General features: G+C 35.6%; 2 protein-coding genes and 1 long non-coding RNA gene across 3 annotated transcripts; all 3 read left to right on the top strand.

The window, feature by feature from the left end:
* Positions 1-21,229: 21,229 nt before the first annotated feature.
* Positions 21,230-23,570, top strand: LOC135151061 (uncharacterized). The gene is made up of 4 exons (XR_010289524.1): positions 21,230-21,331; positions 21,406-21,455; positions 21,537-21,618; positions 22,721-23,570. It is a non-coding gene; the product is annotated as an uncharacterized LOC135151061 (long non-coding RNA).
* Positions 23,571-39,324: 15,754 nt separating this feature from the next.
* On the top strand, positions 39,325-41,794 carry LOC135151407 (uncharacterized). Its single transcript, XM_064089853.1, has 4 exons — positions 39,325-39,748; positions 39,840-40,096; positions 40,364-40,582; positions 41,468-41,794. Exons 1-4 carry the CDS (start codon positions 39,385-39,387, stop codon positions 41,792-41,794), a joined length of 1,167 nt encoding a protein of 388 aa, XP_063945923.1. The 5' UTR covers positions 39,325-39,384.
* Positions 41,795-41,872: 78 nt separating this feature from the next.
* On the top strand, positions 41,873-43,545 carry LOC135151747 (uncharacterized). The gene is made up of 5 exons (XM_064090929.1): positions 41,873-42,101; positions 42,188-42,391; positions 42,503-42,595; positions 42,766-42,882; positions 42,959-43,545. The coding sequence occupies exons 1-5, from the start codon at positions 41,898-41,900 to the stop codon at positions 43,334-43,336; spliced, it is 996 nt and encodes a 331-aa protein (XP_063946999.1). The 5' UTR covers positions 41,873-41,897; the 3' UTR covers positions 43,337-43,545.
* Positions 43,546-67,495: the final 23,950 nt, after the last annotated feature.

The following is a 67,495-nucleotide window of genomic DNA, read 5'->3' as shown; positions in this document are numbered from 1 at the left end:
TTTCGACTTCAAACGAGTATGGAATGAGCTACAAGGTTGTCTAACTTCAATCTAGCCAATAATGAAGCAACAAGTTTGTTTCCAAGCTCCAACGAGTCAAGAAAACTTGTAGCTTCATTTTCGGTTGTTTAAAATTAGAATCAACTTGTAGTTTCATTCTTGACTCGTTTGTGATAGGAAACAACTTTTTGCTTCATTATTGGCTAGATTGAAGTTGGAAACAACTTGTAGCCTCATTCCAGACTCGTTTGAAGTTGAAAACAACTTGTCGCTTCATTTTCGGTTGTTTAAAATTAGAATCAACTTGTAGTTTCATTCTTGACTCGTTTGAGCCCGGAAACAACTTGTGGCTTTATTATTGGCTAGATTGAAGTTGGAAACAACTTGTATCTTCATTCAGACTCGTTTGAGGTTGAAAACAACTTGTAGCTTCATTTTCGGTTGTTTAAAATTAGAATGAACTCGTAGTTTCATTCTTGACTCGTTTGAGCCCGGAAACGACTTGCTGCTTCATTATTGGCTAGTTTGAAGTTGGAAACAACTTGTAGCTTCATTCCAGACTCATTTGAACTTGAAAACAACTTGTAGCTTCATTTTCGGTTGTTTAAAATTAGAATCAACTTGTAGTTTCATTCTTGACTCGTTTGACCCCGGAAACGACTTGCTGCTTCATTATTGGCTTGTTTGAAGTTGGAAACAACTTGTAGCTTCATTCCAGACTCGTTTTAAGTTGAAAACAACTTGTAGCTTCATTTTCGGTTGTTTAAAATTAGAATCAACTTGTAGTTTCATTCTTGACTCGTTTGAGCCCGGAAACAACTTGTTGCTTTATTATTGGCTAGATTGAAGTTGGAAACAACTTGTAGCTTCATTCCAGACTCATTTGAAGTTGAAAACAACTTGTAGCTTCATTTTCGGTTGTTTAAAATTAGAATCAACTTGTAGTTTCATTCTTGACTCGTTTGAGCCCGGAAAAAACTTGTTGCTTTATTATTGCCTAGATTGAAGTTGGAAACAACTTGTAGCTTCATTCCAGACTCGTTTGAAGTTGAAAACAACTGTAGCTTCATTTTCGGTTGTTTAAAATTAGAATGAACTTGTAGTTTCATTCATGACTCGTTGGAGCCCAGAAACAACTTGTTGCTTCATTATTGGCTAGATTGAAGTTGGAAACAACTTGTAGCTTCATTCCAGACTCGTTTGAAGTTGAAAACAACTTGTAGCTTCATTTTCGGTTGTTTAAAATTAGAATCAACTTGTAATTTCATTCTTGACTAGTTTGAGCCCGGAAACAACTTGTTGATTTATTATTGGCTAGATTGAAGTTGGAAACAACTTGTAGCTTCATTTCAGACTCGTTTGAAGCTGAAAACAACTTGTAGCTTCGTTTTCGGTTGTTTAAAATTAGAATGAACTCGTAGTTTCATTCTTGACTCGTTTGAGCACGGAAACGACTTGCTGCTTCATTATTGGCTAGTTTGAAGTTGGAAACAACTTGTAGCTTCATTCCAGACTCGTTTGAAGTTGAAAACAACTTGTGGCTTCATTTTCGGTTGTTTAAAATTAGAATGAACTCGTAGTTTCATTCTTGACTCGTTTAAGCATGTAAACAACTTGTTGCTTCATCACTGGCTAGATTGAAGTTGAAAACAACTTGTAGCTTCATTCCAGACTCGTTTGAAGTTTAAAACAACTTGTAGTTTCATTTTCGGTTGTTAAAAATTAGAATCAACTTCTAGTTTCATTCTTGACTCGTTTGAGCCTGTAAACAACTTGTTGCTTCATTATTGTCTAGATTGAAGTTGGAAACAACTTGTGGCTTCATTCCAGACTCGTTTGAGGTTGGAAACAACTTGTAGCTTCATTTTCGGTTGTTTAAAATTAGAATGAACTCGTAGTTTCATTCTTGACTCGTTTGAGCCCGGAAACGACTTGCTGCTTCATTATTGGCTAGTTTGAAGTTGGAAACAACTTGTAGCTTCATTCCAGACTCGTTTGAAGTTGAAAACACCTTGTAGCTTCATTTTCGGTTGTTTAAATTAGAATGAACTTGTAGTTTCATTCTTGACTCGTTGGAGCTTGGAAACAACTTGTTGCTTCATTATTGGCTAGATTGAAGTTAGAAACAACTTGTAGCTTCATTCCATACTCGTTTGAAGTCGAAAACAACTTGTAGCTTCATTTTCGGTTGTTTAAAATTAGAATCAACTTGTAGTTTCATTCTTGACTCGTTTGTGATAGGAAACAACTTTTTGCTTCATTATTGGCTAGATTGAAGTTGGAAACAACTTGTAGCCTCATTCCAGACTCGTTTGAAGTTGAAAACAACTTGTCGCTTCATTTTCGGTCGTTTAAAATTAGAATCAACTTGTAGTTTCACTCTTGACTCGTTTAAGCATGTAACCAACTTGTTGCTTCATTATTGGCTGGATTGAAGTTGGAAACAACTTGTAGCTTCATTCCGGACTCGTTTGAAGTTGAAAACAACTTGTAGCTTCATTTTCGGTTGTTTAAAATTAGAATGAACTCGTAGTTTCATTCTTGACTCGTTTGAGCCCAGAAACGACTTGCTGCTTCATTATTGGCTAGTTTGGAGTTGGAAACAACTTGTAACTTCATTCCAGACTCGTTTGAAGTTGAAAACAACTTGTAGCTTCATTTTCGGTTGTTTAAAATTAGAATCAACTTGTAGTTTCATTCTTGACTCGTTTAAGCATGTAAACAACTTGTTGCTTCATCATTGGCTAGATTGAAGTTGGAAACAACTTGTAGCTTCATTCCAGACTAGTTTGAAGTTGAAAACAACTGTAGCTTCAATTTCGGTTGTTTAAAATTAGAATGAACTCGTAGTTTCATTCTTGACTCGTTTGAGCCCGGAAACGACTTGCTGCTTCATTATTGGCTAGATTGAAGTTGGAAACAACTTGTAGCTTCATTCCAGACTCGTTTGAAGTTGAAAACAACTTGTAGCTTCATTTTCGGTTGTTTAAAATTAGAATCAACTTGTAATTTCATTCTTGACTAGTTTGAGCCCGGAAACAACTTGTTGATTTATTATTGGCTAGATTGAAGTTGGAAACAACTTGTAGCTTCATTTCAGACTCGTTTGAAGCTGAAAACAACTTGTAGCTTCGTTTTCGGTTGTTTAAAATTAGAATGAACTCGTAGTTTCATTCTTGACTCGTTTGAGCACGGAAACGACTTGCTGCTTCATTATTGGCTAGTTTGAAGTTGGAAACAACTTGTAGCTTCATTCCAGACTCGTTTGAAGTTGAAAACAACTTGTGGCTTCATTTTCGGTTGTTTAAAATTAGAATGAACTCGTAGTTTCATTCTTGACTCGTTTAAGCATGTAAACAACTTGTTGCTTCATCACTGGCTAGATTGAAGTTGAAAACAACTTGTAGCTTCATTCCAGACTCGTTTGAAGTTTAAAACAACTTGTAGTTTCATTTTCGGTTGTTAAAAATTAGAATCAACTTCTAGTTTCATTCTTGACTCGTTTGAGCCTGTAAACAACTTGTTGCTTCATTATTGTCTAGATTGAAGTTGGAAACAACTTGTGGCTTCATTCCAGACTCGTTTGAGGTTGGAAACAACTTGTAGCTTCATTTTCGGTTGTTTAAAATTAGAATGAACTCGTAGTTTCATTCTTGACTCGTTTGAGCCCGGAAACGACTTGCTGCTTCATTATTGGCTAGTTTGAAGTTGGAAACAACTTGTAGCTTCATTCCAGACTCGTTTGAAGTTGAAAACACCTTGTAGCTTCATTTTCGGTTGTTTAAATTAGAATGAACTTGTAGTTTCATTCTTGACTCGTTGGAGCTTGGAAACAACTTGTTGCTTCATTATTGGCTAGATTGAAGTTAGAAACAACTTGTAGCTTCATTCCATACTCGTTTGAAGTCGAAAACAACTTGTAGCTTCATTTTCGGTTGTTTAAAATTAGAATCAACTTGTAGTTTCATTCTTGACTCGTTTGTGATAGGAAACAACTTTTTGCTTCATTATTGGCTAGATTGAAGTTGGAAACAACTTGTAGCCTCATTCCAGACTCGTTTGAAGTTGAAAACAACTTGTCGCTTCATTTTCGGTCGTTTAAAATTAGAATCAACTTGTAGTTTCACTCTTGACTCGTTTAAGCATGTAACCAACTTGTTGCTTCATTATTGGCTGGATTGAAGTTGGAAACAACTTGTAGCTTCATTCCGGACTCGTTTGAAGTTGAAAACAACTTGTAGCTTCATTTCGGTTGTTTAAAATTAGAATGAACTCGTAGTTTCATTCTTGACTCGTTTGAGCCCAGAAACGACTTGCTGCTTCATTATTGGCTAGTTTGGAGTTGGAAACAACTTGTAACTTCATTCCAGACTCGTTTGAAGTTGAAAACAACTTGTAGCTTCATTTTCGGTTGTTTAAAATTAGAATCAACTTGTAGTTTCATTCTTGACTCGTTTAAGCATGTAAACAACTTGTTGCTTCATCATTGGCTAGATTGAAGTTGGAAACAACTTGTAGCTTCATTCCAGACTAGTTTGAAGTTGAAAACAACTGTAGCTTCAATTTCGGTTGTTTAAAATTAGAATGAACTCGTAGTTTCATTCTTGACTCGTTTGAGCCCGGAAACGACTTGCTGCTTCATTATTGGCTAGTTTGAAGTTGGAAACAACTTGTAGCTTCATTCCAGACTCGTTTGAAGTTGAAAACAACTTGTGGCTTCATTTTCGGTTGTTTAAAATTAGAATGAACTCGTAGTTTCATTCTTGATTCGTTTAAGCATGTAAACAACTTGTTGCTTCATCGCTGGCTAGATTGAAGTTGGAAACAACTTGTAGCTTCATTCCAGACTCGTTTGAAGTTTAAAACAACTTGTAGCTTCATTTTCGGTTGTTAAAAATTAGAATCAACTTCTAGTTTTATTCTTGACTCGTTTGAGCCTGTAAACAACTTGTTGCTTCATTATTGTCTAGATTGAAGTTGGAAACAACTTGTAGCTTCATTCCAGACTCGTTTGAGGTTGAAAACAACTTGTAGCTTCATTTTCGGTTGTTTAAAATTAGAATGAACTCGTAGATTCATTCTTGACTCGTTGGAGCCCGGAAACGACTTGCTGCTTCATTATTGGCTAGTTTGGAGCTGGAAACAACTTGTAGCTTAATTCCAGACTCGTTTGAAGTTGAAAACAACTTGTAGCTTCATTTTCGGTTGTTTAAAATTAGAATCAACTTGTAGTTTCTTTCTTGACTCGTTTAAGCATGTAAACAACTTGTTGCTTCATCATTGGCTAGATTGAAGTTGGAAACAACTTGTAGCTTCATTACAGACTCGCTTGAAGTTTAAAACAACTTGTAGCTTCATTTCCGATTGTTAAAAATTAGAATCAACTTCTAGTTTTTTTCTTGACTCGTTTGAGCCTGTAAACAACTTGTTGCTTCATTATTGTTTAGATTGAAGTTGGAAACAACTTGTAGCTTCATTCCAGACTCGTTTGAGGTTGAAAACAACTTGTAGCTTCATTTTCGGTTGTTTAAAATTAGAATGAACTCGTAGATTCATTCTTGACTCGTTTGAGCCCGGAAACGACTTGCTGCTTCATTATTGGCTAGTTTGGAGCTGGAAACAACTTGTAGCTTAATTCCAGACTCGTTTGAAGTTGAAAACAACTTGTAGCTTCATTTTCGGTTGTTTAAAATTAGAATCAACTTGTAGTTTCTTTCTTGACTCGTTTAAGCATGTAAACAACTTGTTGCTTCATCATTGGCTAGATTGAAGTTGGAAACAACTTGTAGCTTCATTACAGACTCGCTTCAAGTTTAAAACAACTTGTAGCTTCATTTCCGATTGTTAAAAATTAGAATCAACTTCTAGTTTTATTCTTGACTCGTTTGAGCCTGTAAACAACTTGTTGCTTCATTATTGTCTGCTTGAAGTTGGAAACAACTTGTAGCTTCATTCCAGACTCGTTTGAGGTTGAAAACAACTTGTAGCTTCATTTTCGGTTGTTTAAAATGGGAATGAAATCCTAGTTTCATTCTTGACTCCTTTGACCCCGAAAACGACTTGCTGCTTCATTATTGGCTAGTTTGAAGTTGGAAACAACTTGTAGCTTCATTCCAGACTCGTTTTAAGTTGAAAACAACTTGTAGCTTCATTTTCGGTTGTTTAAAATTAGAATCAACTTGTAGTTTCATTCTTGACTCGTTTGAGCCCGAAAACAACTTGTTGCTTTATTATTGGCTAGATTGAAGTTGGAAACAACTTGTAGCTTCATTCCAGACTCGTTTGAAGTTGAAAACACCTTGTAGCTTCATTTTCGGTTGTTTAAATTAGAATGAACTTGTAGTTTCATCTTGACTCGTTGGAGCTTGGAAACAACTTGTTGCTTCATTATTGGCTAGATTGAAGTTAGAAACAACTTGTAGCTTCATTCCATACTCGTTTGAAGTCGAAAACGACTTGTAGCTTCATTTTCGGTTGTTTAAAATTAGAATCAACTTGTAGTTTCATTCTTGACTCGTTTGTGATAGGAAACAACTTTTTTGCTTCATTATTGGCTAGATTGAAGTTGGAAACAACTTGTAGCCTCATTCCAGACTCGTTTGAAGTTGAAAACAACTTGTAGCTTCATTTTCGGTCGTTTAAAATTAGAATGAACTTGTAGTTTCATTCTTGACTCGTTGGAGCTTGGAAACAACTTGTTGCTTCATTATTGGCTAGATTGAAGTTAGAAACAACTTGTAGCTTCATTCCATACTCGTTTGAAGTCGAAAACAACTTGTAGCTTCATTTTCGGTTGTTTAAAATTAGAATCAACTTGTAGTTTCATTCTTGACTCGTTTGTGATAGGAAACAACTTTTTTGCTTCATTATTGGCTAGATTGAAGTTGGAAACAACTTGTAGCCTCATTCCAGACTCGTTTGAAGTTGAAAACAACTTGTAGCTTCATTTTCGGTCGTTTAAAATTAGAATCAACTTGTAGTTTCACTTTTGACTCGTTTAAGCATGTAAACAACTTGTTGCTTCATTATTGGCTAGATTGAATTTGGAAACAACTTTTAGCTTCATTCCAGACTCGTTTGAAGTTGAAAACAACTTGTAGCTTCATTTTCAGTTGTTTAAAATTAGAATGAACTCGTAGTTTCATTCTTGACTCGTTTGTGCCCGGAAACGACTTGTTGCTTTATTATTGGCTAGTTTGGAGTTGGAAACAACTTGTAGCTTCATTCCAGACTCGTTTGAAGTTGAAAACAACTTGTAGCTTCATTTTCGGTTGTTTAAAATTAGAATCAACTTGTAGTTTCATTCTTGACTCATTTAAGCATGTAAACAACTTGTTGCTTCATCATTGGCTAGATTGAAGTTGGAAACAACTTGTAGCTTTATTCCAGACTCGCTTGAAGTTTAAAACAACATGTAGCTTCATTTTCGGTTGCTAAAAATTAGAATCAACTTCTAGTTTCATTCTTGACTCGTTTGAGCCTGTAAACAACTTGTTGCTTCATTATTGTCTAGATTGAAGTTGGAAACAACTTGTAGCTTAATTCCAGACTCGTTTGAGGTTGAAAACAACTTGTAGCTTCATTTTCGGTTGTTTAAAATTAGAATGAACTCGTAGTTTCATTCTTGACTCGTTTGAGCCTGTAAACAACTTGTTGCTTCATTATTGTCTAGATTGAAGTTGGAAACAACTTGTAGCTTCATTCCAGACTCGTTTGAAGTTGAAAACAACTTGTAGCTTCATTTTCGGTTGTTTAAAATTAGAATCAACTTGTAGTTTCTTTCTTGACTCGTTTAAGCATGTAAAGAACTTGTTGCTTCATCATTGGCTAGATTGAAGTTGGAAACAACTTGTAGCTTCATTACAGACTCGCTTGAAGTTTAAAACAACTTGTAGCTTCATTTCCGATTGTTAAAAATTAGAATCAACTTCTAGTTTTATTCTTGACTCGTTTGAGCCTGTAAACAACTTGTTGCTTCATTATTGTCTAGATTGAAGTTGGAAACAACTTGTAGCTTCATTCCAGACTAGTTTGAGGTTGAAAACAACTTGTAGCTTCATTTTCGGTTGTTTAAAATTAGAATGAACTCGTAGTTTCATTCTTGACTCCTTTGACCCCGGAAACGACTTGCTGCTTCATTATTGGCTAGTTTGAAGTTGGAAACAACTTGTAGCTTCATTCCAGACTTGTTTTAAGTTGAAAACAACTTGTAGCTTCATTTTCGGTTGTTTAAAATTAGAATCAACTTGTAGTTTCATTCTTGACTCGTTTGAGCCCGAAAACAACTTGTTGCTTTATTATTGGCTAGATTGAAGTTGGAAACAACTTGTAGCTTCATTCCAGACACGTTTGAAGTTGAAAACACCTTGTAGCTTTATTTTCGGTTGTTTAAATTAGAATGAACTTGTAGTTTCATCTTGACTCGTTGGAGCTTGGAAACAACTTGTTGCTTCATTATTGGCTAGATTGAAGTTAGAAACAACTTGTAGCTTCATCCCATACTCGTTTGAAGTCGAAAACAACTTGTAGCTTCATTTTCGGTTGTTTAAAATTAGAATCAACTTGTAAATTCTTGACTCGTTTGTGATAGGAAACAACTTTTTTGCTTCATTATTGGCTAGATTGAAGTTGGAAACAACTTGTAGCCTCATTCCAGACTCGTTTGAAGTTGAAAACAACTTGTAGCTACATTTTCGGTCGTTTAAAATTAGAATGAACTTGTAGTTTCATTCTTGACTCGTTGGAGCTTGGAAACAACTTGTTGCTTCATTATTGGCTAGATTGAAGTTAGAAACAACTTGTAGCTTCATTCCATACTCGTTTGAAGTCGAAAACAACTTGTAGCTTCATTTTCGGTTGTTTAAAATTAGAATCAACTTGTAGTTTCATTCTTGACTCGTTTGTGATAGGAAACAACTTTTTTGCTTCATTATTGGCTAGATTGAAGTTGGAAACAACTTGTAGCCTCATTTCAGACTCGTTTGAAGTTGAAAACAACTTGTAGCTTCATTTTCGGTCGTTTAAAATTAGAATCAACTTGTAGTTTCACTTTTGACTCGTTTAAGCATGTAAACAACTTGTTGCTTCATTATTGGCTAGATTGAAGTTGGAAACAACTTGTAGCTTCATTCCAGACTCGTTTGAAGTTGAAAACAACTTGTAGCTTCATTTTCAGTTGTTTAAAATTAGAATGAACTCGTAGTTTCATTCTTGACTCGTTTGAGCCCGGAAACGACTTGCTGCTTCATTATTGGCTAGTTTGGAGTTGGAAACAACTTGTATCTTCATTCCAGACTCGTTTGAAGTTGAAAACAACTTGTAGCTTCATTTTCGGTTGTTTAAAATTAGAATCAACTTGTAGTTTCATTCTTGACTCGTTAGAGACCGGAAACAACTTGTTGCTTCATTATTGGCTAGATTGAAGTTGGAAACAACTTGTAGCTTCATTCCAGACTCGTTTGAAGTTCAAAACAACTTGTAGCTTCATTTTCGGTTGTTTAAAATTAGAATCAACTTGTAAATTCTTGACTCGTTTGTGATAGGAAACAACTTTTTTGCTTCATTATTGGCTAGATTGAAGTTGGAAACAACTTGTAGCCTCATTCCAGACTCGTTTGAAGTTGAAAACAACTTGTAGCTACATTTTCGGTCGTTTAAAATTAGAATGAACTTGTAGTTTCATTCTTGACTCGTTGGAGCTTGGAAACAACTTGTTGCTTCATTATTGGCTAGATTGAAGTTAGAAACAACTTGTAGCTTCATTCCATACTCGTTTGAAGTCGAAAACAACTTGTAGCTTCATTTTCGGTTGTTTAAAATTAGAATCAACTTGTAGTTTCATTCTTGACTCGTTTGTGATAGGAAACAACTTTTTTGCTTCATTATTGGCTAGATTGAAGTTGGAAACAACTTGTAGCCTCATTTCAGACTCGTTTGAAGTTGAAAACAACTTGTAGCTTCATTTTCGGTCGTTTAAAATTAGAATCAACTTGTAGTTTCACTTTTGACTCGTTTAAGCATGTAAACAACTTGTTGCTTCATTATTGGCTAGATTGAAGTTGGAAACAACTTGTAGCTTCATTCCAGACTCGTTTGAAGTTGAAAACAACTTGTAGCTTCATTTTCAGTTGTTTAAAATTAGAATGAACTCGTAGTTTCATTCTTGACTCGTTTGAGCCTGGAAACGACTTGCTGCTTCATTATTGGCTAGTTTGGAGTTGGAAACAACTTGTATCTTCATTCCAGACTCGTTTGAAGTTGAAAACAACTTGTAGCTTCATTTTCGGTTGTTTAAAATTAGAATCAACTTGTAGTTTCATTCTTGACTCGTTTAAGCATGTAAACAACTTGTTGCTTCATCATTGGCTAGATTGAAGTTGGAAACAACTTGTAGCTTTATTCCAGAATCGCTTGAAGTTTAAAACAACATGTAGCTTCATTTTCGGTTGTTAAAAATTAGAATCAACTTCTAGTTTCATTCATGACTCGTTTGAGCCTGTAAACAACTTGTTGCTTCATTATTGTCTAGATTGAAGTTGGAAACAACTTGTAGCTTCATTCCAGACTCGTTTGAGGTTGAAAACAACTTGTAGCTTCATTTTCGGTTGTTTAAAATTAGAATGAACTCGTAGTTTCATTCTTGACTCGTTTGAGCCTGTAAACAACTTGTTGCTTCATTATTGTCTAGATTGAAGTTGGAAACAACTTGTAGCTTTATTCCAGACTCGCTTGAAGTTTAAAACAACTTGTAGCTTCATTTCCGATTGTTAAAAATTAGAATCAACTTCTAGTTTTATTCTTGACTCGTTTGAGCGTGTAAACAACTTGTTGCTTCATTATTGTCTAGATTGAAGTTGGAAACAACTTGTAGCTTCATTCCAGACTCGTTTGAGGTTGAAAACAACTTGTAGCTTTATTTTCGGTTGTTTAAAATTAGAATGAACTCGTAGTTTCATTCTTGACTCCTTTGACCCCGGAAACGACTTGCTGCTTCATTATTGGCTAGTTTGAATTTGGAAACAACTTGTAGCTTCATTCCAGACTCGTTTGAAGTTGAAAACACCTTGTAGCTTCATTTTCGGTTGTTTAAATTAGAATGAACTTGTAGTTTCATCTTGACTCGTTGGAGCTTGGAAACAACTTGTTGCTTCATTATTGGCTAGATTGAAGTTAGAAACAACTTGTAGCTTCATTCCATACTCGTTTGAAGTCGAAAACAACTTGTAGCTTCATTTTCGGTTGTTTAAAATTAGAATCAACTTGTAGTTTCATTCTTGACTCGTTTGTGATAGGAAACAACTTTTTTGCTTCATTATTGGCTAGATTGACGTTAGAAACAACTTGTAGCTTCATTCCATACTCGTTTGAAGTCGAAAACAACTTGTAGCTTCATTTTCGGTTGTTTAAAATTAGAATCAACTTGTAGTTTCATTCTTGACTCGTTTGTGATAGGAAACAACTTTTTTGCTTCATTATTGGCTAGATTGAAGTTGGAAACAACTTGTAGCCTCATTCCAGACTCGTTTGAAGTTGAAAACAACTTGTAGCTTCATTTTCGGTCGTTTAAAATTGGGAAAAATCTCAAATTGGTCACTGAAGTGAGCCTGTAGTATCAAAAATTATATCAAACTTAACGGGGTCTCATCCGTACCACTTTAGTAATGAATAATGACATGTCCGTTAGTTTGACTGTTTGACTAAACAGAAAGCTGATGTGGCGAATGTTTTTCTGCCAGAGTGGCTGTCAGACGTCCCTATCTGCATCTACGTGGATTGTAACATTACAAAATGATTAAATACCCTTATCTCCTCTTCTCTTCTCTTTCCCGCGCTATATATATGTATGTATACTGTTGCCAGTGAGGCCAGGCTAAGTGGAGCATCAGATTATGTCTTTAGAAATAGGGCCTTTTGATCCTTACATTGCAAGCTCAGATACCCTCACTCAGGCCACCAAGCTGTACGCCAACGAACAGAAACACAATATTTATATTTACTAATTCATGTAAATATGATTCTCAGAAACTTGAATTTTTATGATATCATGTAATTATAATTATCTCCCAATTTGTTAGTATAAGATTAACTAATTCATTTATATCGATAAAAAAAGCTAATTTATTTATAAAAGTACTTAAAAATTTTAGAATTTAAAAAGTTTGTTATATTTGGATAGTGCATGGAATTTAAAAATTTTGTATAAAATAGTAAGAAAGATAAGAAAATGGGTAACAGGATGGGATCTATTAATATTTTATGCATGCATCTGCAGAAGTCCTTGTAGTATAATAACCACGGACACTCGAAAACGCGGTGAGGGAGACCTACATCATGCTAATCAACAAGAAGCAGCCCACTTTTCATCAAAAGCACGAGTTCCTTAATAGAGCACTGAACGAAAACAATTTAGTTTCATGCATCATTTCTAATGTCTCAAATTTAGTTTCATGCATCATTTCTAATGTCTCAAATTGTAATAGTTTTAGAACTTTAAAAGTGTAATAAGTTTAAATTCTTATTACGCGAGGATTCTTCACTATTATATGCTGCAACTTCAACCGTTGTTGAAGGAGATTCTTCCGGACTAACTCGGCTAGTTACAAACTCGGCTGCGGGTTCATAGTTAATGGAGGCATTATGTGGTTACCATATGAATAGGCGGCCCCCATCCAAAATCTGAATCGTATATTGGCAGTCTAGTCCGGCTGTTGATGTAGGTTTGGGCTTGCGAAGTATTGAGGTCCTCGGACAAGAGCTGATCATAGACCAGGCTGGCATTCCAGGAAGTCGGGTGCTGATCTCAAGTACTCATTTCCCATCTTTGACAATGCAGCGTGAATTCTCTTTGCAGAGTTCACTAAAGGCTCTGATATAATTTCACCTGCTGTGCCAACTGGGATGGCTAAAGACTACATTGCCTAGATAGCCTGGAGGAAGTGGAGGGCTCAGTCTGAACCGTCCATCCGTGACCACGTAAAGATATATATATACACACACTGGGATACAGAAGAGAAGAAGGGTTTTTAATTAGTTTATATTATTACAATCCACGTAGATGTAAATAGAGACGTTAGAAGCCACTCTGTCAAACATACACCCGCCATGTCAGCTTTCCGTCAGGTCAACCAGTCAAACTAACGGACATGTCATTATCCCTTACTAAAGTGGTACGAATGAGACCCCATTAAATTTGATAGAACTTTTGATACTACAGGCTCACTTCAGTGACCAAATTGAGATTTTTCCCGTTTAAAATTAGAATCAACTTGTAGTTTCACTTTTGACTCATTTAAGCATGTAAACAACTTGTTGCTTCATTATTGGCTAGATTGAAGTTGGAAACAACTTGTAGCTTCATTCCAGACTCGTTTGAAATTGAAAACAACTTGTAGCTTCATTTTCGGTTGTTTAAAATTAGAATGAACTCGTAGTTTCATTCTTGACTCGTTTGAGCCCGGAAACGACTTGCTGCTTCATTATTGGCTAGTTTGGAGTTGGAAACAACTTGTAGCTTCATTCCAGACTCGTTTGAAGTTGAAAACAACTTGTAGCTTCATTTTCGGTTGTTTAAAATTAGAATCAACTTGTAGTTTCATTCTTGACTCGTTTAAGCATGTAAACAACTTGTTGCTTCATTATTGGCTAGATTGAACTTGGAAACAACTTGTAGCTTTATTCCAGACTCGCTTGAAGTTTAAAACAACATGTAGCTTCATTTTCGGTTGTTTAAAATTAGAATCAACTTCTAGTTTCATTCTTGACTCGTTTGAGCCTGTAAACAACTTGTTGCTTCATTATTGTCTAGATTGAAGTTGGAAACAACTTGTAGCTTTATTCCAGACTCGCTTGAAGTTTAAAACAACTTGTAGCTTCATTTTCGGTTGTTAAAAATTAGAATCAACTTCTAGTTTCATTCTTGACTCGTTTGAGCCTGTAAACAACTTGTTGCTTCATTATTGTCTAGATTGAAGTTGGAAACAATTTGTAGCTTCATTTCAGACTCGTTTGAGGTTGAAAACAACTTGTAGCTTCATTTTCGGTTGTTTAAAATTAGAATGAACTCGTAGTTTCATTCTTGACTCATTTGAGCCCGGAAACGACTTGCTGCTTCATTATTGGCTAGTTTGAAGTTGGAAACAACTTGTAGCTTCATTCCAGACTCATTTGAAGTTGAAAACAACTTGTAGCTTCATTTTTGGTTGTTTAAAATTAGAATCAACTTGTAGTTTCATTCTTGACTCGTTTGAGCCCGGAAACAACTTGTTGCCTTATTATTGGCTAGATTGAAGTTGGAAACAACTTGTAGCTTAATTATTGGCTAGATTGAAGTTGGGAACAACTTGTAGCTTCATTCCAGACTCGTTTGAAGTTGAAAACAACTGTAGCTTCATTTTCGGTTGTTTAAAATTAGAATGAACTTGTAGTTTCATTCTTGACTCGTTGGAGCCCGGAAACAACTTGTTGCTTCATTATTGGCTTGATTGAAGTTGGAAACAACTTGTAGCTTCATTCCAGACTCGTTTGAAGTTGAAAACAACTTGTAGCTTCATTTTCGGTTGTTTAAAATTAGAATCAACTTGTAATTTCATTCTTGACTCATTTGAGCCCGGAAACAACTTGTTGATTTATTGTTGGCTAGATTGAAGTTGGAAACAAGTTGTAGCTTCATTCCAGACTCGTTTGAAGTTAAAAACAACTTGTAGCTTCATTTTCGGTTGTTTAAAATCAGAATGAACTCGTAGTTTCATTCTTGACTCGTTTGAGCCCGGAAACGACTTGCTGCTTCATTATTGGCTATTTTGAAGTTGGAAACAACTTGTAGCTTCATTCCAGACTCGTTTGAAGTTGAAAACAACTTGTAGCTTCATTTTCGGTTGTTTAAAATTAAGATGAACTCGTAGTTTCATTCTTGACTCGTTTAAGCATGTAAACAACTTGTTGCTTCATCATTGGCTAGATTGAAGTTGGAAACAACTTGTAGCTTCATTCCAGACTCGCTTGAAGTTTAAAACAACTTATAGCTTCATTTTCGGTTGTTAAAAATTAGAATCAACTTCTAGTTTCATCCTTGACTCGTTTGAGCCTGTAAACAACTTGTTGCTTCATTATTGTCTAGATTGAAGTTGGAAACAACTTGTAGCTTCATTCCAGACTCGTTTGAGGTTGAAAACAACTTGTAGCTTCATTTTCGGTTGTTTAAAATTAGAATCAACTTGTAGTTTCATTCTTGACTCGTTTGAGCCCGGAAACGACTTGTTGCTTCATCATTGGCTAGATTGAAGTTGGAAACAACTTGTAGCTTTATTATTGGCTAGATTGAAGTTGGGAACAACTTGTAGCTTCATTCCAGACTCGTTTGAAGTTTAAAACAACTGTAGCTTCATTTTCGGTTGTTTAAAATTAGAATGAACTTGTAGTTTCATTCTTGACTCGTTTGAGCCCGGAAACAACTTGTTGCTTTATTATTGGCTAGATTGAAGTTGGAAACAACTTGTAGCTTTATTATTGGCTAGATTGAAGTTGGGAACAACTTGTAGCTTCATTCCAGACTCGTTTGAAGTTGAAAACAACTGTAACTTCATTTTCGGTTGTTTAAAATTAGAATGAACTTGTAGTTTCATTCTTGACTCGTTGGAGCCCGGAAACAACTTGTTGCTTCATTATTGGCTTGATTGAAGTTGGAAACAACTTGTAGCTTCATTCCAGACTCGTTTGAAGTTGAAAACAACTTGTAGCTTCATTTTCGGTTGTTTAAAATTAGAATCAACTTGTAGTTTCTTTCTTGACTCGTTTAAGCATGTAAACAACTTGTTGCTTCATCATTGGCTAGATTGAAGTTGGAAACAACTTGTAGCTTCATTACAGACTCGCTTGAAGTTTAAAACAACTTGTAGCTTCATTTCCGATTGTTAAAAATTAGAATCAACTTCTAGTTTCATTCTTGACTCGTTTGAGCCTGTAAACAACTTGTTGCTTCATTATTGTCTAGATTGAAGTTGGAAACAACTTGTAGCTTCATTCCAGACTCGTTTGAGGTTGAAAACAACTTGTAGCTTCATTTTCGGTTGTTTAAAATTAGAATGAACTCGTAGTTTCATTCTTGACTCGTTTGAGCCCGGAAACGACTTGCTGCGCTTCATTATTGGCTAGATTGAAGTTGGAAACAACTTGTAGCTTCATTCCATACTCGTTTGAAGTTGAAAACACCTTGTAGCTTCATTTTCGGCTGTTTAAATTAGAATGAACTTGTAGTTTCATTCTTGAATCGTTGGAGCCTAGAAACAACTTGTTGCTTCATTATTGGCTAGATTGAAGTTGGAAATAACTTGTAGCTTTATTATTGGCTAGATTGAAGTTGGGAACAACTTGTAGCTTCATTCCAGACTCGTTTGAAGTTGAAAACAACTGTAGCTTCATTTTCGGTTGTTTAAAATTAGAATTAACTTGTAGTTTCATTCTTGACTCGTTTGAGCCCGGAAACAACTTGTTGCTTTATTATTGGCTAGATTGAAGTTGGAAACAACTTGTAGTTTTATTATTGGCTGGTTTGAAGTTGGGAACAACTTGTAGCTTCATTCCAGACTCGTTTGAAGTTGAAAACAACTGTAACTTCATTTTCGGTTGTTTAAAATTAGAATAAACTTGTAGTTTCATTGTTGACTCGTTGGAGCCCGGAAACAACTTGTTGCTTCATTATTGGCTTGATTGAAGTTGGAAACAACTTGTAGCTTCATTCCAGACTCGTTTGAAGTTGAAAACAACTTGTAGCTTCATTTTTGGTTGTTTAAAATTAGAATCAACTTGTAATTTCATTCTTGACTCGTTTGAGCCCGGAAACAACTTGTTGATTTATTGTTGGCTAGATTGAAGTTGGAAACAACTTGTAGCTTCATTCCAGACTCGTTTGAAGTTAAAAACAACTTGTAGCTTCATTTTCGGTTGTTAAAAATTAGAATCAACTTCTAGTTTCATTCTTGACTCGTTTGAGCCTTTAAACAACTTGTTGCTTCATTATTGTCTAGATTGAAGTTGGAAACAACTTGTAGCTTCATTCCAGACTCGTTTGAGGTTGAAAACAACTTGTAGCTTCATTTTCGGTTGTTTAAAATTAGAATGAACTCGTAGTTTCATTCTTGACTCGTTTGAGCCCGGAAACGACTTGCTGCGCTTCATTATTGGCTAGATTGAAGTTGGAAACAACTTGTAGCTTCATTCCATACTCGTTTGAAGTTGAAAACACCTTGTAGCTTCATTTTCGGCTGTTTAAATTAGAATGAACTTGTAGTTTCATTCTTGAATCGTTGGAGCCTAGAAACAACTTGTTGCTTCATTATTGGCTAGATTGAAGTTGGAAATAACTTGTAGCTTTATTATTGGCTAGATTGAAGTTGGGAACAACTTGTAGCTTCATTCCAGACTCGTTTGAAGTTGAAAACAACTGTAGCTTCATTTTCGGTTGTTTAAAATTAGAATTAACTTGTAGTTTCATTCTTGACTCATTTGAGCCCGGAAACAACTTGTTGCTTTATTATTGGCTAGATTGAAGTTGGAAACAACTTGTAGTTTTATTATTGGCTGGTTTGAAGTTGGGAACAACTTGTAGCTTCATTCCAGACTCGTTTGAAGTTGAAAACAACTGTAACTTCATTTTCGGTTGTTTAAAATTAGAATAAACTTGTAGTTTCATTGTTGACTCGTTGGAGCCCGGAAACAACTTGTTGCTTCATTATTGGCTTGATTGAAGTTGGAAACAACTTGTAGCTTCATTCCAGACTCGTTTGAAGTTGAAAACAACTTGTAGCTTCATTTTTGGTTGTTTAAAATTAGAATCAACTTGTAATTTCATTCTTGACTCGTTTGAGCCCGGAAACAACTTGTTGATTTATTGTTGGCTAGATTGAAGTTGGAAACAACTTGTAGCTTCATTCCAGACTCGTTTGAAGTTAAAAACAACTTGTAGCTTCATTTTCGGTTGTTAAAAATTAGAATCAACTTCTAGTTTCATTCTTGACTCGTTTGAGCCTTTAAACAACTTGTTGCTTCATTATTGTGTAGATTGAAGTTGGAAACAACTTGTAGCTTCATTCCAGACTCGTTTGAGGTTGAAAACAACTTGTAGCTTCATTTTCGGTTGTTTAGAATTAGAATGAACTCGTAGTTTCATTTTTGACTCGTTTGAGCCCGGAAACGACTTGCTGCGCTTCATTATTGGCTAGATTGAAGTTGGAAACAACTTGTAGCTTCATTCCATACTTGTTTGAAGTTGAAAACACCTTGTAGCTTCATTTTCGGTTGTTTAAATTAGAATGAACTTGTAGTTTCTTTCTTGAATCGTTGGAGCCTAGAAACAACTTGTTGCTTCATTATTGGCTAGATTGAAGTTGGAAATAACTTGTAGCTTTATTATTGGCTAGATTGAAGTTGGGAACAACTTGTAGCTTCATTCCAGACTCGTTTGAAGTTGAAAACAACTGTAGCTTCATTTTCGGTTGTTTAAAATTAGAATTAACTTGTAGTTTCATTCTTGACTCGTTTGAGCCCGGAAACAACTTGTTGCTTTATTATTGGCTAGATTGAAGTTGGAAACAACTTGTAGTTTTATTATTGGCTGGATTGAAGTTGGGAACAACTTGTAGCTTCATTCCAGACTCGTTTGAAGTTGAAAACAACTGTAACTTCATTTTCGGTTGTTTAAAATTAGAATAAACTTGTAGTTTCATTGTTGACTCGTTGGAGCCCGGAAACAACTTGTTGCTTCATTATTGGCTTGATTGAAGTTGGAAACAACTTGTAGCTTCATTCCAGACTCGTTTGAAGTTGAAAACAACTTGTAGCTTAATTTTTGGTTGTTTAAAATTAGAATCAACTTGTAATTTCATTCTTGACTCGTTTGAGCCCGGAAACAACTTGTTGATTTATTGTTGGCTAGATTGAAGTTGGAAACAACTTGTAGCTTCATTCCAGACTCGTTTGAAGTTAAAAACAACTTGTAGCTTCATTTTCGGTTGTTAAAAATTAGAATCAACTTCTAGTTTCATTCTTGACTCGTTTGAGCCTTTAAATAACTTGTTGCTTCATTATTGTGTAGATTGAAGTTGGAAACAACTTGTAGCTTCATTCCAGACTCGTTTGAGGTTGAAAACAACTTGTAGCTTCATTTTCGGTTGTTTAGAATTAGAATGAACTCGTAGTTTCATTTTTGACTCGTTTGAGCCCGGAAACGACTTGCTGCGCTTCATTATTGGCTAGATTGAAGTTGGAAACAACTTGTAGCTTCATTCCATACTTGTTTGAAGTTGAAAACACCTTGTAGCTTCATTTTCGGTTGTTTAAATTAGAATGAACTTGTAGTTTCTTTCTTGAATCGTTGGAGCCTAGAAACAACTTGTTGCTTCATTATTGGCTAGATTGAAGTTGGAAATAACTTGTAGCTTTATTATTGGCTAGATTGAAGTTGGGAACAACTTGTAGCTTCATTCCAGACTCGTTTGAAGTTGAAAACAACTGTAGCTTCATTTTCGGTTGTTTAAAATTAGAATGAACTTGTAGTTTCATTCTTGACTCGTTTGAGCCCGGAAACAACTTGTTGCTTTATTATTGGCTGGATTGAAGTTGGAAACAACTTGTAGCTTTATTATTGGCTAGATTGAAGTTGGGAACAACTTGTAGCTTCATTCCAGACTCGTTTGAAGTTGAAAACAACTGTAACTTCATTTTCGGTTTTTAAAATTAGAATGAACTTGTAGTTTCATTCTTGACTCGTTGGAGCCCGGAAACAACTTGTTGCTTCATTATTGGCTTGATTGAAGTTGGAAACAACTTGTAGCTTCATTCCAGACTCGTTTGAAGTTGAAAACAACTTGTAACTTCATTTTCGGTTGTTTAAAATTAGAATCAACTTGTAATTTCATTCTTGACTCGTTTGAGCCCGGAAACAACTTGTTGATTTATTGTTGGCTAGATTGAAGTTGGAAACAACTTGTAGCTTCATTCCAGACTCGTTTGAAGTTAAAAACAACTTGTAGCTTCATTTTCGGTTGTTTAAAATCAGAATGAACTCGTAGTTTCATTCTTGACTCGTTTGAGCCCGGAAACAACTTGCTGCTTCATTATTGGCTATTTTGAAGTTGGAAACAACTTGTAGCTTCATTCCAGACTCGTTTGAAGTTGAAAACAACTTGTAGCTTCATTTTCGGTTGTTTAAAATTAAAATGAACTCGTAGTTTCATTCTTGACTCGTTTAAGCATGTAAACAACTTGTTGCTTCATCATTGGCTAGATTGAAGTTGGAAACAACTTGTAGCTTCATTCCAGACTCGCTTGAAGTTTAAAACAACTTGTAGCTTCATTTTCGGTTGTTAAAAATTAGAATCAACTTCTAGTTTCATTCTTGACTCGTTTGAGCCTGTAAACAACTTGTTGCTTCATTATTGTCTAGATTGAAGTTGGAAACAACTTGTAGCTTCATTCCAGACTCGTTTGAGGTTGAAAACAACTTGTAGCTTCATTTTCGGTTGTTTAAAATTAGAATCAACTTGTTGTTTCATTCTTGACTCGTTTGAGCCCGGAAACGACTTGTTGCTTCATCATTGGCTAGATTGAAGTTGGAAACAACTTGTAGCTTTATTCCAGACTCGCTTGAAGTTTAAAACAACTTGTAGCTTCATTTTCGGTTGTTAAAAATTAGAATCAACCTCTAGTTTCATTCTTGACTCGTTTGAGCCTTTCACTACGCCATAAGTGGGCTAGTGCAATGGTTTCTGAGAAGTGTTACAAGCATTTTGTTGCGGTAGATGTGAAATTTATGTCTTATTGTAACACCACTCATTTAGTATTACAATAGCTGTAAAGCTAGTGTTGCATGGGACAGACGGTGTTGCACAATATGTAACACCAATTACTCGTGTTACATTAGTTACTTTCTTATTTTTAAATATAATAAATTTAATATATTATAATAAATTTATAAATAAAATATATTCTGGATTATCCGTGATAATAGAATATTATATATAATATTATAAACTTTTAAGAATTTATTATTATTCATTCACAAAAGAATACTATTATATTTGTATCACATAAATCATTTTTAATATTAATAAATATTAAATAATTAATAATTTTATTAATTAAAAATAAAATTAAAAGAGAGTAGACAGTGCACGGTTATTGAGGTGAAATATTGAGCGGTAGTTTTCCCCCTAAATGAAAATGCACAGACTATACTTTCCCCCCAAACACCATCTCTCGACTTAGACTAAACACTCGCTACTCTTTCAACTTTCTCTGTCTTTTCTGCCGAATTGAAGAATGATGGATTGAAGACCGGGTATCTAAATAAACATATAGATACAAATTCTCCGATTAGGGCTTGCTAACTTCGGATTTCTTTTGATTTTGCAGGTGATTACAATTTCATAGATTGGGGCTTTTACAGTTGCTCCGATTAAGAGGTAAATACACACTAATCTTGTTACATCTTGTCTTTTAGAGACTCTATTCTGTGTATTCTAAACCATATCTTTTTATTTCAGGCGATTGGGTTTCATAGTATAGCTAATTAGGGTTCAAGCGATTTGCATTAAAGCTAATTTGGTGTTTAAAGCTTGCATTGAGGTAAAAATTGGATGTTTGTTTGATATTTGTATGTTCTTTGTCTGATATTTGTGTTTTTTTGTTTGGTATTTATGTGTTTGATATTTCTCTGCTTTTCATTTGATATCTGCATGGTTGATATTTGTATGTTTATCTGTATGTTTGATTTTTTTTTTGTGCTGTTTGTATAGTTTTTGCTACTTAGTTGATTGGAGAGATTTTTATATGAAGAGAGAGGGTGTTTGTTGTATGTTTGATATTAGGGTGTTGTATATATTGTTTAATTTGTTCTGTGTTTAGTAGTGGTGTGTTTAAGCAAAGAAAATCCAGCAAACATGAAATTACAACAGTATATACAATATTGGAATAATAGTGAAGGGAAATAAGAAAAAGATTAAGGTGCATTGTGAGGGGCGGTGTACGACTATGGTGACCATGCAGTTGTAGTAGTACCCTAACACATAGTAGATTAATTACCTTCTTTAATTGTCTAGTTAAATAACCTTGATATTAATTAGTGAGAACCTTAAACCTTTGACACTTCATAACCTGTAGTTGGTGGCTTAAGGTGATATAATATAAAGTTATCAACAATTTGATTCTTTAATTCTTTGTGGACAAGTTAACAACAATATAATATAATACTTCTAACACTTGTTTAATTCTTTGTGGACAAGTTAACAATAATATAATAATTGTAACATTAGTATAAGTAACTTACGAAAATAATTATTGGTTAAAAGTAAATAATAATTATTATTTAAAAGTAAATAATAATTTGACTAGCACCAACAGTTGTAGTACTTAAAATATGTTCTAGTGTATGTGTGTCTTTCGGTCTGATGAATATACAAGTAACTCGAATAGGACCCTGCAGAATACCAGAGGCATTTTAAAAAATTATTAATAAACTCAGGAACTAATATGTGTAATTGTTATTCATCAAGCTACTACTGTGCACACGTGATTTGGTATGTAAATAATGTAATTTAGAGTAAGGCAGAGCAATGCAAGTGATTACTATTAAGGTCTATTGTGGTCTGACATCTCAGGGGATAGAATTACTAACTACTGTCTATTGTGATTACTATATATGTACATTAAATTAATATCAGCTTTATAGGTGCAATCTGTCCAATTGGTGAGGACCTAGGTTAATCATAATGGAACCTGATTATGATTACAGCTGGATAGGACTTCCAAGATACAATAAAGAATATAAGATGGGGATAAAAGCGTTTGTAGATAAGGCATTTCCTCTTTTTGGCGTAGGTGATGAAATGAATTGTCCCTGCAGAGATTGTAATGATCGTAAGTGGCATAGTCAAGATGTCATTTAGGATCATCTCATTTGTAGAGGACCTTCTCTATTACAGGTTCAATGGATTTGTAAGATTTCACAAGCCAAAGTAAAAAATAGTACTAATTCTAAGGATTTTGAAGCCGGGAATAGTTTTGGGGATAATGTAGAAGCGATGTTTGATTGTACGGGTAAGAGGTTTCAGAATGTAGAACATGGACCAAATCCGGCTGCCAGAAAATTTTATCACCTTGTTGAAGAGGGAAAACAACCACTATAGCCAGGCTGTACAAACTTTTCTCGGTTAAGTTTTATGATTAGACTTTATCATTTAAAGTGTATTCATGGAATTACCGAATCTGCCTTCGGGGATCTACTAGGATTAATTAAATCTGCCTTTCCTGAAGCCAATGTTCCTTTATCTTTCAATGCTGCGAAGAACATCATCAAAGACTTAGGTCTCGACTATCAAAAAATACATGCATGTCCAAATAGTTGCATGTTATACAGGGCAGAAAATAAAGATAAACAAATTTGTGATAATTGTGGGGTTTCGAGGTGGGTTTTACAAGAAAAGAAAGGTTGTGCGGCTAATAATGATCCAAAGAAGTTGATTAGCAAAGTGCCAGCAAATGTCATGAGGTATTTTCCGTTGAAACCTAGGTTGCAAAGGTTGTTCATGTGCAAAGAATATTCTAAGCTCATGACATGGCATGCAACAGAACGAATAAAAGATGGGAAATTAAGGCATCCAGGTGACGCTGAAGCTTGGAAGACAATGGATGCTACCTATCCTGATTTTTCATCTGAAAATCGAAATATAAGACTAGGTGTAGCTGCTGATGGATTTTGTCCGTTTCGTACAAAAGCTAGTCATAGTACATGGCCAATTGTACTAGTAAACTACAACCTCCCGCCTTGGCTTTGCATGAAACAAGAAAACTTGATTCTTTCGACGTTAATATCGGGGCCAGATTCTCCTTCAAACAGTATTGACGTATATATGCAACCATTAATTGCCGAGTTAAAAGAATTGTGGGATATTGGTGTGGAGACTTATGATGCCATAACTGATCAAAATTTCAATTTACGGGCAGGGGTGTTATGGACCATCAGTGATTTTCCAGGATATGCTATGATGTCTGGTTGGAGCACAAAGGGCAAACTAGCTTGTCCAGTGTGCCATTATGAGACATGTTCAGAATACTTGAAGCATAGCAGAAAAATGTGCTATATGAATCATAGAAGGTTTCTTGATCCTTCACACAAGTGGAGGTTTGACAAGAAACGGTTCAATGGGCAGATTGAAATGAGGTAGCCTCCGGAACCACTAACAGGAACTGATATTGAGCAACTGTTGGTTGGATTTGAAAACCAATTTGGGGAAAAGATCAATAGAAAGAAAAAGCGTGACAATAGCATCCCTTTCAAAAAGAAGTCTATTTTTTTCGATTTGCCCTATTGGAGGCATAATGCACATCGACATAATCTCGATGTCATGCATATTGAAAAAAATATTTGCGACAAAATATTAGGTACTTTACTTAATATTGGTGGCAATACAAAAGATCATTTAGCTGCTCGTTTGGATTTACAAGAAATGGGTATCCGGAAGTCCCTTCATCCGGTGAAATCCGCTGATGGGAAAAGACTTGAAATTACAGCATCAATCTTTGACATGACAGATAAGGAAAAAGACCTCTTTTGCAAGGTATTGAAGAATGTGAAACTTCCTTATGGCTGTGCTTCTAATATTGGTCTTTATGTGCACACACACGAGAGGCGAGTAGCGGGGTATAAGAGCCATGACGCGCATTTTATACTCCATTACTTATTACAATTTGCTGTGAGGAAATCATTAAAAGATGATGTTGCAAAACCGTTGATCAAATTTAGCGCATTCCTTAGAGGTCTTTGGAGTAAAGTTATTCATTTGGATGATGTCAAGCGGTTACAAGCAGAAATTGTTGACATCCTTTGTGAATTTGAGATTATATTCCCCCTGCCTTTTTTGATATCATGGTGCATCTGCCCGTCCATCTCTGTAGAGAAATCGAATACGGGGGACCGGAACACCTTCGATGCATGTATGCTATTGAGCGGTATCTTGGCAAGCTAAAAAATTATGTCCGTAATAGGAGCAAACCCGAAGGATCCATTGCAGAAGGCTACTTGGCAGATGAGTGTGTCACATTCTGCTCAAGGTTTTTAGGTGGTGAAGCTACTGATTTTGGAAGCTGCTCCTCAAATTCGGTTGAATATCATATTGGAACCAGAAGAAACAAAGATGGAAAGGTTATTCAGTTACACGATTCAGATTGGAAAGCTTGTCATACCTATATTCTATTCAATTGTGGCAATCAAGAAATTGAGTCACTAATCGAGTAAGTTTTTTAATCCTTACTTCATTTAGTGAATATTATAAAATTAAATCATGTATTTCCTTTTAAACTATGACAACTTCATATTTTTTATAGGAAGCATCGGACTTTAGTAGATGGTGATACAAATATAAAAATATATAGAAGAGAACAAACACACTCTGAAGATTTTTGGAAATGGTTAAAGAAAGAGGTGGAAAAAAAGGAAAACATTTCAACTGATCTACATGTGCTTGCATTGGGTCCAAATCGAACCGCTAGAATTTTTAGCGGTTACGTGGTAAATGGATATCGTTTTCATACAAAGGGTAGAGATTCCAAGTGCACAACACAAAACAGCGGTGTATTTTTAACCGCTGAAACCACCAGCTTTGCAAGTTCGAAAGATGAAAATCCAATCGTAGGGGCTGTCAATTACTACGGATCAATTGAAGAAATTATTAAAGTTGACTATTGGGGAGTATTTCCTGTGGTTCTTTTCAAGTGTTGTTGGTACCAAGAAGAAAAGGATTCATTTGGTTTCACCAAAGTGAATTTTAAAAAATTATGCTGCAAATCAGATCCTTATGTCATTGCTTCACAAGTACAGCAAGTATTTTATGTTGAAGATCCGATAGAGAAAATGGTGCATTATGTTATAAAAAAGTTGTCGCGGGATTGGTGTGATGCTGAGGACCTAACTGCTACTCAAGAACAGAATGACCAAAACCATCCTGATATACATGATTTTCATAATCAGGATGGTGACTTTAGTGTGTTTAGAGATGATGTCCCAAAAAAACATATCCCTGTTTCACCAACTACAGTAAAAACATTTCATGTTTAATATGTATTTAAAGATCCAATCCTAAAGACAAATTCATGTATTAGTTTATAATATTCAATTGTATCTAAGTTTCTAAGTGTAAGTTTGTAGCTGTTATTTCTCTACATGTTTTGTCACATGTAAGTGTTTATTATGATCAACTAAGTTAAGTGTAATACCCGGGATTTCGGCATGTATTTATTTATGTCAGTATGAGAATATTTTGTGAATTTTAGGTGAATTAATTGTGAATTATATGTTAAGTGACTTACTGTATGACCGTCTATGTGTGTTATGACTTGTGAGTTGATAATTTTTATATGATCAGATCAAAATATGGAGAATTTTGGCACTTACCTGGTAAATTATGGATTATTATATGATTTGACATCTGATTTAAGGATTTAATTAAGTATATTATAAAATATTATTATTAAATTGATTTTAAACCCGTTTACTTGATAATTAAACCCCGGGGGGCTTCCGGGAAAGTTTCGCCGATTTATTATTCAAGATATTCTGAACAACTTTCGTGTTTTAACTTTTTCCATCCGGTGTACGGATTTACGTGAAAGATTTCGGAACGATTTTATGAATATTTTATTATTATCGATAAACGTGTACGCCGGATATTTTTAACCCCAAATCATTTTGGCTAAAGCATTATATTTTCGTACTTCGTGCCAGACAAAGCTCGGAGCCCCATAAGTTTCTCGTAATGTGTGTATTTGATAATTATCTGCAAAGTCGGTCCCGAACGGATCAGTTTTATTAATACTTAATGATTAAGAAGTATATTTTATATCCGGTATGATCCAAATGGGGGCCAGTTATTCGTAATTATAAATAGGATAATTATTAGTTTATTTTTCATAATTATCATTTCAATACACGGGAATCGAGAGAAACCGGGTTATCGTTCTTCGCGTTCTTGGAGTTCAATCGAAGATTTGAAGACGTTATCGGACTCAGAATCGAGCGTGCAAGCAGTCAAATCGAAGATATCGAAGCGTAGAATCCAAATCAAGCATCAAAAACCACACTAGATTCACAGTTTGTAAGTAATTTTAACTTTTAAATTCGAGCTAATTAGGGTTTAATTAGGGCTTTTTGATTTTGATATGTTTTATGTGATTTTATGCTTCCATGATGTAGATAATCCTCTCCTGATCATTTTGGTATATCATATGCATGATTTGGAGTTCAATAACATGTTCAAAATTGAGTTTAATTGTCCGAATTAGGAATTAGGGTTTATGCACGATGAATGTTTTCAATTGGAAATTGGGGCTTTTTAATCCAGGAGGTAGAAGTGAAATTGGAAGGCACCATCACGTTCATCTCGTCCCCAGGAACCTGTACATGTGTTCAAATCATACGTGAGGTGCCGGAATCGATCACCGGAATCTGGAGAAGTTCGCCGGCGGCGAAACTTCTTCGTGATTTTCCGGCTAAACCATGTCGTTTTTAACGTTTTTAATGGCATAGTTGGATTGCTGGGAGTTTAATCTTTTATTCTGCAGTTTTTGGTCGAGTTCTGGGTGGAGGAACGCGTCCGACGGCGTTTCCGACGCCGTCGCCGGCGTGGCAGGGCGAAATTACAGTTTCGTCCCTGTAGTTTTGGAGGCGATGAAGTTTCTGTACTGTAGTTATGTTTCTGACACTTTAAACCCAGGAACTTTCGAAAGTTACACTTTCGACCCTGCGTACAAACTTTTGATTTTTAACAGTTTAAACCTTTTTCCAAATTATTTTCGAAAATCATTTATTTAATTTTCAAAAATAGTTTTTAATTATTTCTTTATTCAAAAATAAATCTAATTTAATTTATTAATTAATTTTAATTAGTAATTAATTATTATAATTAGTCAATTAATTCAAATATTAATTGATTAATTGTTTTAATTATTTATTAATTGATTTTAATTGATTTATTAATTAGATTTAATTGTTTTAATTGTTTTAAAAATCTAGAAAAATAGTTTCAAGCTTTAGAAAATTATTCTAAAATATGTTGAAGGTTCGTTAATTGATTTCAAGTGATTTCGAACCTTATTTTGAGTATTCGGACTTGTTTATTCAGTTATAAATTGATTCTTTTACCCGTTTTTATTCCGAAAAATGTTTAAAAATTCATAATAAATGCCAGAAAAATCATTTTAACCCCAAACCTTTTCTGAAAGACTATTTTATTGATTAACTTATGTGTTATGTGCTATGTGTTACTTGATTGATATGTGAAATGCTTATATGAACCTTGTATGACTGTTTTATGCGTATCTTTTGAACCGTATATCGGATTCAAGTGAAACGAAGGGTAGATAGAAGCTTGTTTCGATTATGAAACAAATAGGATGACATGAGAATGAATATTGATAGATGAATATTATGATTGTCAGAGAAGGACAGGCTTAGAAAAGGAAAGCAGGTAGTGTTGGAGTGATTCTGTTAGTAAAAGCTATAGAGAGAAGTAAAGCTTCTGAATAAGGCAAGTGCTCTATTCTCAACTTATACTTCTGTAAATTCCTTGAGTTACTCTTCTGCATATAGTGTCATTGTTCTGGATAGATGTGAAAGTACTTCTGTTGATATATTGTGCTATTGATCCTGATTATTGATAAACCTTATCCAACCCTCTTGACACCTGAATTACAAGCTGAACCTTGACTTTGATTTCAATGGAACTTGTACCTATTTCTCTGAGACCTGGAAACACCAATCATTTACTTTGACATTCTTTCATCCATGAATGACCAAACAATACAAACCTATATGCTACAATACTTCACCAAATTATACAATGTCTTACCAAATACTTATATTACTCTTTCGATGAATGCTCACACATATACACCCTAACACTTGGATTTCCTTCAAGATAAACATATTTGGAACCTTAAGTCAGTCCCAATTGCATTATTCCTTCTACAAACACCAGATTATTTTCACCATATACTTAATCTTTCTTTCGACTTCAAGCCATTCTTCGAACATATTGTGATGATACTTGAACCTAATTCTGAATTGTCTTTTAATCTTGATGAATATTGCAACCCTCGTTACAATGATTCTGATTTGACAATTATGATTCTGTTTTGGTAATATTGCTTCTGTTCCAATGGTATTGATTCTGATTTGTTAAGATATTGTTGATTTCCTTATATTGTTAAAGAATTGGATTGTTTTATAAATGTGGACCAGATTCGTGGTCAGACCAGATTCGTGGTCATTAGGCCATTGTGTGCCTTGGATCCAGTGATAGAGCCTGGTAAGTACCTGGCTCGGGGTTAGTGCGTGACTGATCAGCAGCCTAACCTTGGTTTTTAAGAAAAAAAAATATGAATATCCAATTCTAATCATTGTTCTAAAACAGGAAGTGAGACCTTGAGTCATTCTTATTGATAAATGTTAAATTTCAGTTTATTGTTTATATTACTTGCTGAGCTGTAAGCTCACTCTTGCAATGCCTTATGTTCTTTTCCAGTGAAGAAAGAGACTACTGTTAGCGAGGACCCACAGACTAGCCAGCAAGCTAAGGTATAAGGGTGAGTGTTGGGAAGCCTTGCTAGGAGTTGCTGATATTATAAACTTTTGAGTATCGTTGTGTGTAAGCACTACGTTTTATGTTTGTAAGTTGTAAGATATGGATTGGGATTTGACGTATTGTAATATGACTTAAGTTGTGGCTTGTTTCATGCTATAACCTGAAGCGATCCGTGGATGTTTAGGGTCAATGCATATATTATTATGATTTACAGGTTTATATTGTTGTGTGACCCCAAGTCTATGACCCGGATTTGGAGGGTGTCACAGGTTGGTATCAGAGCTACAGGTTATGAGTCAATGAAATAAGCCTAGATTGTCGGGTTGGGTAGAGGGATTAAGATTAGAAGTGAGTGATAGATAGATAGAACGTTGAGAGGTGAGTATTGGTGACTAACAGGTATTCTTATTATCAGAGATTCTTATGTATGCGTTATCTCATGACTTTCAGATATTCACGATGTCAGACCCTATCATTCCTCCATATCCCCAGTATTCGGAGACTACAGTTAACGGACCCCCACCCCCTCAGAGACTTGAGCCTCACCCTCCTGTTTCACCCCCTTTAGAGGATGTGTTGGCTGCAGCAGCAGTGGTTCCTCCCAGAGATATACCCTCGACTTCTTCTGCACCACCCCTTGTTCCTTACCATGAGTTTGAGGCGATGAGTATGGAGCGTCAGTATCTACTCGGGCAGGTTAGAGAGCTGGAGCGTATCATACAGATGATGGATACTGGGAAAGCTGAGCGAGCGCTGAGGTATGAGATTGTAGATGTTAGGATGATGGCGAGGGTGAAGCTTGGTGCCGTAGATGAAGATCAGAGTACCTACAGTGATTTAGTGGAGTGGGCCATATGGATGATGAAGGAGTTGGATAAGCTTGGAGGTCCTACTTATCCTTGGAGTTAGACGGTAGTAGTTACAGAGTGGAGGTACCATGTATATTAGTGTGTAGTGTGTAGTGTGTGGTGGTAGTGTAGTGTCAGCCGATTTTGACCTTATATAGACTAAGATGTGCTGACCAGTGAGTAGGTTGCTGTTGTGTTTTACTTTTGGTGAAGCGTTTGCGCTGATGTACCTTCAACTTTTCATATATATACCAGAACCTTTCCTTTTACATATTGTTCTTTACTTTATTGCACCTGTTTTACTTACTTTGCATATCACACTTGTTTTACATACTGCACTTCATATAAACCTTGTGATATCATTATACCCTCTTTCTTTCACTATTGCTCTGTTCTGTGAAGAAGCATGTGATTTATTTAATTCAATGATCAAAAATGTTTTCAAAAAGAAATATTCTGTTTTCTAAAAACAATTGTTAAAAGTTTTGGAGATTAAATAAACTGCCTGTTTCTTTACAGAGCTATGCCTCCCAGAAGACAAAACCGTGCAAACAACCGTGATAACAACAATGACAATAACAATCCAGAACCTACAATGGCCCAGATTCTTCAGATCTTGGCCCAACAGACTGCCAACCTGACTCAGCAGCAGGAAAGGCAGGCTAATCCCCAGGTTACTTTCAAAAACTTTCAGTCTGTTAATCCCCCAGAGTTTAAGGGTTCAGCGGACCCCATTGAGGCTAGGATATGGTTGAAGGAAATTGAAAAGGCATTTATGTTAGTTAAAGTGAGAGATGAGCAGAAGACTGAGTTTGCTAGTTATTATCTGAAGGAGGAGGCCACCTATTGGTGGGAGTCTGTGAGAGCAATGGAAGGGACAGAGGATGTTACTTGGGATAGGTTTAAGGAGTTGTTTTTGGAGAAATACTTTCCTCAATTTCTCCAGGATCGAATGGAGTTACAGTTTTTAGAATTGAAACAAGGGGATATGTCAGTGGCTGAGTATGAGAAAAAGTTTGCTGAGTTGGCTAGGTTTGTTCCAACCTATGTAGATACTGATAGGAAGAGAGCTAAGAGATTCCAACAGGGTTTAAAGGCATGGATCAGGGGAAAGCTAGCCATATTGGAATTGGATACTTATGCGGCTGTTGTTCAGAAGGCAATGATAGCGGAAACGGAAAGCGAAATGTCTCAGAAGGAGAAAGAGGGAAAGAAGCGTAAGCCGGAGCATCATGAGGGACAGTTTCAGCAGGGAAGGTTTCAGAACTTTAACCCGAAGAAAGGGAAATTTCAGCAGGGGAGAAATCCCACTTTTAAGAAGCCAGATGTAGGTGGCAGTGGACAAGGTAACCGTCCAGCTATTGGAAATCAACCAAGGCCTCCACTGCCGGAGTGCCAGATATGTGGAAAGAGACACGGGGGAATCTGTAATAGATTGAATGTGGTATGCTATAAGTGTAATCAGAAAGGACACTATTCTCGGGAATGTCAGAACCCACCAGCAAAGACCCCGATGATTCGAGATCAACCAGCAAGGAACCAACCCAATAGGACTCCAGCAGCTGGGATAACATGTTTTAGGTGTGGAAAACCAGGACACATGGTGAAGGATTGTAAAGTACCAGCTCCAGGTAACCCTACACTTAGAATTATGGGATCCACTCCAGTAGTCCCAGAAGTTCCCAAAGCCAGAACCTACAACATGACAATGAGGGATGCAGTTCAGGATGCAGATGTGGTGGCAGGTACGCTTACTGTGAATTCTTTATGTGCTAAGGTGTTGATTGATTCTGGAGCTACTAGATCGTTTATTTCTGAGGATTTTGTGCCGAAGTTAAATTGTCCTATAGAATTACTTAATGAGGTTATGAATATAGAGCTGGCTAATCAGGAACGTGTTCCTGTTAGCCAAGTTTATAGGAATTGTGAAGTTGAGATATTAGGAAGTAAGTTTTGTGTCGACTTGATACCTTTCAAGTTGGGAGAGTTTGATGTTATTTTAGGAATGGATTGGTTATCGAAGCATAACGCTCAAATAGATTGTCGTAATAAGAAGGTTATGTTAAGGGCATCGAATGAAAAGACGATAGTATTCCGAGGGCAGAAACAGGTAAAGAAGTTTTTGACTATGATTCAAACGAAGAGATTGTTGCGTCAAGGTTGTGAAGCTTATATAGCATATGTAACTGATCAGAGTCGAGAACTTGTGAAGCTTGAAGATATTCTAGTAGTAAACGAGTTTCCAGATGTATTTCCAGACGAGCTACCCGGATTACCTCCAGATAGAGAAATTGAATTTGCAATAGATTTAGCACCTGGAACCGAACCAGTATCTAAAGCCCCATATAGAATGGCACCAGTAGAAATGAAAGAATTGGCAACCCAGTTACAAGATTTGTTAGAGAAGGGAGTGATTAGACCCAGTGTATCCCCGTGGGGAGCACCAGTGTTGTTTGTGAAGAAGAAGGATGGTAGTATGAGGTTATGTATTGATTACCGGGAACTTAATAAGTTAACCATTAAGAATAGATACCCATTACCTCGTATAGATGATTTGTTTGATCAATTGAAGGGAGCGAGATGTTTTTCGAAGATTGATTTAAGGTCGGGATACCATCAGCTAAAGATTAAACAAGAAGATATACCTAAAACAGCTTTTAGAACCCGATATGGTCACTATGAGTTCTTAGTAATGGCCTTTGGATTAACCAACGCCCCCGCAGCTTTTATGGACTTAATGAACAGAGTCTTTAAACCATATTTGGATAAATTTGTGATTGTATTCATAGACGATATCTTGATTTATTCCAAAACCACTGAGGATCATGCAACCCACTTAAGGATGGCTTTAGAGGCATTGAGAAGAGAGAAGCTGTATGCTAAGTTTTCAAAGTGTGAATTCTGGTTACAAGAGGTTCAATTTCTAGGTCATATAGTCAGTAAAGAAGGAATTAAAGTAGATCCCTCCAAGATTGAGGCAATTATGAACTGGGAAAGACCAAGGACACCAACAGAAGTTAGAAGTTTCTTGGGTTTGGCAGGTTATTATAGAAGATTTGTTCAAGATTTCTCAAGGATTGCTGTACCAATGACGAGGCTTACTCGGAAAGAAGAAAAGTTCGTGTGGACTGAAAAGTGTGAAGAAAGTTTCCAAGAATTAAAGAAAAGGTTAGTGTCAGCCCCAGTGTTATCACTTCCAGATGAGCAAGGGAATTTTATAATTTATAGTGATGCTTCTCATAAGGGATTAGGTTGTGTGTTGATGCAACATGACAAAGTCATTGCTTATGCATCCAGACAACTCAAACCCCATGAGCAGAAGTATCCTACACATGATTTAGAACTAGCAGCCATAGTGTTTGCATTGAAGATTTGGAGACATTATTTATATGGAGAAAAGTGTGAAATCTACACCGATCATAAGAGTCTGAAGTATATCTTTACACAGAAGGAGCTTAATATGAGGCAGAGAAGGTGGTTAGAATTGATAAAGGATTATGATTGCACCATCAATTATCACCCTGGAAAGGCCAATGTAGTGGCAGATGCTTTGAGCAGGAAAGAAAGATTGAATGTGTTGACGTTACCTAAGGAAATATATAGAGAATTCGAAAAGCTGGAAATAGAAGTTAGAGTGAGTCAACCCTCAGAAGCTGGAGTATATACAATGATTTTTCAACCAGAGTTACTAGAAAAGATAAGGAAATGTCAAGAGACCGTAATGGAACAGGATGTTAATAATTTAGTTGGGGAAGAACTCTGTACCCAGAAAGATGAGCAAGGTATTCTAAGATTTTCTTCTAGGATATGGATTCCACCAGTACAGGAGTTGAAAGATGAAGTTTTGAGTGAAGCACATAGTTCCGCTTATTCAATTCACCCCGGGAGCACTAAGATGTATAGAGATTTGAAGGAGAATTATTGGTGGCCAGATATGAAGAGGGAGATTGCAGAGTGGGTAAATAAATGTTATACGTGTCAAAGAGTGAAGGCAGAACACCAGCGACCGAGTGGATTGTTACAACCCCTAGAAATTCCAGAATGGAAATGGGAGCATATTGCGATGGATTTTATAGTTGGATTACCTAGAACGAGGGCAAATCACGATGCCATATGGGTTATTGTAGATAGACTAACTAAATCAGCTCATTTCCTTCCCATTAACGAAAGATTCTCATTAGACAAGTTAGTCCATATGTACTTGAAGGAGATAGTCGTTCGTCACGGAGTTCCAGTCTCCATTGTATCCGATCGAGATCCACGATTCAACTCGAGATTCTGGAAGAGCTTTCAGGAATGTTTGGGCACCAGATTGAATATGAGCACTGCTTATCATCCACAAACTGATGGTCAGAGTGAAAGGACTATTCAAACAATCGAGGATATGCTACGTGTCTGTGCTATCGACTTCAAAGGCAATTGGGATGAACATCTACCGTTAGTGGAATTCTCATACAACAACAGTTATCATGCGAGCATTGGAATGCCTCCTTATGAAGCTCTTTATGGACGTAAATGTCGCTCACCCGTGTGTTGGGATGAAGTAGGAGAACGCAAACTACTTGGGCCAGAACTAGTCCAGCAGACGAAAGAAGTTATTGAAACCATTCAAGGAAGATTGATTGCAGCGCAGAATCGTCAGAGAAAGTACGCGGATCAGGCTAGGAAGGATATGGAATTCGAAGAAGGAGAACCAGTATTACTGAAGATTTCGCCATGGAAAGGACTATCCCGATTTGGCAAGAAAGGAAAGCTAAGTCCCAGATACGTCGGACCATTCGAGATCTTGAGGCGTGTTGGTAAAGTGGCTTATGAGTTAGCGTTACCCCCACATATGGAGCATATTCATAACGTCTTTCATGTGTCAATGCTTAAGAAGTATCATCCGGATTCTAGGCATGTGATAGAGTACGAGCCAGTAGAGCTTCAGGCAGATTTGTCTTATGTGGAGACTCCAGTTGAGATTCTAGATAGGAAAGAGAAAGTGTTAAGAAATAAAGTGGTGAAAATAGTGAGAGTGTTATGGAGAAACCCAAAAGTTGAAGAATCAACTTGGGAGTTAGAAAGTGATATGCGTGAGAAATATCCTCACTTGTTTTCTTAGCAGATTCTGAGGACAGAATCCTTTTAAGGGGGGAAGGATGTAATACCCGGGATTTCGGCATGTATTTATTTATGTCAGTATGAGAATATTTTGTGAATTTTAGGTGAATTAATTGTGAATTATATGTTAAGTGACTTACTGTATGACCGTCTATGTGTGTTATGACTTGTGAGTTGATAATTTTTATATGATCAGATCAAAATATGGAGAATTTTGGCACTTACCTGGTAAATTATGGATTATTATATGATTTGATATCTGATTTAAGGATTTAATTAAGTATATTATAAAATATTATTATTAAATTGATTTTAAACCCGTTTACTTGATAATTAAACCCCGGGGGGCTTCCGGGAAAGTTTCGCCGATTTATTATTCAAGATATTCTGAACAACTTTCGTGTTTTAACTTTTTCCATCCGGTGTACGGATTTACGTGAAAGATTTCGGAACGATTTTATGAATATTTTATTATTATCGATAAACGTGTACGCCGGATATTTTTAACCCCAAATCATTTTGGCTAAAGCATTATATTTTCGTACTTCGTGCCAGACAAAGCTCGGAGCCCCATAAGTTTCTCGTAATGTGTGTATTTGATAATTATCTGCAAAGTCGGTCCCGAACGGATCAGTTTTATTAATACTTAATGATTAAGAAGTATATTTTATATCCGGTATGATCCAAATGGGGGCCAGTTATTCGTAATTATAAATAGGATAATTATTAGTTTATTTTTCATAATTATCATTTCAATACACGGGAATCGAGAGAAACCGGGTTATCGTTCTTCGCGTTCTTGGAGTTCAATCGAAGATTTGAAGACGTTATCGGACTCAGAATCGAGCGTGCAAGCAGTCAAATCGAAGATATCGAAGCGTAGAATCCAAATCAAGCATCAAAAACCACACTAGATTCACAGTTTGTAAGTAATTTTAACTTTTAAATTCGAGCTAATTAGGGTTTAATTAGGGCTTTTTGATTTTGATATGTTTTATGTGATTTTATGCTTCCATGATGTAGATAATCCTCTCCTGATCATTTTGGTATATCATATGCATGATTTGGAGTTCAATAACATGTTCAAAATTGAGTTTAATTGTCCGAATTAGGAATTAGGGTTTATGCACGATGAATGTTTTCAATTGGAAATTGGGGCTTTTTAATCCAGGAGGTAGAAGTGAAATTGGAAGGCACCATCACGTTCATCTCGTCCCCAGGAACCTGTACATGTGTTCAAATCATACGTGAGGTGCCGGAATCGATCACCGGAATCTGGAGAAGTTCGCCGGCGGCGAAACTTCTTCGTGATTTTCCGGCTAAACCATGTCGTTTTTAACGTTTTTAATGGCATAGTTGGATTGCTGGGAGTTTAATCTTTTATTCTGCAGTTTTTGGTCGAGTTCTGGGTGGAGGAACGCGTCCGACGGCGTTTCCGACGCCGTCGCCGGCGTGGCAGGGCGAAATTACAGTTTCGTCCCTGTAGTTTTGGAGGCGATGAAGTTTCTGTACTGTAGTTATGTTTCTGACACTTTAAACCCTGGAACTTTCGAAAGTTACACTTTCGACCCTGCGTACAAACTTTTGATTTTTAACAGTTTAAACCTTTTTCCAAATTATTTTCGAAAATCATTTATTTAATTTTCAAAAATAGTTTTTAATTATTTCTTTATTCAAAAATAAATCTAATTTAATTTATTAATTAATTTTAATTAGTAATTAATTATTATAATTAGTCAATTAATTCAAATATTAATTGATTAATTGTTTTAATTATTTATTAATTGATTTTAATTGATTTATTAATTAGATTTAATTGTTTTAATTGTTTTAAAAATCTAGAAAAATAGTTTCAAGCTTTAGAAAATTATTCTAAAATATGTTGAAGGTTCGTTAATTGATTTCAAGTGATTTCGAACCTTATTTTGAGTATTCGGACTTGTTTATTCAGTTATAAATTGATTCTTTTACCCGTTTTTATTCCGAAAAATGTTTAAAAATTCATAATAAATGCCAGAAAAATCATTTTAACCCCAAACCTTTTCTGAAAGACTATTTTATTGATTAACTTATGTGTTATGTGCTATGTGTTACTTGATTGATATGTGAAATGCTTATATGAACCTTGTATGACTGTTTTATGCGTATCTTTTGAACCGTATATCGGATTCAAGTGAAACGAAGGGTAGATAGAAGCTTGTTTCGATTATGAAACAAATAGGATGACATGAGAATGAATATTGATAGATGAATATTATGATTGTCAGAGAAGGACAGGCTTAGAAAAGGAAAGCAGGTAGTGTTGGAGTGATTCTGTTAGTAAAAGCTATAGAGAGAAGTAAAGCTTCTGAATAAGGCAAGTGCTCTATTCTCAACTTATACTTCTGTAAATTCCTTGAGTTACTCTTCTGCATATAGTGTCATTGTTCTGGATAGATGTGAAAGTACTTCTGTTGATATATTGTGCTATTGATCCTGATTATTGATAAACCTTATCCAACCCTCTTGACACCTGAATTACAAGCTGAACCTTGACTTTGATTTCAATGGAACTTGTACCTATTTCTCTGAGACCTGGAAACACCAATCATTTACTTTGACATTCTTTCATCCATGAATGACCAAACAATACAAACCTATATGCTACAATACTTCACCAAATTATACAATGTCTTACCAAATACTTATATTACTCTTTCGATGAATGCTCACACATATACACCCTAACACTTGGATTTCCTTCAAGATAAACATATTTGGAACCTTAAGTCAGTCCCAATTGCATTATTCCTTCTACAAACACCAGATTATTTTCACCATATACTTAATCTTTCTTTCGACTTCAAGCCATTCTTCGAACATATTGTGATGATACTTGAACCTAATTCTGAATTGTCTTTTAATCTTGATGAATATTGCAACCCTCGTTACAATGATTCTGATTTGACAATTATGATTCTGTTTTGGTAATATTGCTTCTGTTCCAATGGTATTGATTCTGATTTGTTAAGATATTGTTGATTTCCTTATATTGTTAAAGAATTGGATTGTTTTATAAATGTGGACCAGATTCGTGGTCAGACCAGATTCGTGGTCATTAGGCCATTGTGTGCCTTGGATCCAGTGATAGAGCCTGGTAAGTACCTGGCTCGGGGTTAGTGCGTGACTGATCAGCAGCCTAACCTTGGTTTTTAAGAAAAAAAAATATGAATATCCAATTCTAATCATTGTTCTAAAACAGGAAGTGAGACCTTGAGTCATTCTTATTGATAAATGTTAAATTTCAGTTTATTGTTTATATTACTTGCTGAGCTGTAAGCTCACTCTTGCAATGCCTTATGTTCTTTTCCAGTGAAGAAAGAGACTACTGTTAGCGAGGACCCACAGACTAGCCAGCAAGCTAAGGTATAAGGATGAGTGTTGGGAAGCCTTGCTAGGAGTTGCTGATATTATAAACTTTTGAGTATCGTTGTGTGTAAGCACTACGTTTTATGTTTGTAAGTTGTAAGATATGGATTGGGATTTGACGTATTGTAATATGACTTAAGTTGTGGCTTGTTTCATGCTATAACCTGAAGCGATCCGTGGATGTTTAGGGTCAATGCATATATTATTATGATTTACAGGTTTATATTGTTGTGTGACCCCAAGTCTATGACCCGGATTTGGAGGGTGTCACATTAAGTGTTTAATAGGTCTCCTGCTATGTTTTTTGTTTATTTTGATCAGTTGGATTGTTTTAAGGATGTTTTGTTTTTGTTTTATAGGCTTGTTTTTCTAATGTTTGTATATTTATTTTGTGTAGGATGGCAGAAAAACTGATTACTGTAAGATTGCACTATGACGGGATTTTGAAGACGAGTACTTATTATGGTGGAAAGACTATTGGAGTAAATGCTGTGGATTCTGCAGAATTTTCATATACGGTGCTTATGGAATATGTCAAGGATTACCTTCATTTGTCAGAAATTGGAGGAGTATATATCCAAGATGATGGTGCAGGTTGGAAGCTTTTGACACGAGATAAAGAATTAATTGATCTTGTAAATGGCTGTGAAAATGAAGAGGAGATTCATCTGTTTGTTGACACCATTATTGACAAGGAAATAGAGCCAACAGCTCAGATGCAGCCACATGTAATTATACGGCCAAGGAAGGACATAGTTGAAGGTATTCAGATTTATTTTGATAAATAATGTTGTCATTTGTATGTAAAGGGACCCTGCTTTCTAATTTATTCATGGACTATCTGTTTTCACAGGGTCAACTAAGGCACAAGTGAAACGCAGATTTGTGACTGCACACCAGCTCCAACAACAACAAAAAATGAAGAAAATGAAATTGAAGTCATCTGAGGTGCCGAAAAGGATTTTATCACCACGAAAATGTAAGAAGCCAGTTCTGGAGACTCCACCAGTTGAACAAGAAATTGTTAATCCAAAAGGAACAGCAAGAAGGAAACTGAATTTACACGAAGACAACGCACATGGCAAAAGTACGGGCGAGAATGACACTGAGGTAGTAATTTATACTTAACAACATAATATATACTTATCTTTTTAACTATATGTTATGTTATTTGCATCCAATTTAAGTTTAAGTGTTGTGCTCTATCAGTTTTAAGAAAATGCATCTCTCTTTTTCATTAGTAGGAATTAATTTCACATTTTTTTTAATTACAAATCTGGACATATAGTTGAACAGAAATCTGGACATTTTTCTATCTTATTAGCTTTCTGGTTATAATGTTTTGAGTCCACGTATGATACCTATGATGTCTTGCAGTTACCAGCGCAGCCGTTACCAACTGTGAATGAGTATGAGCTAAGTAAAATCAAACGTGTGCAAGAAAACAGGGCAAAGTTTGAAGAACTTGGGTTGGGTAAATATGGGACTAATCCGAATCCACCAGCAGTCCACAAAGGAAAAGGAAAAGAAAAAAGCCAAGAGGTTTCTGATGAATATATCATGGAAAGTGAGAGCGAAAGTGATGATTCATCGACGGTACACTACATCTAAATTAACCATACATTTCATCTGATAGTCATTAATTGTATACATCTCATTCTTACTTGAAAATGTTAGTTGAACAACAAATTTTACAATCTGATTATAATCTGAATAAAATCCACGTAATTAATAAGTCTAATTATCAAATATTTAACTTAGCTTAAAATGTTAATCTGATATGTTCTAATTATAGTTAGTTTAATTATAGTTCAAATATTAATCTAATTATAGTCTTATTAGTTTTACATAATAGGTTGTATATAATATAAACTAGTACAGTAGAAACTCTTTAAATTAATACTCGGTAAATTAATAAACTCTCTAAAATAATAAATTTGTCCGGTCCCGACTTGGGCCAATGTAAAAAATTGGAAAACTCGATAAAATAATAAGATAATAATTTTTCGGGAGATCCCTTTATAATTTTTGGTCCCAAAAAAATCATAAATTAATAATTCACAGAAACTAAAAAAATATATTATACTCTATTGAATTATATTACATTTACTATACAGTACTTCAAAAGTCATTATTGATTTCTAATACATTTGAACCCAATAGTTACTAATTTACGTTGTCATTATTGATTTATAATAAATATGAACACATTAGTTACTAATTCACGTTGAGTCCCAAGGTTCGCTGTAAAGTAATTCTAAGAGGCATAGACTAATTAGTCTTTTTGTTTGGTATGTACGGTGTAATGGGTTAAAAACTCTTTAAATTAATAATTATTAATTTATCGATAAATTAATAACTCTCTAAATTAATAAATTTCTCCGGTCCTGACATTAGTAATTTATAGAGTTTTTACTGTATATATAAATATATTTTGTTTGAGTTAGTATTTTTACTTCATTCTACTTGTTGCATGTACAGAGCATTCAGACCATCAAGAAAAGGAAAACACTGCCTGGTCCCCGAACTCGTTCGCGAGCCAATGCTTCCACTACTATGAACACCAAAGTGAAGCATTCATTTGCTCCAAAACTGATAAAACCAACATGTAGTAAATTGTTAAAACAGCATTGTAATGTCGAAAGTGGTTCAGCTGCTGCATATGTAGCCCTGCGGGAATGTCAGAAGCAAAATCTAGAAGTTGATCCTAGGATTGAGGATGTTGGTGAGTCGAATTTACAAGATGCACATGATGATGAAGAAGTTGAAAAAGGTAATACATATGTAAACCTGAATATGTATTTGTAGGACTATTAGCAAAAAATATAGTAAATAGTACACTCACTTTCTATTATCTCGTTTCTATGTGTTTATGTGACCAGAGCCTAAAAGACGTAGAGGACGGACAAAAATGTTAAAAGTTCATGGTAGGAGTAGTAACGAAAAGCTAGTCGTTACATTCAATAAATGCGGTCAACCAATTGGAGACAAGAAGATTAGATATGAGCTAAGCAATTTTATGGGGACACTAGTTAAAGATCATGTGTCGCTTACTCATGTTAACTGGCATCTTGTTCCGCAAGAATTAAAGAACAAAATGTTGCAATATATTCTGGTAACCTCTATTACCTAAACCTGAGATTGGATTCTTATTAATATATGTTTGTTGAAATAATGCTTTTTATGTTTGACATAATATAGGATAGGTATGATATTCCGGAACACGGGCAAAAATGGATAAATAAGACACTTAATTCTTCTTGGAGAGTGCACAAGTCCCGTGTCAAGAAGGATCATTATACAAAATATGACACTGACGAAAAAAGGATTGAAAATAGGCCACCTGAAATTCCACTGGATGATTTTAAGATATTGTTGAAGTATTGGGCAGATGAAGGAGTTCAGGTAAAACACATTGACATGAGTATATAAAATAGAATTAAAGTTGAGCAAGTATTTTTCTTCATTTATTTCACACCCAAGGACATTTTGAGTTGAGAATATTTTTTATAACAGTCACTTGCAGAGGATAATACAGCACGTCGTCATTCTTATGTTGACCCCCACACACTTGGTCGTAAAACTCTTGCTGAACTTAAAGATGAACTGGTATGACCTTCTTTTCAATTGTGAAAAATGATAGTCATCTTTTAGTTGCTAAATTATTGAGGTATCTTGCTAGATTATTTTCTTTGTCCACATTTTTATTGTTGTCTTGATTATTTCATATTTTAGATAACTTGTTCTTTATTTGTTATATTGTTTTCTGTACATGCCAGAAAAGTAAAGACCCCAATCTTGCCTCTCCCTCACAAGCTAAAATCTATGTGAAAAGTCGTAAGCACAAAAAGGGGCACAAGTACAAGTCAAATAGGAAAGCAATCAACAAAAGAATTGTAAGTATATTTTATCATAAATAATAAACCTGAGCTTGTTGTAGCTTTAACAAATTTATGTAAATTTCTCATGTAGGATTCCATTGACGAGATGCTGAAAGAAGGAAATGATGCAGATGTGATGCTTCCCGGAGGCAAACATGGGGCAGATTGGTTGGTAGGAAGGAAGGGCACAGCAGTTGCCTTGGAAAAAATTCACGCTATTCCAGAACCTTATGTTGATGAGTTGACTGCAAAGATAACTCAAAATCTGGAGAATGAAATGGAAGCCAAGGTAAACAGAAAAGTCCAGGAGAACATGGCTTGGTTGCTAAAAAAACTAGGAGAGGCAAATCCTAGTATGAAATTTGATATTGGAGACTTTTGTGCGACCTTCTCAAGTGATCAAGACGAGAATGGCACACCTATCACTCCCGCCACTCAAACTCCTGGCACACAAGGCGGCACTTCTTAAATATGTTATCGGATTTGCCTTTATCAAACTTAGTTACTTTTATGCTCTTGTACCTTGGTAGACAGTACTTTGAACTGTTATTTAGTACTTATGTCGTAATTTGGATATGCAGTATTTTGGAGAAGTTGGTGTAGGAAATGAGACTATTTGGAGTAGTTGGTTTTGGAGTACTTTTGTCATGTACTGGAATTGGTTTGGTTTAGAGATGAGATTGTTATGTATTGGTACTTTGTTGTTTTGGTGCTACTGTGGGATTGTTGTTTAAACAGAGCATGTATTTCAAAAATTATAATATTGAGTGTTACATTTTCCTATTCTAGTGTAATTAATGTATGCTTATATATAGTGTTACATTATCAAAGCTGGTGTTTCTTGATTACAACAATGTAGTGTTACAATAGTCAAAACATAGTGTTGCAGTAGACCATGTGGACCCCACACCACAACCGGGACCCACGTGCATGTGGGACCAACCTGCATGTGGGACCAACGTGTGGGACCAGTGGGGTCATCTGGATTCAGCGTAATGTAACACTGACTAGCAGTTGCATTTGGGCATTTTAGTGTTGCAATAGGATGAAAATGTAATGCTTTTGTCTATGTTACAATAGACGAAACCTGTGTTACATTAGAGCACCTATTGTAATGCTCACATTTGTAACGCCCCCTTGTGTTACAATTGACATATTGTAACACTTTTGGGGTCTGTTGTAACATAAAATGGGCATTGCAATAGCCCACTTATGGCGTCGTGTTTAAACAACTTGTTGCTTCATTATTGTCTAGATTGAAGTTGGAAACAACTTGTAGCTTCATTCCAGACTCGTTTGAGGTTGAAAACAACTTGTAGCTTCATTTTCGGTTGTTTAAAATTAGAATGAACTCGTAGTTTCATTCTTGACTCGTTTGTGCCCGGAAACGACTTGCTGCTTCATTATTGGCTAGTTTGGAGTTGGAAACAACTTGTAGCTTCATTCCAGACTCGTTTGAAGTTGAAAACACCTTGTAGCTTCATTTTCGGTTGTTTAAATTAGAATGAACTTGTAGTTTCATTCTTGAATCGTTGGAGCCCGGAAACAACTTGTTGCTTCATTATTGGCTAGATTGAAGTTGGAAATAACTTGTAGCTTTATTATTGGCTAGATTGAAGTTGGGAACAACTTGTAGCTTCATTCCAGACTCGTTTGAAGTTGAAAACAACTTGTAGCTTCATTTTCGGTTGTTTGAAATTACAATCAACTTGTAGTTTCATTCTTGACTCGTTTAAGCATGTAAACAACTTGTTGCTTCATCATTGGCTAGATTGAAGTTGGAAACAACTTGTAGCTTCATTCCAGACTCGCTTGAAGTTTAAAACAACTTGTAGCTTCATTTTCGGTTGTTAAAAATTAGAATCAACTACTAGTTTCATTCTTGACTCGTTTGAGACTGTAAACAACTTGTTGCTTCATTATTGTCTAGATTGAAGTTGGAAACAACTTTTAGCTTCATTCCAGACTCGTTTGAGGTTGAAAACAACTTGTAGCTAAATTTTCGGTTGTTTAAAATTAGAATGAACTCGTAGTTTCGTTCTTGACTCGTTTGAGCCCGGAAACGACTTGCTGATTCATTATTGGCTAGTTTGAAGTTGGAAACAACTTGTAGCTTCATTCCAGACTCATTTGAAGTTGAAAACAACTTGTAGCTTCATTTTCGGTTGTTTAAAATAGAATGAACTTGTAGTTTCATTCTTGAATCGTTGGTGCCCGGAAACAACTTGTTGCTTCATTATTGGCTAGATTGAAGTTGGAAACAACTTGTAGCTTTATTCCATACTCGTTTGAAGTTGAAAACACCTTGTAGCTTCATTTTCGGTTGTTTAAATTAGAATGAACTTGTAGCTTCATTCTTGAATCGTTGGAGCCCGGAAACAACTTGTTGCTTCATTATTGGCTAGATTGAAGTTGGAAACAACTTGTAGCTTCATTCCATACTCGTTTGAAGTTGAAAACAACTTGTAGCTTCATTTTCGGTTGTTTAAAATTAGAATCAACTTCTAGTTTCATTCTTGACTCGTTTGAGCCTGTAAACAACTTGTTGCTTCATTATTGTCTAGATTGAAGTTGGAAACAACTTGTAGCTTCATTCCAGACTCGTTTGAAGTTGAAAACAACTTGTAGCTTCATTTTCGGTTGTTTAAAATTAGAATCAACTTGTAGTTTCATTCTTGACTCGTTTGAGCCCGGAAACAACTTGTTGCTTTATTATTGGCTAGATTGAAGTTGGAAACAACTTGTAGCTTCATTCCAGACTCGTTTGAAGTTGAAAACAACTTGTAGCTTCATTTTCGGTTGTTTAAAATTACAATCAACTTGTAGTTTCATTCTTGACTCGTTTAAGCATGTAAACAACTTGTTGCTTCATCATTGGCTAGATTGAAGTTGGAAACAACTTGTAGCTTCATTCCATACTTGTTTGAAGTTGAAAACAACTTGTAGCTTCATTTTCGGTTGTTTAAAATTAGAATCAACTTGTAGTTTCGTTCTTGACTCGTTTGAGATAGGAACCAACTTTTTGCTTCATGATTGGCTAGAATGAAGTTGGAAACAACTTGTAGCCTCATTCCAACCTCGTTTGAAGTTGAAAACAACTTGTAGCTTCATTTTCGGTCGTTTAAAATCAGAATGAACTCGTAGTTTCATTCTTGACTCGTTTGAGCCCGGAAACGACTTGCTGCTTCATTATTGGCTAGAATGAAGTTGGAAACAACTTGTAGCCTCATTCCAGACTCGTTTGAAGTTGAAAACAACTTGTAGCTTCATTTTCGGTCGTTTAAAATCAGAATGAACTCGTAGTTTCATTCTTGACTCGTTTGAGCCCGGAAACGACTTGCTGCTTCATTATTGGCTAGTTTGAAGTTGGAAACAACTTGTAGCCTCATTCCAGACTCGTTTGAAGTTGAAAACAACTTGTAGCTTCATTTTCGGTTGTTTAAAATTAGAATGAACTCGTAGTTTCATTCTTGACTCGTTTAAGCATGTAAACAACTTGTTGCTTCATCATTGGCTAGATTGAAGTTGGAAACAACTTGTAGCTTCATTCCAGACTCGCTTGAAGTTTAAAACAACTTGTAGCTTCATTTTCGGTTGTTAAAAATTAGAATCAACTTCTAGTTTCATTCTTGACTCGTTTGAGCCTGTAAACAACTTGTTGCTTCATTATTGTCCAGATTGAAGTTGGAAACAACTTGTAGCTTCATTCCAGACTCGTTTGAGGTTGAAAACAACTTGTAGCTTCATTTTCGGTTGTTTAAAATTACAATCAACTTGTAGTTTCATTCTTGACTCGTTTAAGCATGTAAACAACTTGTTGCTTCATTATTGGCTAGATTGAAGTTGGAAACAACTTGTAGCTTCATTCCATACTCGTTTGAAGTTGAAAACAACTTGTAGCTTCATTTTCGGTTGTTTAAATTTAGAATCAACTTCTAGTTTCATTCTTGACTCGTTTGAGCCTGTAAACCACTTCTTGCCTCATTATTGTCTAGATTGAAGTTGGAAACAACTTGTAGCTTCATTCCAGACTCGTTTGAAGTTGAAAACAACTTGTAGCTTCATTTTCGGTTGTTTAAAATTAGAATCAACTTCTAGTTTCATTCTTGACTCGTTTGAGCCTGTAAACAACTTGTTGCTTCATTATTGTCTAGATTGAAGTTGGAAACAACTTGTAGCTTCATTCCAGACTCGTTTGAAGTTGAAAACAACTTGTAGCTTCATTTTCGGTTGTTTAAAATTACAATCAACTTGTAGTTTCATTCTTGACTCGTTTAAGCATGTAAACAACTTGTTGCTTCATCATTGGCTAGATTGAAGTTGGAAACAACTTGTAGCTTCATTCCATACTCGTTTGAAGTTGAAAACAACTTGTAGCTTCATTTTCGGTTGTTTAAAATTCGAATCAACTTGTAGTTTCATTCTTGACTCGTTTGAGATAGGAAACAACTTTTTGCTTCATTATTGGCTAGAATGAAGTTGGAAACAACTTGTAGCCTCATTCCAGACTCGTTTGAAATTGAAAACAACTTGTAGCTTCATTTTCGGTCGTTTAAAATCAGAATGAACTCGTAGTTTCATTCTTGACTCGTTTGAGCCCGGAAACGACTTTTTGCTTCATTATTGGCTAGTTTGAAGTTGGAAACAACTTGTAGCCTCATTCCAGACTCGTTTGAAGTTGAAAACAACTTGTAGCTTCATTTTCGGTCGTTTAAAATCAGAATGAACTCGTAGTTTCATTCTTGACTCGTTTGAGCCCGGAAACGACTTGCTGCTTCATTATTGGCTAGTTTGAAGTTGGAAACAACTTGTAGCCTCATTCCAGACTCGTTTGAAGTTGAAAACAACTTGTAGCTTCATTTTCGGTCGTTTAAAATTAGAATGAACTCGTAGTTTCATTCTTGACTCGTTTGAGCCCGGAAACGACTTGCTGCTTCATTATTGGCTAGTTTGAAGTTGGAAACAACTTGTAGCCTCATTCCAGACTCGTTTGAAGTTGAAAACAACTTGTAGCTTCATTTTCGGTCGTTTAAAATTAGAATGAACTCGTAGTTTCATTCTTGACTCGTTTGAGCCCGGAAACGACTTGCTGCTTCATTATTGGCTAGTTTGAAGTTGGAAACAACTTGTAGCTTCATTCCAGACTCGTTTGAAGTTGAAAACAACTTGTAGCTTCATTTTCGGTCGTTTCAAATTACAATCAACTTGTAGTTTCATTCTTGACTCGTTTGAGCCCGGAAACTACTTGCTGCTTCATCATTGGCTAGATTGAAGTTGGAAACAACTTGTAGCTTCATTCCATACTCGTTTGAAGTTGAAAACAACTTGTAGCTTCATTTTCGGTTGTTTAAAATTAGAATGAACTCGTAGTTTCATTCTTGACTCGTTTGAGCCCGGAAACCACTTGCTGCTTCATTATTGGCTAGAATGAAGTTGGAAACAACTTGTAGCCTCATTCCAGACTCGTTTGAAGTTGAAAACAACTTGTAGCTTCATTTTCGGTTGTTTAAAATCAGAATCAACTTGTAGTTTCATTCTTGACTCGTTTGAGCCCGGAAATGACTTGCTGCTTCATTATTGGCTAGTTTGAAGTTGGAAACAACTTGTAGCCTCATTCCAGACTCGTTTGAAGTTGAAAACAACTTGTAGCTTCATTTTCGGTCGTTTAAATTTAGAGTGAACTCGTAGTTTCATTCTTGACTCGTTTGAGCCCGGAAACGACTTGCTGCTTCATTATTGGCTAGTTTGAAGTTGGAAACAACTTGTAGCTTCATTCCAGACTCGTTTGAAGTTGAAAACAACTTGTAGCTTCATTTTCGGTTGTTTAAAATTAGAATCAACTTGTAGTTTCATTCTTGACTCGTTTGAGCCCGGAAACGACTTGCTGCTTTATTATTTGCTAGATTGAAGTTGGAAACAACTTGTAGCTTCATTCCAGACTCGTTTGAAGTTGAAAACACCTTGTAGCTTCATTTTCGGTCGTTTAAATTAGAATGAACTTGTAGTTTCATTCTTGAATCGTTGGAGCCCGGAAACAACTTGTTGCTTCATCATTGGCTAGATTGAAGTTGGAAACAACTTGTAGCTTCATTCCAGACTCGCTTGAAGTTTAAAACAACTTGTAGCTTCATTTTCGGTTGTTAAAAATTTGAATCAACTTCTAGTTTCATTCTTGACTCGTTTGAGCCTGTAAACAACTTGTTGCTTCATTATTGTCTAGATTGAAGTTGGAAACAACTTGTAGCTTAATTCCAGACTCGTTTGAAGTTGAAAACAACTTGTAGCTTCATTTTCGGTTGTTTAAAATTAGAATGAACTCGTAGTTTCATTCTTGACTCGTTTGTGCCCGGAAACGACTTGCTGCTTCATTATTGGCTAGTTTGAAGTTGGAAACAACTTGTAGCCTCATTCCAGACTCGTTTGAAGTTGAAAACAACTTGTAGCTTCATTTTCGGTCGTTTAAAATCAGAATGAACTCGTAGTTTCATTCTTGACTCGTTTGAGCCCGGAAACGACTTGCTGCTTCATTATTGGCCAGTTTGAAGTTGGAAACAACTTGTAGCCTCATTCCAGACTCGTTTGAAGTTGAAAACAACTTGTAGCTTCATTTTCGGTCGTTTAAAATTAGAATGAACTCGTAGTTTCATTCTTGACTCGTTTGAGCCCGGAAACGACTTGCTGCTTCATTATTGGCTAGTTTGAAGTTGGAAACAACTTGTAGCTTCATTCCAGACTCGTTTGAAGTTGAAAACAACTTGTAGCTTCATTTTCGGTCGTTTAAAATTACAATCAACTTGTAGTTTCATTCTTGACTCGTTTGAGCCCGGAAACCACTTGCTGCTTCATCATTGGCTAGATTGAAGTTGGAAACAACTTGTAGCTTCATTCCATACTCGTTTGAAGTTGAAAACAACTTGTAGCTTCATTTTCGGTTGTTTAAAATTAGAATCAACTTGTAGTTTCATTCTTGACTCGTTTGAGCCCGGAAACGACTTGCTGCTTCATTATTGGCTAGTTTGAAGTTGGAAACAACTTGTAGCTTCATTCCAGACTCGTTTGAAGTTGAAAACAACTTGTAGCTTCATTTTCGGTTGTTTAAAATTAGAATCAACTTGTAGTTTCATTCTTGACTCGTTTGAGCCCGGAAACGACTTGCTGCTTTATTATTTGCTAGATTGAAGTTGGAAACAACTTGTAGCTTCATTCCAGACTCGTTTGAAGTTGAAAACACCTTGTAGCTTCATTTTCGGTCGTTTAAATTAGAATGAACTTGTAGTTTCATTCTTGAATCGTTGGAGCCCGGAAACAACTTGTTGCTTCATCATTGGCTAGATTGAAGTTGGAAACAACTTGTAGCTTCATTTTCGGTTGTTAAAAATTTGAATCAACTTCTAGTTTCATTCTTGACTCGTTTGAGCCTGTAAACAACTTGTTGCTTCATTATTGTCTAGATTGAAGTTGGAAACAACTTGTAGCTTCATTCCAGACTCGTTTGAAGTTGAAAACAACTTGTAGCTTCATTTTCGGTTGTTTAAAATTAGAATGAACTCGTAGTTTCATTCTTGACTCGTTTGTGCCCGGAAACGACTTGCTGCTTCATTATTGGCTAGTTTGGAGTTGGAAACAACTTGTAGCTTCATTCCAGACTCGTTTGAAGTTGAAAACACCTTGTAGCTTCATTTTCGGTTGTTTAAATTAGAATGAACTTGTAGTTTCATTCTTGAATCGTTGGAGCCCGGAAACAACTTGTTGCTTCATTATTGGCTAGATTGAAGTTGGAAATAACTTGTAGCTTTATTATTGGCTAGATTGAAGTTGGGAACAACTTGTAGCTTCATTCCAGACTCGTTTGAAGTTGAAAACAACTTGTAGCTTCATTTTCGGTTGTTTGAAATTACAATCAACTTGGTGTTTCATTCTTGACTCGTTTAAGCATGTAAACAACTTGTTGCTTCATCATTGGCTAGATTGAAGTTGGAAACAACTTGTAGCTTCATTCCAGACTCGCTTGAAGTTTAAAACAACTTGTAGCTTCATTTTCGGTTGTTAAAAATTAGAATCAACTACTAGTTTCATTCTTGACTCGTTTGAGACTGTAAACAACTTGTTGCTTCATTATTGTCTAGATTGAAGTTGGAAACAACTTGTAGCTTCATTCCAGACTCGTTTGAGGTTGAAAACAACTTGTAGCTTCATTTTCGGTTGTTTAAAATTAGAATGAACTCGTAGTTTCGTTCTTGACTCGTTTGAGCCCGGAAACGACTTGATGATTCATTATTCGCTAGTTTGAAGTTGGAAACAACTTGTAGTTTCATTCCAGACTCATTTGAAGTTGAAAACAACTTGTAGCTTCATTTTCGGTTGTTTAAAATAGAATGAACTTGTAGTTTCATTCTTGAATCGTTGGTGCCCGGAAACAACTTGTTGCTTCATTATTGGCTAGATTGAAGTTGGAAACAACTTGTAGCTTTATTCCATACTCGTTTGAAGTTGAAAACACCTTGTAGCTTCATTTTCGGTTGTTTAAATTAGAATGAACTTGTAGCTTCATTCTTGAATCGTTGGAGCCCGGAAACAACTTGTTGCTTCATTATTGGCTAGATTGAAGTTGGAAACAACTTGTAGCTTCATTCCATACTCGTTTGAAGTTGAAAACAACTTGTAGCTTCATTTTCGGTTGTTTAAAATTAGAATCAACTTCTAGTTTCATTCTTGACTCGTTTGAGCCTGTAAACAACTTGTTGCTTCATTATTGTCTAGATTGAAGTTGGAAACAACTTGTAGCTTCATTCCAGACTCATTTGAAGTTGAAAACAACTTGTAGCTTCATTTTCGGTTGTTTAAAATTAGAATCAACTTGTAGTTTCATTCTTGACTCGTTTGAGCCCGGAAACAACTTGTTGCTTTATTATTGGCTAGATTGAAGTTGGAAACAACTTGTAGCTTCATTCCAGACTCGTTTGAAGTTGAAAACAACTTGTAGCTTCATTTTCGGTTGTTTAAAATTACAATCAACTTGTAGTTTCATTCTTGACTCGTTTAAGCATGTAAACAACTTGTTGCTTCATCATTGGCTAGATTGAAGTTGGAAACAACTTGTAGCTTCATTCCATACTCGTTTGAAGTTGAAAACAACTTGTAGCTTCATTTTCGGTTGTTTAAAATTAGAATCAACTTGTAGTTTCGTTCTTGACTCGTTTGAGATAGGAAACAACTTTTTGCTTCATTATTGGCTAGAATTAAGTTGGAAACAACTTGTAGCCTCATTCCAACCTCGTTTGAAGTTGAAAACAACTTGTAGCTTCATTTTCGGTCGTTTAAAATCAGAATGAACTCGTAGTTTCATTCTTGACTCGTTTGAGCCCGGAAACGACTTGCTGCTTCATTATTGGCTAGTTTGAAGTTGGAAACAACTTGTAGCCTCATTCCAGACTCGTTTGAAGTTGAAAACAACTTGTAGCTTCATTTTCGGTCGTTTAAAATTAGAATGAACTCGTAGTTTCATTCTTGACTCGTTTGAGCCCGGAAACGACTTGCTGCTTCATTATTGGCTAGTTTGAAGTTGGAAACAACTTGTAGCCTCATTCCAGACTCGTTTGAAGTTGAAAACAACTTGTAGCTTCATTTTCGGTTGTTTAAAATTAGAATGAACACGTAGTTTCATTCTTGACTCGTTTAAGAATGTAAACAACTTGTTGCTTCATCATTGGCTAGATTGAAGTTGGAAACAACTTGTAGCTCATTCCAGACTCGCTTGAAGTTTAAAACAACTTGTAGCTTCATTTTCGGTTGTTAAAAATTAGAATCAACTTCTAGTTTCATTCTTGACTCGTTTGAGCCTGTAAACAACTTGTTGCTTCATTATTGTCCAGATTGAAGTTGGAAACAACTTGTAGCTTCATTCCAGACTCGTTTGAGGTTGAAAACAACTTGTAGCTTCATTTTCGGTTGTTTAAAATTACAATCAACTTGTAGTTTCATTCTTGACTCGTTTAAGCATGTAAACAACTTGTTGCTTCATTATTGGCTAGATTGAAGTTGGAAACAACTTGTAGCTTCATTCCATACTCGTTTGAAGTTGAAAACAACTTGTAGCTTCATTTTCGGTTGTTTAAATTTAGAATCAACTTCTAGTTTCATTCTTGACTCGTTTGAGCCTGTAAACCACTTCTTGCCTCATTATTGTCTAGATTGAAGTTGGAAACAACTTGTAGCTTCATTCCAGACTCGTTTGAAGTTGAAAACAACTTGTAGCTTCATTTTCGGTTGTTTAAAATTAGAATCAACTTCTAGTTTCATTCTTGACTCGTTTGAGCCTGTAAACAACTTGTTGCTTCATTATTGTCTAGATTGAAGTTGGAAACAACTTGTAGCTTCATTCCAGACTCATTTGAAGTTGAAAACAACTTGTAGCTTCATTTTCGGTTGTTTAAAATTAGAATCAACTTGTAGTTTCATTCTTGACTCGTTTGAGCCCGGAAACAACTTGTTGCTTTATTATTGGCTAGATTGAAGTTGGAAACAACTTGTAGCTTCATTCCAGACTCGTTTGAAGTTGAAAACAACTTGTAGCTTCATTTTCGGTTGTTTAAAATTACAATCAACTTGTAGTTTCATTCTTGACTCGTTTAAGCATGTAAACAACTTGTTGCTTCATCATTGGCTAGATTGAAGTTGGAAACAACTTGTAGCTTCATTCCATACTCGTTTGAAGTTGAAAACAACTTGTAGCTTCATTTTCGGTTGTTTAAAATTAGAATCAACTTGTAGTTTCGTTCTTGACTCGTTTGAGATAGGAAACAACTTTTTGCTTCATTATTGGCTAGAATTAAGTTGGAAACAACTTGTAGCCTCATTCCAACCTCGTTTGAAGTTGAAAACAACTTGTAGCTTCATTTTCGGTCGTTTAAAATCAGAATGAACTCGTAGTTTCATTCTTGACTCGTTTGAGCCCGGAAACGACTTGCTGCTTCATTATTGGCTAGTTTGAAGTTGGAAACAACTTGTAGCCTCATTCCAGACTCGTTTGAAGTTGAAAACAACTTGTAGCTTCATTTTCGGTCGTTTAAAATTAGAATGAACTCGTAGTTTCATTCTTGACTCGTTTGAGCCCGGAAACGACTTGCTGCTTCATTATTGGCTAGTTTGAAGTTGGAAACAACTTGTAGCCTCATTCCAGACTCGTTTGAAGTTGAAAACAACTTGTAGCTTCATTTTCGGTTGTTTAAAATTAGAATGAACACGTAGTTTCATTCTTGACTCGTTTAAGAATGTAAACAACTTGTTGCTTCATCATTGGCTAGATTGAAGTTGGAAACAACTTGTAGCTCATTCCAGACTCGCTTGAAGTTTAAAACAACTTGTAGCTTCATTTTCGGTTGTTAAAAATTAGAATCTACTTCTAGTTTCATTCTTGACTCGTTTGAGCCTGTAAACAACTTGTTGCTTCATTATTGTCCAGATTGAAGTTGGAAACAACTTGTAGCTTCATTCCAGACTCGTTTGAGGTTGAAAACAACTTGTAGCTTCATTTTCGGTTGTTTAAAATTACAATCAACTTGTAGTTTCATTCTTGACTCGTTTAAGCATGTAAACAACTTGTTGCTTCATTATTGGCTAGATTGAAGTTGGAAACAACTTGTAGCTTCATTCCATACTCGTTTGAAGTTGAAAACAACTTGTAGCTTCATTTTCGGTTGTTTAAATTTAGAATCAACTTCTAGTTTCATTCTTGACTCGTTTGAGCCTGTAAACCACTTCTTGCCTCATTATTGTCTAGATTGAAGTTGGAAACAACTTGTAGCTTCATTCCAGACTCGTTTGAAGTTGAAAACAACTTGTAGCTTCATTTTCGGTTGTTTAAAATTAGAATCAACTTCTAGTTTCATTCTTGACTCGTTTGAGCCTGTAAACAACTTGTTGCTTCATTATTGTCTAGATTGAAGTTGGAAACAACTTGTAGCTTCATTCCAGACTCATTTGAAGTTGAAAACAACTTGTAGCTTCATTTTCGGTTGTTTAAAATTAGAATCAACTTGTAGTTTCATTCTTGACTCGTTTGAGCCCGGAAACAACTTGTTGCTTTATTATTGGCTAGATTGAAGTTGGAAACAACTTGTAGCTTCATTCCAGACTCGTTTGAAGTTGAAAACAACTTGTAGCTTCATTTTCGGTTGTTTAAAATTACAATCAACTTGTAGTTTCATTCTTGACTCGTTTAAGCATGTAAACAACTTGTTGCTTCATCATTGGCTAGATTGAAGTTGGAAACAACTTGTAGCTTCATTCCATACTCGTTTGAAGTTGAAAACAACTTGTAGCTTCATTTTCGGTTGTTTAAAATTAGAATCAACTTGTAGTTTCGTTCTTGACTCGTTTGAGATAGGAAACAACTTTTTGCTTCATTATTGGCTAGAATTAAGTTGGAAACAACTTGTAGCCTCATTCCAACCTCGTTTGAAGTTGAAAACAACTTGTAGCTTCATTTTCGGTCGTTTAAAATCAGAATGAACTCGTAGTTTCATTCTTGACTCGTTTGAGCCCGGAAACGACTTGCTGCTTCATTATTGGCTAGTTTGAAGTTGGAAACAACTTGTAGCCTCATTCCAGACTCGTTTGAAGTTGAAAACAACTTGTAGCTTCATTTTCGGTCGTTTAAAATTAGAATGAACTCGTAGTTTCATTCTTGACTCGTTTGAGCCCGGAAACGACTTGCTGCTTCATTATTGGCTAGTTTGAAGTTGGAAACAACTTGTAGCCTCATTCCAGACTCGTTTGAAGTTGAAAACAACTTGTAGCTTCATTTTCGGTTGTTTAAAATTAGAATGAACACGTAGTTTCATTCTTGACTCGTTTAAGAATGTAAACAACTTGTTGCTTCATCATTGGCTAGATTGAAGTTGGAAACAACTTGTAGCTCATTCCAGACTCGCTTGAAGTTTAAAACAACTTGTAGCTTCATTTTCGGTTGTTTAAAATTAGAATCAACTTCTAGTTTCATTCTTGACTCGTTTGAGCCTGTAAACAACTTGTTGCTTCATTATTGTCCAGATTGAAGTTGGAAACAACTTGTAGCTTCATTCCAGACTCGTTTGAGGTTGAAAACAACTTGTAGCTTCATTTTCGGTTGTTTAAAATTACAATCAACTTGTAGTTTCATTCTTGACTCGTTTAAGCATGTAAACAACTTGTTGCTTCATTATTGGCTAGATTGAAGTTGGAAACAACTTGTAGCTTCATTCCATACTCGTTTGAAGTTGAAAACAACTTGTAGCTTCATTTTCGGTTGTTTAAATTTAGAATCAACTTCTAGTTTCATTCTTGACTCGTTTGAGCCTGTAAACCACTTCTTGCCTCATTATTGTCTAGATTGAAGTTGGAAACAACTTGTAGCTTCATTCCAGACTCGTTTGAAGTTGAAAACAACTTGTAGCTTCATTTTCGGTTGTTTAAAATTAGAATCAACTTTTAGTTTCATTCTTGACTCGTTTGAGCCTGTAAACAACTTGTTGCTTCATTATTGGCTAGATTGAAGTTGGAAACAACTTGTAGCTTCATTCCAGACTCGTTTGAAGTTGAAAACAACTTGTAGCTTCATTTTCGGTTGTTTAAAATTACAATCAACTTGTAGTTTCATTCTTGACTCGTTTAAGCATGTAAACAACTTGTTGCTTCATTATTGGCTAGATTGAAGTTGGAAACAACTTGTAGCTTCATTCCATACTCGTTTGAAGTTGAAAACAACTTGTAGCTTCATTTTCGGTTGTTTAAAATTAGAATCAACTTGTAGTTTCATTCTTGACTCGTTTGAGCTAGGAAACAACTTTTTGCTTCATTATTGGCTAGATTGAAGTTGGAAACAACTTGTAGCCTCATTCCAGACTCGTTTGAAGTTGAAAACAACTTGTAGCTTCATTTTCGGTCGTTTAAAATTAGAATGAACTTGTAGTTTCATTCTTGACTCGTTGAGCCCGGAAACGACTTTTTGCTTCATTATTGGCTAGTTTGAAGTTGGAAACAACTTGTAGCCTCATTCCAGACTCGTTTGAAGTTGAAAACAACTTGTAGCTTCATTTTCGGTCGTTTAAAATTAGAATGAAGTCGTAGTTTCATTCTTGACTCGTTTGAGCCCGGAAACGACTTGCTGCTTCATTATTGGCTAGTTTGAAGTTGGAAACAACTTGTAGCCTCATTCCAGACTCGTTTGAAGTTGAAAACAACTTGTAGCTTCATTTTCGGTCGTTTAAAATTAGAATGAACTCGTAGTTTCATTCTTGACTCGTTTGAGCCCGGAAACGACTTGCTGCTTCATTATTGGCTAGTTTGAAGTTGGAAACAACTTGTAGCTTCATTCCAGACTCGTTTGAAGTTGAAAACAACTTGTAGCTTCATTTTCGGTCGTTTAAAATTACAATCAACTTGTAGTTTCATTCTTGACTCGTTTGAGCCCGGAAACCACTTGCTGCTTCATTATTGGCTAGATTGAAGTTGGAAACAACTTGTAGCTTCATTCCAGACTCGTTTGAAGTTAAAAACAACTTGTAGCTTCATTTTCGGTTGTTTAAAATTAGAATCAACTTGTAGTTTCATTCTTGACTCGTTTGAGCCCGGAAACAACTTGTTGCTTCATTATTGGCTAGATTGAAGTTGGAAACAACTTGTAGCTTCATTCCAGACTCGTTTGAAGTTGAAAACAACTTGTAGCTTCATTTTCGGTTGTTTAAAATTAGAATCAACTTGTAGTTTCATTCTTGACTCGTTTGAGCCCGGAAACAACTTGTTGCTTCATTATTGGCTAGATTGAAGTTGGAAACAACTTGTAGCTTCATTCCAGACTCGTTTGAAGTTGAAAACAACTTGTAGCTTCATTTTCGGTTGTTTAAAATTAGAATCAACTTGTAGTTTCATTCTTGACTCGTTTGAGCCCGGAAACAACTTGTTGCTTCATTATTGGCTAGATTGAAGTTGGAAACAACTTGTAGCTTCATTCCAGACTCGTTTGAAGTTGAAAACAACTTGTAGCTTCATTTTCGGTTGTTTAAAATTAGAATCAACTTGTAGTTTCATTCTTGACTCGTTTAAGCATGTAAACAACTTGTTGCTTCATCATTGGCTAGATTGAAGTTGGAAACAACTTGTAGCTTCATTCCATACTCGTTTGAAGTTGAAAACAACTTGTAGCTTCATTTTCGGTTGTTTAAAATTAGAATCAACTTGTAGTTTCATTCTTGACTCGTTTGAGATAGGAAACAACTTTTTGCTTCATTATTGGCTAGAATTAAGTTGGAAACAACTTGTAGCCTCATTCCAGACCTCGTTTGAAGTTGAAAACAACTTGTAGCTTCATTTTCGGTCGTTTAAAATCAGAATGAACTCGTAGTTTCATTCTTGACTCGTTTGAGCCCGGAAACGACTTGCTGCTTCATTATTGGCTAGTTTGAAGTTGGAAACAACTTGTAGCCTCATTCCAGACTCGTTTGAAGTTGAAAACAACTTGTAGCTTCATTTTCGGTTGTTTAAAATTAGAATCAACTTGTAGTTTCATTCTTGACTCGTTTGAGCCCGGAAACAACTTGTTGCTTCATTATTGGCTAGATTGAAGTTGGAAACAACTTGTAGCTTCATTCCAGACTCGTTTGAAGTTGAAAACAACTTGTAGCTTCATTTTCGGTTGTTTAAAATTAGAATCAACTTGTAGTTTCATTCTTGACTCGTTTGAGCCGGAAACAACTTGTTGCTTCATTATTGGCTAGATTGAAGTTGGAAACAACTTGTAGCTTCATTCCAGACTCGTTGAAGTTTAAAACAACTTGTAGCTTCATTTTCGGTTGTTTAAAATTAGAATCAACTTGTAGTTTCATTCTTGACTCGTTTGAGCCGGAAACAACTTGTTGCTTCATTATTGGCTAGATTGAAGTTGGAAACAACTTGTAGCTTCATTCCAGACTCGTTTGAAGTTGAAAACAACTTGTAGCTTCATTTTCGGTTGTTTAAAATTACAATCAACTTGTAGTTTCATTCTTGACTCGTTTAAGCATGTAAACAACTTGTTGCTTCATTATTGGCTAGATTGAAGTTGGAAACAACTTGTAGCTTCATTCCATACTCGTTTGAAGTTGAAAACAACTTGTAGCTTCATTTTCGGTTGTTTAAATTAGAATCAACTTCTAGTTTCATTCTTGACTCGTTTGAGCCTGTAAACCACTTCTTGCCTCATTATTGTCTAGATTGAAGTTGGAAACAACTTGTAGCTTCATTCCAGACTCGTTTGAAGTTGAAAACAACTTGTAGCTTCATTTTCGGTTGTTTAAAATTAGAATCAACTTCTAGTTTCATTCTTGACTCGTTTGAGCCTGTAAACAACTTGTTGCTTCATTATTGTCTAGATTGAAGTTGGAAACAACTTGTAGCTTCATTCCAGACTCGTTTGAAGTTGAAAACAACTTGTAGCTTCATTTTCGGTTGTTTAAAATTACAATCAACTTGTAGTTTCATTCTTGACTCGTTTAAGCATGTAAACAACTTGTTGCTTCATCATTGGCTAGATTGAAGTTGGAAACAACTTGTAGCTTCATTCCATACTCGTTTGAAGTTGAAAACAACTTGTAGCTTCATTTTCGGTTGTTTAAAATTAGAATCAACTTGTAGTTTCATTCTTGACTCGTTTGAGATAGGAAACAACTTTTTGCTTCATTATTGGCTAGAATGAAGTTGGAAACAACTTGTAGCCTCATTCCAGACTCGTTTGAAATTGAAAACAACTTGTAGCTTCATTTTCGGTCGTTTAAAATCAGAATGAACTCGTAGTTTCATTCTTGACTCGTTGAGCCCGGAAACGACTTTTTGCTTCATTATTGGCTAGTTTGAAGTTGGAAACAACTTGTAGCCTCATTCCAGACTCGTTTGAAGTTGAAAACAACTTGTAGCTTCATTTTCGGTCGTTTAAAATCAGAATGAAGTCGTAGTTTCATTCTTGACTCGTTTGAGCCCGGAAACGACTTGCTGCTTCATTATTGGCTAGTTTGAAGTTGGAAACAACTTGTAGCTTCATTCCAGACTCGTTTGAAGTTGAAAACAACTTGTAGCTTCATTTTCGGTTGTTTAAAATTAGAATCAACTTGTAGTTTCATTCTTGACTCGTTTGAGCCCGGAAACAACTTGTTGCTTCATTATTGGCTAGATTGAAGTTGGAAACAACTTGTAGCTTCATTCCAGACTCGTTTGAAGTTGAAAACAACTTGTAGCTTCATTTTCGGTTGTTTAAAATTAGAATCAACTTGTAGTTTCATTCTTGACTCGTTTGAGCCCGGAAACAACTTGTTGCTTCATTATTGGCTAGATTGAAGTTGGAAACAACTTGTAGCTTCATTCCATACTCGTTTGAAGTTGAAAACAACTTGTAGCTTCATTTTCGGTTGTTTAAAATTAGAATCAACTTGTAGTTTCATTCTTGACTCGTTTGAGCCCGGAAACAACTTGTTGCTTCATTATTGGCTAGATTGAAGTTGGAAACAACTTGTAGCTTCATTCCAGACTCGTTTGAAGTTGAAAACAACTTGTAGCTTCATTTTCGGTTGTTTAAAATTAGAATCAACTTGTAGTTTCATTCTTGACTCGTTTGAGCCGGAAACAACTTGTTGCTTCATTATTGGCTAGATTGAAGTTGGAAACAACTTGTAGCTTCATTCCAGACTCGTTTGAAGTTGAAAACAACTTGTAGCTTCATTTTCGGTTGTTTAAAATTAGAATCAACTTGTAGTTTCATTCTTGACTCGTTTGAGCCCGGAAACAACTTGTTGCTTCATTATTGGCTAGATTGAAGTTGGAAACAACTTGTAGCTTCATTCCAGACTCGTTTGAAGTTGAAAACAACTTGTAGCTTCATTTTCGGTTGTTTAAAATTAGAATCAACTTGTAGTTTCATTCTTGACTCGTTTAAGCATGTAAACAACTTGTTGCTTCATTATTGGCTAGATTGAAGTTGGAAACAACTTGTAGCTTCATTCCATACTCGTTTGAAGTTGAAAACAACTTGTAGCTTCATTTTCGGTTGTTTAAAATTAGAATCAACTTGTAGTTTCATTCTTGACTCGTTTGAGCCGGAAACAACTTGTTGCTTCATTATTGGCTAGATTGAAGTTGGAAACAACTTGTAGCTTCATTCCAGACTCGTTTGAAGTTGAAAACAACTTGTAGCTTCATTTTCGGTTGTTTAAAATTAGAATCAACTTGTAGTTTCATTCTTGACTCGTTTGAGCCCGGAAACAACTTGTTGCTTCATTATTGGCTAGATTGAAGTTGGAAACAACTTGTAGCTTCATTCCAGACTCGTTTGAAGTTGAAAACAACTTGTAGCTTCATTTTCGGTTGTTTAAAATTAGAATCAACTTGTAGTTTCATTCTTGACTCGTTTGAGCCCGGAAACAACTTGTTGCTTCATTATTGGCTAGATTGAAGTTGGAAACAACTTGTAGCTTCATTCCAGACTCGTTTGAAGTTGAAAACAACTTGTAGCTTCATTTTCGGTTGTTTAAAATTAGAATCAACTTGTAGTTTCATTCTTGACTCGTTTGAGCCCGGAAACAACTTGTTGCTTCATTATTGGCTAGATTGAAGTTGGAAACAACTTGTAGCTTCATTCCAGACTCGTTTGAAGTTGAAAACAACTTGTAGCTTCATTTTCGGTTGTTTAAAATTAGAATCAACTTTTAGTTTCATTCTTGACTCGTTTGAGCCTGTAAACAACTTGTTGCTTCATTATTGGCTAGATTGAAGTTGGAAACAACTTGTAGCTTCATTCCAGACTCGTTTGAAGTTGAAAACAACTTGTAGCTTCATTTTCGGTTGTTTAAAATTAGAATCAACTTGTAGTTTCATTCTTGACTCGTTTGAGACCGGAAACAACTTGTTGCTTCATTATTGGCTAGATTGAAGTTGGAAACAACTTGTAGCTTCATTCCATACTCGTTTGAAGTTGAAAACAACTTGTAGCTTCATTTTCGGTTGTTTAAAATTAGAATCAACTTGTAGTTTCATTCTTGACTCGTTTGAGCCGGAAACAACTTGTTGCTTCATTATTGGCTAGATTGAAGTTGGAAACAACTTGTAGCTTCATTCCAGACTCGTTTGAAGTTGAAAACAACTTGTAGCTTCATTTTCGGTTGTTTAAAATTAGAATCAACTTTTAGTTTCATTCTTGACTCGTTTGAGCCCGGAAACAACTTGTTGCTTCATTATTGGCTAGATTGAAGTTGGAAACAACTTGTAGCTTCATTCCAGACTCGTTTGAAGTTGAAAACAACTTGTAGCTTCATTTTCGGTTGTTTAAAATTAGAATCAACTTGTAGTTTCATTCTTGACTCGTTTGAGCCGGAAACAACTTGTTGCTTCATTATTGGCTAGATTGAAGTTGGAAACAACTTGTAGCTTCATTCCATACTCGTTTGAAGTTGAAAACAACTTGTAGCTTCATTTTCGGTTGTTTAAAATTAGAATCAACTTGTAGTTTCATTCTTGACTCGTTTGAGCCCGGAAACAACTTGTTGCTTCATTATTGGCTAGATTGAAGTTGGAAACAACTTGTAGCTTCATTCCAGACTCGTTTGAAGTTGAAAACAACTTGTAGCTTCATTTTCGGTTGTTTAAAATTAGAATCAACTTGTAGTTTCATTCTTGACTCGTTTGAGCCCGGAAACAACTTGTTGCTTCATTATTGGCTAGATTGAAGTTGGAAACAACTTGTAGCTTCATTCCAGACTCGTTTGAAGTTGAAAACAACTTGTAGCTTCATTTTCGGTTGTTTAAAATTAGAATCAACTTGTAGTTTCATTCTTGACTCGTTTGAGCCCGGAAACAACTTGTTGCTTCATTATTGGCTAGATTGAAGTTGGAAACAACTTGTAGCTTCATTCCAGACTCGTTTGAAGTTGAAAACAACTTGTAGCTTCATTTTCGGTTGTTTAAAATTAGAATCAACTTGTAGTTTCATTCTTGACTCGTTTGAGCCCGGAAACAACTTGTTGCTTCATTATTGGCTAGATTGAAGTTGGAAACAACTTGTAGCTTCATTCCAGACTCGTTTGAAGTTGAAAACAACTTGTAGCTTCATTTTCGGTTGTTTAAAATTAGAATCAACTTGTAGTTTCATTCTTGACTCGTTTGAGCCGGAAACAACTTGTTGCTTCATTATTGGCTAGATTGAAGTTGGAAACAACTTGTAGCTTCATTCCAGACTCGTTTGAAGTTGAAAACAACTTGTAGCTTCATTTTCGGTTGTTTAAAATTAGAATCAACTTGTAGTTTCATTCTTGACTCGTTTGAGCCCGGAAACAACTTGTTGCTTCATTATTGGCTAGATTGAAGTTGGAAACAACTTGTAGCTTCATTCCAGACTCGTTTGAAGTTGAAAACAACTTGTAGCTTCATTTTCGGTTGTTTAAAATTAGAATCAACTTGTAGTTTCATTCTTGACTCGTTTGAGCCCGGAAACAACTTGTTGCTTCATTATTGGCTAGATTGAAGTTGGAAACAACTTGTAGCTTCATTCCAGACTCGTTTGAAGTTGAAAACAACTTGTAGCTTCATTTTCGGTTGTTTAAAATTAGAATCAACTTGTAGTTTCATTCTTGACTCGTTTGAGCCCGGAAACAACTTGTTGCTTCATTATTGGCTAGATTGAAGTTGGAAACAACTTGTAGCTTCATTCCAGACTCGTTTGAAGTTGAAAACAACTTGTAGCTTCATTTTCGGTTGTTTAAAATTAGAATCAACTTGTAGTTTCATTCTTGACTCGTTTGAGCCCGGAAACAACTTGTTGCTTCATTATTGGCTAGATTGAAGTTGGAAACAACTTGTAGCTTCATTCCAGACTCGTTTGAAGTTGAAAACAACTTGTAGCTTCATTTTCGGTTGTTTAAAATTAGAATCAACTTGTAGTTTCATTCTTGACTCGTTTGAGCCGGAAACAACTTGTTGCTTCATTATTGGCTAGATTGAAGTTGGAAACAACTTGTAGCTTCATTCCAGACTCGTTTGAAGTTGAAAACAACTTGTAGCTTCATTTTCGGTTGTTTAAAATTAGAATCAACTTGTAGTTTCATTCTTGACTCGTTTGAGCCCGGAAACAACTTGTTGCTTCATTATTGGCTAGATTGAAGTTGGAAACAACTTGTAGCTTCATTCCAGACTCGTTTGAAGTTGAAAACAACTTGTAGCTTCATTTTCGGTTGTTTAAAATTAGAATCAACTTGTAGTTTCATTCTTGACTCGTTTGAGCCCGGAAACAACTTGTTGCTTCATTATTGGCTAGATTGAAGTTGGAAACAACTTGTAGCTTCATTCCAGACTCGTTTGAAGTTGAAAACAACTTGTAGCTTCATTTTCGGTTGTTTAAAATTAGAATCAACTTGTAGTTTCATTCTTGACTCGTTTGAGCCCGGAAACAACTTGTTGCTTCATTATTGGCTAGATTGAAGTTGGAAACAACTTGTAGCTTCATTCCAGACTCGTTTGAAGTTGAAAACAACTTGTAGCTTCATTTTCGGTTGTTTAAAATTAGAATCAACTTGTAGTTTCATTCTTGACTCGTTTGAGCCCGGAAACAACTTGTTGCTTCATTATTGGCTAGATTGAAGTTGGAAACAACTTGTAGCTTCATTCCAGACTCGTTTGAAGTTGAAAACAACTTGTAGCTTCATTTTCGGTTGTTTAAAATTAGAATCAACTTGTAGTTTCATTCTTGACTCGTTTGAGCCGGAAACAACTTGTTGCTTCATTATTGGCTAGATTGAAGTTGGAAACAACTTGTAGCTTCATTCCAGACTCGTTTGAAGTTGAAAACAACTTGTAGCTTCATTTTCGGTTGTTTAAAATTAGAATCAACTTGTAGTTTCATTCTTGACTCGTTTGAGCCGGAAACAACTTGTTGCTTCATTATTGGCTAGATTGAAGTTGGAAACAACTTGTAGCTTCATTCCAGACTCGTTTGAAGTTGAAAACAACTTGTAGCTTCATTTTCGGTTGTTTAAAATTAGAATCAACTTGTAGTTTCATTCTTGACTCGTTTAAGCAGGAAACAACTTGTTGCTTCATTATTGGCTAGATTGAAGTTGGAAACAACTTGTAGCTTCATTCCAGACTCGTTTGAAGTTGAAAACAACTTGTAGCTTCATTTTCGGTTGTTTAAAATTAGAATCAACTTGTAGTTTCATTCTTGACTCGTTTGAGCCGGAAACAACTTGTTGCTTCATTATTGGCTAGATTGAAGTTGGAAACAACTTGTAGCTTCATTCCAGACTCGTTTGAAGTTGAAAACAACTTGTAGCTTCATTTTCGGTTGTTTAAAATTAGAATCAACTTGTAGTTTCATTCTTGACTCGTTTGAGCCCGGAAACAACTTGTTGCTTCATTATTGGCTAGATTGAAGTTGGAAACAACTTGTAGCTTCATTCCAGACTCGTTTGAAGTTGAAAACAACTTGTAGCTTCATTTTCGGTTGTTTAAAATTAGAATCAACTTGTAGTTTCATTCTTGACTCGTTTGAGCCGGAAACAACTTGTTGCTTCATTATTGGCTAGATTGAAGTTGGAAACAACTTGTAGCTTCATTCCAGACTCGTTTGAAGTTGAAAACAACTTGTAGCTTCATTTTCGGTTGTTTAAAATTAGAATCAACTTGTAGTTTCATTCTTGACTCGTTTGAGCCGGAAACAACTTGTTGCTTCATTATTGGCTAGATTGAAGTTGGAAACAACTTGTAGCTTCATTCCAGACTCGTTTGAAGTTGAAAACAACTTGTAGCTTCATTTTCGGTTGTTTAAAATTAGAATCAACTTGTAGTTTCATTCTTGACTCGTTTGAGCCCGGAAACAACTTGTTGCTTCATTATTGGCTAGATTGAAGTTGGAAACAACTTGTAGCTTCATTCCAGACTCGTTTGAAGTTGAAAACAACTTGTAGCTTCATTTTCGGTTGTTTAAAATTAGAATCAACTTGTAGTTTCATTCTTGACTCGTTTGAGCCCGGAAACAACTTGTTGCTTCATTATTGGCTAGATTGAAGTTGGAAACAACTTGTAGCTTCATTCCAGACTCGTTTGAAGTTGAAAACAACTTGTAGCTTCATTTTCGGTTGTTTAAAATTAGAATCAACTTGTAGTTTCATTCTTGACTCGTTTGAGCCCGGAAACAACTTGTTGCTTCATTATTGGCTAGATTGAAGTTGGAAACAACTTGTAGCTTCATTCCAGACTCGTTTGAAGTTGAAAACAACTTGTAGCTTCATTTTCGGTTGTTTAAAATTAGAATCAACTTGTAGTTTCATTCTTGACTCGTTTGAGCCGGAAACAACTTGTTGCTTCATTATTGGCTAGATTGAAGTTGGAAACAACTTGTAGCTTCATTCCATACTCGTTTGAAGTTGAAAACAACTTGTAGCTTCATTTTCGGTTGTTTAAAATTAGAATCAACTTGTAGTTTCATTCTTGACTCGTTTGAGCCCGGAAACAACTTGTTGCTTCATTATTGGCTAGATTGAAGTTGGAAACAACTTGTAGCTTCATTCCAGACTCGTTTGAAGTTGAAAACAACTTGTAGCTTCATTTTCGGTTGTTTAAAATTAGAATCAACTTGTAGTTTCATTCTTGACTCGTTTGAGCCCGGAAACAACTTGTTGCTTCATTATTGGCTAGATTGAAGTTGGAAACAACTTGTAGCTTCATTCCAGACTCGTTTGAAGTTGAAAACAACTTGTAGCTTCATTTTCGGTTGTTTAAAATTAGAATCAACTTGTAGTTTCATTCTTGACTCGTTTGAGCCCGGAAACAACTTGTTGCTTCATTATTGGCTAGATTGAAGTTGGAAACAACTTGTAGCTTCATTCCAGACTCGTTTGAAGTTGAAAACAACTTGTAGCTTCATTTTCGGTTGTTTAAAATTAGAATCAACTTGTAGTTTCATTCTTGACTCGTTTGAGCCCGGAAACAACTTGTTGCTTCATTATTGGCTAGATTGAAGTTGGAAACAACTTGTAGCTTCATTCCAGACTCGTTTGAAGTTGAAAACAACTTGTAGCTTCATTTTCGGTTGTTTAAAATTAGAATCAACTTGTAGTTTCATTCTTGACTCGTTTGAGCCGGAAACAACTTGTTGCTTCATTATTGGCTAGATTGAAGTTGGAAACAACTTGTAGCTTCATTCCAGACTCGTTTGAAGTTGAAAACAACTTGTAGCTTCATTTTCGGTTGTTTAAAATTAGAATCAACTTGTAGTTTCATTCTTGACTCGTTTGAGCCCGGAAACAACTTGTTGCTTCATTATTGGCTAGATTGAAGTTGGAAACAACTTGTAGCTTCATTCCAGACTCGTTTGAAGTTGAAAACAACTTGTAGCTTCATTTTCGGTTGTTTAAAATTAGAATCAACTTGTAGTTTCATTCTTGACTCGTTTGAGCCCGGAAACAACTTGTTGCTTCATTATTGGCTAGATTGAAGTTGGAAACAACTTGTAGCTTCATTCCAGACTCGTTTGAAGTTGAAAACAACTTGTAGCTTCATTTTCGGTTGTTTAAAATTAGAATCAACTTGTAGTTTCATTCTTGACTCGTTTAAGCAGGAAACAACTTGTTGCTTCATT

This window comes from Daucus carota, chromosome 3 (genome assembly GCF_001625215.2).
Source record: "Daucus carota subsp. sativus chromosome 3, DH1 v3.0, whole genome shotgun sequence".
Classification (NCBI taxonomy): Eukaryota; Viridiplantae; Streptophyta; class Magnoliopsida; order Apiales; family Apiaceae; genus Daucus; species Daucus carota.
The sequence above is the reverse complement of the archived record's forward strand: the minus strand, read 5'-3'. Positions and strand labels throughout refer to the sequence as shown.

Coding starts and splice junctions, on each gene's coding strand:
- LOC135151407 (XM_064089853.1), top strand. CDS start 39,385: ATGGCAGAAAAACTGATTACTGTAAGATTGCACTATGACGGGATTTTG. Junction 39,749..39,839: donor AAGGAAGGACATAGTTGAAG/GTATTCAGATTT, acceptor CTGTTTTCACAG/GGTCAACTAAGGCACAAGTG. Junction 40,097..40,363: donor CGGGCGAGAATGACACTGAG/GTAGTAATTTAT, acceptor GATGTCTTGCAG/TTACCAGCGCAGCCGTTACC.
- LOC135151747 (XM_064090929.1), top strand. CDS start 41,898: ATGTTAAAAGTTCATGGTAGGAGTAGTAACGAAAAGCTAGTCGTTACA. Junction 42,392..42,502: donor GGGCAGATGAAGGAGTTCAG/GTAAAACACATT, acceptor TTTTTATAACAG/TCACTTGCAGAGGATAATAC. Junction 42,596..42,765: donor CTGAACTTAAAGATGAACTG/GTATGACCTTCT, acceptor TGTACATGCCAG/AAAAGTAAAGACCCCAATCT.